The sequence below is a fragment of the Arachis hypogaea genome, chromosome 20 (assembly GCF_003086295.3).
Source record: "Arachis hypogaea cultivar Tifrunner chromosome 20, arahy.Tifrunner.gnm2.J5K5, whole genome shotgun sequence".
Classification (NCBI taxonomy): Eukaryota; Viridiplantae; Streptophyta; class Magnoliopsida; order Fabales; family Fabaceae; genus Arachis; species Arachis hypogaea.
In genome coordinates this window covers 118,577,746-118,649,834 of record NC_092055.1, presented here as the reverse complement: position 1 = coordinate 118,649,834, position 72,089 = coordinate 118,577,746, and the positions used below count along the sequence as shown (strand labels likewise).

At 36.5% G+C, this 72,089-nt stretch overlaps 3 protein-coding genes across 6 annotated transcripts; 1 reads left to right on the top strand and 2 right to left on the bottom strand.

The window, feature by feature from the left end:
• The first annotated feature begins 25,653 nt into the window (after window positions 1–25,653).
• On the top strand, window positions 25,654–31,312 carry LOC112784339 (histidine kinase 5). 2 transcript variants are annotated; one of them, XM_025827498.3, is made up of 13 exons: window positions 25,654–25,902; window positions 26,769–27,581; window positions 27,702–27,758; window positions 27,857–28,084; window positions 28,163–28,256; window positions 28,345–28,551; window positions 28,711–28,841; window positions 28,918–28,967; window positions 29,090–29,397; window positions 29,513–29,616; window positions 29,706–30,488; window positions 30,615–30,782; window positions 30,886–31,312. In XM_025827498.3, exons 2-13 carry the CDS (start codon window positions 26,859–26,861, stop codon window positions 31,006–31,008), a joined length of 2,976 nt encoding a protein of 991 aa, XP_025683283.1. In that variant the 5' UTR covers window positions 25,654–25,902; window positions 26,769–26,858; the 3' UTR covers window positions 31,009–31,312. The 2 variants fall into 2 exon arrangements, with proteins under 2 accessions (XP_025683283.1, XP_029152341.1); XM_029296508.2 differs by lacking the exon at window positions 25,654–25,902 and having other exon boundaries at window positions 26,048–27,581.
• On the bottom strand, window positions 31,272–36,658 carry LOC112784340 (glutamate receptor 2.7). Of its 2 annotated transcripts, none has more exons than XM_025827500.2 (5): window positions 36,229–36,658; window positions 33,085–34,433; window positions 32,659–32,971; window positions 32,162–32,568; window positions 31,272–32,074 (listed from the first exon to the last, which is right to left on the bottom strand). In XM_025827500.2, the coding sequence occupies exons 1-5, from the start codon at window positions 36,494–36,496 to the stop codon at window positions 31,442–31,444; spliced, it is 2,970 nt and encodes a 989-aa protein (XP_025683285.1). In that variant the 5' UTR covers window positions 36,497–36,658; the 3' UTR covers window positions 31,272–31,441. The 2 variants fall into 2 exon arrangements, with proteins under 2 accessions (XP_025683285.1, XP_072085761.1); XM_072229660.1 differs by lacking the exon at window positions 36,229–36,658 and adding an exon at window positions 34,702–35,042.
• A 3,345-nt stretch (window positions 36,659–40,003) lies between these two features.
• On the bottom strand, window positions 40,004–46,717 carry LOC112786907 (glutamate receptor 2.1). Of its 2 annotated transcripts, none has more exons than XM_072230129.1 (5): window positions 46,321–46,717; window positions 42,230–43,575; window positions 41,723–42,035; window positions 40,977–41,383; window positions 40,004–40,792 (listed from the first exon to the last, which is right to left on the bottom strand). In XM_072230129.1, the coding sequence occupies exons 1-5, from the start codon at window positions 46,580–46,582 to the stop codon at window positions 40,202–40,204; spliced, it is 2,919 nt and encodes a 972-aa protein (XP_072086230.1). In that variant the 5' UTR covers window positions 46,583–46,717; the 3' UTR covers window positions 40,004–40,201. The 2 variants fall into 2 exon arrangements, with proteins under 2 accessions (XP_072086230.1, XP_025686072.1); XM_025830287.2 differs by having other exon boundaries at window positions 42,218–43,575; window positions 46,321–46,714.
• Between the last annotated feature and the right edge of the window lie 25,372 nt (window positions 46,718–72,089).

The window sequence follows — 72,089 nt, the reverse complement described above, 5'->3', positions numbered from 1 at the left end:
GAAACAGGACAAAGTCGTCAGCCTTCTAGCCAATCTTTGCACATCTTTGACACAGCTGGGGCTCGTTATCTGAAGGACAGCTTCGCACTTGTTTGGATTGACCTCCACCCTCTTTGTGTTATCATGAAACCTAAGAACTTTCCGGCTTCCATGACAAATGCACATTTGAAGGGGTTGAGCCTCATGTTATGCTTTTGGAGCAACTTGAAGACGGCCTCCAGGTCGACTACCAAGTTGGCAGGATTGGTTGTCTTCACTAAGACATCGTCAACATACACTTCAACCGACTTTCCGATTAGATCCTTAAAGACATTACTCATGAGCCTCTGGTATGTAGCTCCCGTGTTCTTTAGTCCGAACGGCATGACCCTGTAGCAGTAGTTCTAGCTGGCGTTATAAATGCCGTTTTTTCTCCACTGTTGTGCTACTGGCTTGGCATTTAGTTTCACGGCAAGATGGTGGGACTTGAACTCGGGGTCTACTTTTGGCATGTCAGCCGGAGTCTAGGCGAACAGATCATCGTTTGCTCTGATGGCCTCGATAAGAGGTTCTTTCAGCTTGTGGGGGAGGTTTCAGTTCACGAAAGTGAACTTATCCTCCGTGTCTCCAACTCGAAACTTCTCTAAATCCCCCCGAGGCTCAGCTCTCGGCTTGTAGTCCACTAATAAACTACTATTTTGCAGTTTATTTTATATTGAATTGAGTGAATTTTATCCATTATTCACACACTTATTCATATAATTTGCATGTTTTACATTTTCCTTCCTAATTTTGTGCTATGATTGAAAACATTCTTCTTTGGCCTTAAATTCGCTAATTCTAATCTTCTCTTATTACCATTCGATGCCATGATATGTGTGTTAAGTGATTTCAGGGTTTATAGGGCAGGAATGACTTAGAAGATGGAAAAAAAGCATGCAATAGTGGAAGGAACACAAGAAATTAAAGTTTTGAGAATCAGGTAGCGATGCGCACGCATGGACAACCCATATGCGTGACTGGTGCATTCAAAAGATGCCACGTACGCGTGGCTGACGCCTACGCGTGGCCAGTGAAAAGACCAGCGACGCGTACGCGTGACTGACGCGTACGCGTGACAGAGCGTCACGTGCTGTAATTTACAGAAAATGCTGGAGGCGATTTATGGGCTGCTTTGGACCAAGTTTTAGGCCCGAAAATATTGATTAGAGGCTGCAGAGTGAAGCTAGAAGGGGGGAATGAATCAATCATTCACTTCTCATTTATGCACTACTTTAGGTTTTAGATGTAGGTTTTCTAGAGAGAGAGACTCTCTCCTCTCTCTAGGTTTTAGGATTTTTAGTCTTGTTTCTTTTCAAATTCAGATTTATACCTTACTTTAATTTAGTTTCTCTTCTACTTTTATTTGATCTAGCACTTTAGTTATCTACTTTCCCTATTTATTCCTTTATGTTGCTAATTTAGTTTATGAGTTCATGTGTTACTCTCAATTTTCATTAATGTAATTTATGTTTCATGTTTTTTATTGTTCAACTGCTTTGTTATGGTTATTTCTTTGCTTTGGTTAGTCTTAGAATTTCCTATATCTTGTCAATTTTCTATGCTTTATTTTGCGCCCCAAGTGTTTGATAAAATGCTTGGGTGGATTTTAATTTAGATTTTTATGTTCTTGACTTGGATTGATTATTTAGGGACTCTTGAGTTATCAAAACTCTTTTGTTGAATGGTAATTGGAGATTGCCGGTTAGCTTGAACTTCACCAAAGCTAGTTTCTCACTATGAGTTGACTAGGTTTTGTGAACTCAAGTTGATTGTATGCACTTGACCTTCCTCCATTGGTTAGAGGTTAATTAAGTGAAGGCAATTCACATTTACCATCATAATTGACAATGATAATAAGGATAGAACTTCTAATTCTCTTTCCTTGATAAGAGCTTTTGTAGTTATTACTTAATTTTTTTGCCATTTTTACTTTCGTGTCTCTTATTTCAAAACCCAAAAATATACTTTTTCATAACCAATAATAAATATACTTCCCTGCAATTCCTTGAGAGACGACCCAAGGTTTAAATACTTCGGTTAATTTTATTAGGTTTGCATTTGTGACAAACAATTTAAACATTGACCGAAGATAATTTGTTGGTTTAGAACTATACTTGCAACGTGACATTTTTGTGAAAATCTTTACCGATAATTTTTCTCTGTCAAGTTTTTGGCGCCGTTGTCAGGGAATTGCAAATGTGTGCCTTATCATTGGTTATTGTGAATATTGTGAATATGTTTGCTTTTCGTTTCTTTGTTAGTTATTTTTAGTTTTAGGAGTTTATTTTCATTATTTCTTATTAGTTTTTGTTTTTATTTTCTTTTGTTACCATGAATTATCACCCCTTTGGCTATGAGTTTGGTTACAATTTTGTTGTAGGAAGTGGAGATTAAATGAAGGCTTGCATCAAGGATGGGACAATCAAAGATGGGAGGAGCCACAAGGATTTGATCAACCCTCTTAGCAATAACCGCCTCCAATGTACTATGAGCAACAAACATTCCATGATGCATACCAAGACAATGGTTATGGTGGACCTCTTCGTGACAATCAACAACCCTCACCATATATCTATGAACCCCCTCCTCAATATAGCCCTCAACCACCATACTCACAAGCCCCACACCACCAAACACTTCCATATGACCCTAACCCATATCCACCATACCAACCACCTTATGAGCCATATGAACCATACATAGAACCACCCCAATTCCAATCCAATTACTCCCAAACACAACCACCTCCAATGTATGCAAACTTTCAACAACAATATAATCCTAATTATGTTAGCTAAGCAGAACAAGAGCGACAGAATTATTTTAAGGAAGCAATGGATCGACTTCAAGCAACCATCCATCAAATAGAGCGAGAGGAAAGTCAAAAAGCATACGAAGCTCTCATGGCTAACGAATCTCAACTTGAGAACAAGGGACTGAAGTGTGTTGTGCAACAAGTGGAAAAGATGGAGAGTGTTGAACTGTCACATCTTTATCATGATGACCCACCTCCCTATCATGAACCTTTCCTCCCAAGTAATGAACCCTCATATCCATTCCAATCTCCAATAGATGACACTCTTGGTGTTCTTCTTCAAGAGCAAAGAGAGATGCAGTGGACGACACTAGAGTTTATATCTACCTTGACCGAGGTAGTAAATAATTTAGCTTCCCTACGCTTCGACACTCAAAGTACCCACATGGCTATATGTGGAGAATCTAATGAGGAGCGTAGCATGACAGAGAGACTAGGAACTCCAATGGAAAGTGAGGAATGTAGCTTTGTATTGGAACAATTGGAGGAAGCCGTAATTGTTGAAAATGAAGAAGAGGTTAAAGACTTAGGAGATGCTGAACCTCCATGGGAATCTAGAGTTGCAGAGTATTCCTCCAAGAAGCTTGAAATTGATGTTGAGGAGGCTAGTGCACAACTTTCAAGGCATATTCCCTATGAAGAATTGGATGGAATAGATCAAGAAGGAAGTTCCCTTGGTGATGATGATCATGAATCAAGCCGTCCTAGTAATGAATTTGCACCCACAAGTGAACCCCTTGAGTTAGAAGAGCCTTCTCCCGATGACATTGAAAGCAACACTGAAGTACATTTCTCTCAACCTCATATTTATGATTTGAGTGACGGAGAAGAGTTGGATGAATTCGGTGAAGAAGAGCTTGAAAGTGAAGAATCTTTTCAAAAGGTGAAAGTCCTTCGGCAAGGTTGGACGGGAGTTGAGTATGCTTTGTCAAGATCGTTGGAGACTTCTCTACCTAGGTTGCCGTCTACTCCTTCATTTGAGTGGGTAAAACTTATCTCTATTAGCTTTACTGCCCTACTTGAGTATGGTATTCTTGAAACGGATGGCCAACTTAGGAGGCTTTGTGGAATGAAGCGTAAGAAAAGGATGTTTAGTGGTTGGAGTTGCAAATCAAGACCCATCAAGGTTGAGATTTCAAGAGCAAGATGCAAGGGTTGGACTAGTGATCAATTGGTTGAATTTAAGAGAAGAGTTTGGTACTTTATTGAGAATTCGGATTGCTTACCACTCAGTTAGAACAATGATGATCCACTTAAAGACGTGTGTAAAAACAAGATTTGGGATCCCGGCATACTAGAGGATCAACTTTGGGAGCTCAAAGCTTGTGAAGAACTTCATCAAGGCTTGGTGAATTCATTTGGAAATGTTGGAGCTTATTGGAAGTCCAAGCGTTGGTGGAAGTTTCAAGATGAGTTCAAGCACAAGCCACCATGACAAGGAGCTCACCAAATGTCCAACTTAAGGACTTTAACTAAAAGTGCTAGGTGGGAGATACCCTACCATGGTAACTACTTCCTATTTTCTCTTTTATTTATATTGGTAATAAATTGAATTTTTATTTTTAGTTAGGATTATTTCGTTTAAGCTATTGTTTCACTTATTTAATAAAGTCTGGCTTTACTTTGGTAGCTTGTTAGTTTTATAAAAAAAAAAGGGTTGTCACGCGTGCGCGTGACCGACGCGTACGCGTCGATGTCCAAATCTGGTTCGTGCCCAAACCATGTTAGAACGGCGTGACAGCGTGGCCTGGATAGAGAGTTGTACTAGGACCGCGCTGGTGGGGTGCTAGGCGCATAGCCAACCCCATGCGTGTGCGTCAATGACGCGTACGCGCCATTTGCGTTTTTTACCCTCCACTTATAGGCGTGGACGACGCGTGCGCGTCGACTCAAAATTTTTATTGTCTAATACCACAAATAGAGAGTTGGGCTGCCACTGTGCAAGTGTTGTGCGCGGAGCACAATTCACTTCCACGCGTACGCGTGACTAACGTGTACGCGTCACTTCCTTATCCTGCAACCCACGCATACGCGTGGGCGATGCATACGTGTCGCGTCATCTTTTACTTTCTTCATCTTTCTTCTCTCGTTCTTCTTTCTTTCTATCTTTCTTCTTCATTCCTTTCCCTTCTCATCTTTATTCTCCCTCATTTATTGTATTTGCATACTTTCATTAATTGCATGACAACTTTGTCACTTGTTCTTATTTTCTTCTCTAAGTTTGATATTATACTGTTGGTGTTGAATGTTCTTACTCAACTATTGCATATTTCGTGCATTGTTTTGGGTGCTTCTTAACTTGTTTGCTATTTAGTTGATATGCCCTTTAATTTTATTGTTTTCTCACTTTCATGTTGTAGCTACCATGTAGTTGAGAACCTCATTATTATTTGGCATTAGACCACACATATTTTATTTGCTTGCATATCTTTGTTTGTGCGTTATTCTTCTTTCTTTTTTCTTTTCTTTCAGGATGGCCACCAAGAAGAGAAACAGAGAACTTTTAAATGGGGTGACAAACAAGTTTCATCGTACAATCTTTGGAGAAAGCGCATCAGTTGTAGCAACCCGTTGATGAGCGGATAATTTATACGCTTTTTGGCATTGTTTTCAGTATGTTTTTAGTAGGATCTAGTTACTTTTAGGGATATTTTCCTTAGTTTTTATGTTAAATTCACATTTCTAGACTTTACTATGAGTTTGTGTGTTTTTCTGTGATTTCAGGTATTTTCTGGCTGAAATTGAGGGACTTGAGCAGAAATTAGATTCAGAGGTTGAAAAAGGACTGCTGATGCTGTTGGATTCTGACCTCCCTGCACTCAAAGTGGATTTTCTGGAGCTACAGAACTCGAAATGGCGCGCTTCCAATTGCGTTGGAAAGTAGACATCCAGGGATTTCCAGCAATATATAATAGTCCATACTTTGGCCAAGAATTGACGACGTAAACTGGCGTTCAACGCCAGCCTTCTGCCCAAATCTGGCGTCCAGCGCCAGAAAAGGATCCAAAACCAGAGTTGAACGCCCAAACTGGCACAGAAACTGGCGTTCAACTCCACAAATGGCCTCTGCACGTGCAACACTCAGGCTCAGCCCAAACACACACCAAGTGGGCCCCGGAAGTGAATTTATGCATCAATTACTTACTCATGTAAACCCTAGTAGCTAGTTTATTATAAATAGGACCTTTTACTATTGTATTAGGCATCTTTTGATCATCTTAGGATCTTAGGATCATCTTTGGACGCCTGGTTCTTAGATCAGAGGGGCTGGCCTCTCGGCCATGCCTGGACCTTTCACTTATGTATTTTCATACGGTAGAGTTTCTACACTCCATAGATTAAGGTGTGGAGCTCTGCTGTTCCTCAAAGATTAATGCAAAGTACTACTGTTTTCTATTCAATTCTTCTTATTTCGCTTCTAAGATATCCATTCGCACCCAAGAACGTGATGAAGGTGATGATTAAGTGTGACGCTCATCATCCTTCTCCCTTATGAACGCGTGCCTGACAAACACTTCTGTTCTACATGAATTAAGCTAGAATGAGTATCTCTTAGATCTCCTAACTGGAATCTTCGTGGCGTAAGCTAGAATGATGGCGGCATTCAAGAGAATCCGGAAGGTCTAAACCTTGTCTGTGGTATTCTGAGTAGGATTCAATGATTGAATGACTGTGACGAGCTTCAAACTCGCGATTGTTGGGCGTTAGTGACAGACGCAAAAGGAGGGTGAATCCTATTCCAGCATGATCGAGAACCGACAGATGAATAGCCGTGCCGTGACAGGGTGTGTGAGCATATGATTCACTGAGAGGAGGGGATGTAGCCACTGACAACGGTGATGCCCTTGCATACAGCCAGCCATGGAAAGGAGTGAGACTGATTGGATGAAGATAGCAGGAAAGCAGAGGTTCAGAGGAACGAAAAGTATCTCCATTCGCTTATCTGAAATCCCTGCCAATGAATCTACATAAGTATCTCTATCCCTTTTTTTGTTTATTTTAATCTAATAAAGTATCATGTTTAAATCCACCTGACTGAGATTTGCAAGGTGACCATAGCTTGCTTCATACCAACAATCTCCGTGGGATTCGACCCTTACTCACGTAAGGTATTACTTGGACGACCCAGTGCACTTGCTGGTTAGTTGTATCGAAGTTGTGACAATTATGAATTAAGATCAAAGCACCAAGCTTTGGAGCCATTACCAGGGATTGTTCGAGCCTGGACATCACAATTTCGTGCACCAAGTTTTTGGCGCCGTTGCCGGGGATTGTTTGAGTTTGGACAACTGACGGTTCATCTTGTTGCTCAGATTAGGTAATTTCCTTTTTGTTTTCTTTTCAAAAAATTTTTCAAAAATATTTCTAAAATTTTCTCATCTGTTTTCGAAAAAAAAAAAAATAAAAATAAAAATGTTTTCAAAAATTTATTCAAAATTTTTAAGAATGAATTCTAGTGTTTTGAAGCATGTGAAGCCTGGCTGGCTGTAAAGCCATGTCTAAATTCTTTTGGACTGAGGCTTGCAATTTGTTATCAAGAGCAAGCTAGTTGGAGCTAATCCACCTGCTACTGTTCCTGATCTACCTGCTGAAGCTTGGCTGGCCATTGGCCATGTCTAGTGTTTTGGACTGGAGCTTTCTTTGAAAGCTTGGCTGGCTAGTGAGCCATGTCTAATTCCTGGACTGAAGCTTTAGACTAAGAATGCAAGATTCCTGGAATTCATATTAAAAATTTTGGAATCCTTATTTTTCTTTTTCATATAATTTTCGAAAAATATAAAATAAAAATCCAAAAAAATTAGAAAATCATAAAAATCAAAAATATTTTCTGTTTCTTGTTTGAGTCTTGAGTCACATTATAAGTTTGGTGTCACTTGCATATGCATCTTGCATTTTTCGAAAATATCATGCATTCATAGTGTTCTTCATGATCTTCAAGTTGTTCTTGGTAAGTCTTCTTGTTTGATCTTGATGATTTTTTGTTTTGTGTCTTCTCATGTTTATCATATGCATTCTTGAATTTTTAGTGTCTAAACATTAAAGAATTCTAAGTTTGGTGTCTTGCATGTTTTCTTTGCATTAAAAATTTTTCAAAAATATGTTCTTGGTGTTCATCATGACATTCAAAGTGTTCTTGGTGTTCATCTTGACATTCATAGCATTCTTGCATGCATTCATTGTTTTGATCTAAACATTTCATGCATTGCATAATTTTCATGTTTTTCATAAAAATTTCAAAAAAATCAAAAAATTATCTTTCCCTTTTTCTCTCATCAAATTCGAAAATTTGAGTTGACTTTTTCAAAAATATTTAAAATCAAATTGTTTCTTATGAGTCAAATCAAATTTTCAATTTGAAAATCTTATCTTTTTCAAAATCTTTTTCAAAAATCAAATCTTTTTCAAAATTCTTAGTTATTTTCGAAAATTCCAAAAATATTTTTCAAAAATCTTTTTCTTATTTTTATAAGCAAATTTTCGAAAATAACTAATCAATTAATGTTTTGATTCAAAAATTTGAAGTTTGTTACTTGCTTGTTAAGAAAGATTCAAACTTTAAGTTCTAGAATCATATCTTGTGATTTCTTATGAATCAAGTCATTAATTGTGATTTTAAAAAATCAAATCTTTTTCAAAAACTAATTTCTATCATATCTTTTCAAAAATATCTTCTTATCTTATCTTTTTCAAAAATATCTTTTCAAAATATCTTTTCTAACTTCCTAACTTCTTATCTTTTCAAAATTTGTTTCAACTAACTAACTAACTTTTTGTTTGTTTCTTATCTTTTTCAAAACTACCTAACTAACTCTCTCTCTCTATTTTCGAAAATATCTTCCCCCTTTTTCAAAATTTCTTTTTAATTAACTAATTATTTTTAATTTTTATTTCAAAAAAAAATTTTCGAAAAAAAAAATTACTAAACATTTTTCAAAAACTATTTTCAAAAATCACTAACTCTTTTTCAAAATAATTTTCGAAAAGTTTTCCTCCCCCATCTTACTCTATTTATTCATTCATATCCTAACATCTCATCTCACATCTCTTCCATTCGTACAGTTGTGCTTCTTCCTTTACATTACATTCTTTGTCTCCCCCTCTTCTTCCACTTACATAAGGGAACCTCTATACTGTGGTAAAGAGAATCTCTATTATTATTATTATTTTTCTGTGCCTTCTTCTTTGTCATATGAGCAGGAGCAAGGATAAGAACATTCTTGTGGAAGCAGATCCAGAACCTGAAAGGACTCTGAAGAGAAAATTAAGAGAAGCTAAAATACAACAATCCAGAGATAACCTTTCAGAAATTTTCGAACAGGCAGAGGAGATGGCAGCCGAAAATAATAATAATGTAAGGAAGATGCTTGGTGACTTTACTGCACCTAATTCCAATTTACATGGAAGAAGCATCTCCGTTCCTGCCATTGGAGCAAACAACTTTGAGCTGAAACCTCAATTAGTTTCTCTGATGCAGCAGAACTGCAAGTTTCATGGACTTTCATCTGAAGATCCTTTTCAGTTCTTAACTGAATTCTTGCAGATATGTGATACTGTTAAGACTAATGGAGTAGATCCTGAAGTCTACAGGCTCATGCTTTTCCCTTTTGCTGTAAGAGACAGAGCTAGATTATGGTTGGATTCTCAACCCAAAGACAGCCTGAACTCTTGGGATAAGCTGGTCACGGCTTTCTTAGCCAAGTACTTTCCTCCTCAAAAGCTGAGCAAGCTAAGAGCTGATGTTCAAACCTTCAGACAGAAAGAAGGTGAATCTCTCTATGAAGCTTGGGAAAGATACAAACAGTTGACCAAAAAGTGTCCTTCTGACATGCTTTCAGAATGGACCATCCTGGATATATTCTATGATGGTTTATCTGAGCTATCAAAGATGTCACTGGACACTTCTGCAGGTGGATCCATTCACCTAAAGAAAACGCCTACAGAAGCTCAAGAACTCATTGACATGGTTGCTAATAACCAGTTCATGTACACTTCTGAAAGGAATCCTGTAATCAATGGGACGCCTATGAAGAAGGGAGTTCTTGAGGTTGATACTCTGAATGCCATATTGGCTCAGAATAAAATATTGACTCAGCAAGTCAATATGATCTCTCAGAGTCTGCATGGAATGCAAGCTGCATCCAACAGTACTCAAGAGGCATCTTCTGAAGAGGAAGCCTATGATCCTGAGAACCCTGCAATAGCAGAGGTAAATTATTTAGGTGAACCTTATGGAAACACCTATAACTCAACATGGAGAAATCATCCAAATTTCTCATGGAAGGATCAGAAGCCTCAACAAGGCTTTAACAATGGTGGAAGAAACAGGTTTAGCAATAGCAAACCTTTTCCATCATCAACTCAGCAACAGACAGAGAACTCTGAACAAAATGCTTCTAATTTAGCAAATCTAGTCTCTGATCTATCTAAGGCCACTGTAAGTTTCATGAATGAAACAAGGTCTTCCATTAGAAATCTGGAAGCACAAGTGGGCCAGCTGAGTAAAAGGATCACTGAAATCCCTCCTAGTACTCTCCCAAGCAATACAGAAGAGAACCCAAAAGGAGAGTGCAAGGCCATTGACATAAGCGCCATGGCCGAACCTGTAAGGAAAGGAGAGGACGTGAATCCCAAGGAGGAAGATCTCCTGGGACGTCCAGTGATCAATAAGGAGCTTCCCTCTGAGGAACCAAAGGACTCTGAGGCTCATCTAGAGACCATAGAGATTCCATTGAACCTCCTTATGCCCTTCATGAGCTCTGATGAATATTCTTCTTCTGAAGAGAATGAGGATGTTACTGAAGAGCAAACTGCCAAGTTTCTTGGTGCAATCATGAAGCTGAATGCCAAATTATTTGGCATTGATGCTTGGGAAGTTGAACCTCCCTTGTTCATCAATGAACTAAGTGATCTGGATCAACTGACATTGCCTCAGAAGAGACAGGATCCTGGAAAGTTTATAATCCCTTGTACCATAGGCACCATGATCTTTAAGGCTCTGTGTGACCTTGGTTCAGGAATAAACCTCATGCCCCTCTCTGTAATAGAGAAACTGGGAATCTATGGGGTGCAAGCTGCTAAAATCTCACTAGAGATGGCAGACAGCTCAAGAAAACAGGCTTATGGACAAATAGAAGATGTATTAGTAAAGGTTGAGGGCCTTTACATACCTACTGATTTCATAGTCCTGGATACTGGAAAGGAAGAGGATGAATCCATCATCCTAGGAAGACCTTTCCTGGCCACAGCAAGAGCTGTGATTGATGTTGACAGAGGTGAAATAGTCCTTCAATGGAATGAGAACTCCCTTGTATTCAAAACTCAAGGATCTCCCTCTGCAACCATGAGGAGGAAGCAGGAAAAGCTTCTCTCCAAGCAGAGTCAACCAGAGCCCCCACAGTCAAACTCTAAGTTTGGTGTTGGGAGGCCACAACCAAACTCTAAGTTTGGTGTTGAACTCCCATATCCAAACTCTAAGTTTGGTGTTGGAGAGTCTCAACAAAGCTCTGCACATCTGTGAGGCTCCATGAGAGCCCACTGTCAAGCTATTGACATTAAAGAAGCGCTTGTTGGGAGGCAACCCAATGTTTATCTAATTCTTATTTTTCATGTTTTCTTAGGTTCATGATCATGTGGAGTCACAAAATAAATAGAAAAATTGAAAACGGAATAAAAAACAGCAGAAGAAAAATCACACCCTGGAGGAGCATCTGTTTGGCGTTCAGCGCCAGAAATGGCACACAGATGGGCGTTGAACGCCCAAAATGGCCACCAACCTGGCGCTGAACGCCCAGAGTTGGATACAAAGGCATTTTTACATGCCTAATGGGTGCAGGGATGTAAATACCTTGACACCTCAGGATCTGTGGACTCCACAGGATCCATTCAGGATCTGTGGACCCCACAGGATCCCCAACTACCTCCACTCACTTCTTCTCACCACTCTCTTTCACACAACCCCATAAACACTCTTCCCTAAAAACCCCTCACCAATCACCTCAATCTCTCTTCCCCACTAAACCTTCACCACTCACATCCATCTCCTCTTCCCCATAAACCTACCTCATAAACTCCACCTACCTTCAAAATTCAAAACCAATTTCCCACCCAAACCCACCCATATGGCCGAACCTTAACCCCCCTCCCTTCCCTATATAAAGACCTCCTTTCTTCATCAAATTCACACAACACAACCCCTCTATACCCTTCTTGGCCGAACCACATCACCCTCTCCCTCTCCTCCATTTCTTCTTCTTCTTCATCTATTCTTTTGTTTATTGCTCGAGGGCGAGCAATATTCTAAGTTTGGTGTGGTAAAAGCACAACTTTTTTGTTTTTCCATTACCATTGATGGCATCTAAGACCGGAGAATCCTCTAGAAGAGGGAAAGGGAAGACAAAAGCTTCCACATCCGAGTCATGGGAGATGGAAAGGTTCATCTCCAAAGCCCATCAAGACCACTTCTATGATGTTGTGGCCAAGAAAAAGGTGATCCCTGAGGTCCCTTTTAAACTCAAAAGAAATGAGTATCCGGAGATCCGACATGAAATTCAAAGAAGAGGTTGGGAAGTTCTAACAAATCCCATCCAACAAGTCGGCATCTTAATGGTTCAAGAGTTCTATGCCAATGCATGGATCACCAAGAACCATGATCAAAGTAAGAACCCGGATCCAAAGAACTATGTTACAATGGTTCGGGGGAAATACTTAGATTTTAGTCCGGAGAATGTGAGGTTGGCGTTCAACTTGCCATACATGGAAGAGAACGCACGCCCCTACACAAGGAGAGTCAACTTTGATCAAAGGTTGGACCAAGTCCTTATGGACATATGTGTAGAAGGAGCTCAATGGAAGATTGACTCCAAAGGCAAGCCGGTTCAACTAAGAAGATTGGACCTCAAGCCTATAGCTAGAGGATGGTTGGAGTTTATTCAATGCTCAATCATTCCCACTAGCAACCGGTCTGAAGTTACTATAGACCGGGCCATCATGATCCATAGCATCATGATTGGAGAAGAGGTGGAAGTTCATGAGATTATACCTCAAGAACTCTACAAGGTGGCTGACAAGTCCTCCACTATGGCAAGGTTAGCCTTTCCTCACCTCATTTGCCACCTATGCAATTCAGCTGGGATTGACATAGAGGGAGATATCCTCATTAAAGAGGACAAGCCCATCACTAAGAAAAAGATGGAGCAAGCAAGAGAGCCCAGTCATGGAGCTCAAGAGGCGCAAGAAGCTCATCACCATGAGATTTCGGAAATGCCTCAAATGCACTTTCCTCCACAAAACTATTGGGAGCACATCAAACACCTCCCTAGAAGAATTGAGTTCCAATATGGGACAACTAAGGGTGGAACATCAAGAGCACTCCATCATGCTCCATGAAATAAGAGAAGATCAGAAAGCAATGAGGGAGGAGCAACAAAGACAAGGAAGAGACATAGAAGAGCTCAAGGACATCATTGGTTCCTCAAGAAGGAAACGCCACCATCACTAAGGTGGATTCATTCCTTGTTCTTGCTTTCTCTGTTTTTTGTTTTCTATGTTATGTGCTTATCTGTGTTTGTGTCTTCATTACATGATCATTAGTAGTTAGTAACTTTGTCTTAAAGTTATAAATGTCCTATGAATCCATCACCTCTCTTAAATGAAAAATGTTTTAATTCAAAAGAACAAGAAGTACATGAGTTTCGAATTTATCCTTGAACTTAGTTTAATTATATTGATGTGGTGACAATGCTTCTTGTTTTCTGAATGTATGCTTGAACAGTGCATATGTCTTTTGAAGTTGTTGTTTAAGAATGTTAAATATGTTGGCTCTTGAAAGAATGATGACTAGGAGACATGTTATTTGATAATCTGAAAAATCATAAAAATGATTCTTGAAGCAAGAAAAAGCAGCAAAGAACAAAGCTTGCAGAAAAAAAAAAAAAAGAAAAAAAATTTTTGCGAAAAAAAAAAAGAAAAAGAAAAAGCAAGCAGAAAAAGCCAATAACCCTTAAAACCAAAAGGCAAGGGCAAATAAAAAGGATCCCAAGGCTTTGAGCATCAGTGGATAGGAGGGCCTAAAGGAATAAAATCCTGGTCTAAGCGGCTAAACCAAGCTGTCCGTAACCATGTGCTTGTGGCGTGTAGGTGTCAAGTGAAAACTTGAGACTGAGCGGTTAAAGTCAAGGTCCAAAGCAAAAGAAGAGTGTGCTTAAGAACCCTGGACACCTCTAATTGGGGACTTTAGCAAAGCTGAGTCACAATCTGAAAAGGTTCACCCAATTATGTGTCTGTGGCATTTATGTATCCGGTAGTAATACTGGAAAACAAAGTGCTTAGGGCCACGGCCAAGACTCATAAAATAGCTGTGTTCAAGAATCATCATACTGAACTAGGAGAATCAATAACACTATCTGAACTCTGAGTTTCTATAGATGCCAATCATTCTGAACCTCAATGGATAAAGTGAGATGCCAAAACTATTCAAGAGGCAAAAAGCTATAAGTCCCGCTCATATGATTGAAGCTCTGTTTCATTGATAGTTTGGAATTTATAGTATATTCTCTTCTTTTTATCCTATTTGATTTTCAGTTGCTTGGGGACAAGCAACAATTTAAGTTTGGTGTTGTGATGAGCGGATAATTTATACGCTTTTTGGCATTGTTTTCAGTATGTTTTTAGTAGGATCTAGTTACTTTTAGGGATATTTTCCTTAGTTTTTATGTTAAATTCACATTTCTGGACTTTACTATGAGTTTGTGTGTTTTTCTGTGATTTCAGGTATTTTCTGGCTGAAATTGAGGGACTTGAGCAGAAATTAGATTCAGAGGTTGAAAAAGGACTGCTGATGCTGTTGGATTCTGACCTCCCTGCACTCAAAGTGGATTTTCTGGAGCTACAGAACTTGAAATGGCGCGCTTCCAATTGCGTTGGAAAGTAGACATCCAGGGATTTCCAGCAATATATAATAGTCCATACTTTGGCCAAGAATTGACGACGTAAACTGGCGTTCAACGCCAGCCTTCTGCCCAAATCTGGCGTCCAGCGCCAGAAAAGGATCCAAAACCAGAGTTGAACGCCCAAACTGGCACAAAAACTGGCGTTCAACTCCACAAATGGCCTCTGCACGTGCAACACTCAGGCTCAGCCCAAACACACACCAAGTGGGCCCCGGAAGTGAATTTATGCATCAATTACTTACTCATGTAAACCCTAGTAGCTAGTTTATTATAAATAGGACCTTTTACTATTGTATTAGGCATCTTTTGATCATCTTAGGATCTTAGGATCATCTTTGGACGCCTGGTTCTTAGATCAGAGGGGCTGGCCTCTCGGCCATGCCTGGACCTTTCACTTATGTATTTTCATACGGTAGAGTTTCTACACTCCATAGATTAAGGTGTGGAGCTCTGCTGTTCCTCAAAGATTAATGCAAAGTACTACTGTTTTCTATTCAATTCTTCTTATTTCACTTCTAAGATATCCATTCGCACCCAAGAACGTGATGAAGGTGATGATTAAGTGTGACGCTCATCATCCTTCTCCCTTATGAACGCGTGCCTGACAAAAACTTCTGTTCTACATGAATTAAGCTAGAATGAGTATCTCTTAGATCTCCTAACTGGAATCTTCGTGGCGTAAGCTAGAATGATGGCGGCATTCAAGAGAATCCGGAAGGTCTAAACCTTGTCTGTGGTATTCTGAGTAGGATTCAATGATTGAATGACTGTGACGAGCTTCAAACTCACGATTGTTGGGCGTTAGTGACAGACGCAAAAGGAGGGTGAATCCTATTCCAGCATGATCGAGAACCGACAGATGAATAGCCGTGCCGTGACAGGGTGCGTGAGCATATGATTCACTGAGAGGAGGGGATGTAGCCACTGACAACGGTGATGCCCTTGCATACAGCCAGCCATGGAAAGGAGTGAGACTGATTGGATGAAGATAGCAGGAAAGCAGAGGTTCAGAGGAACGAAAAGTATCTCCATTCGCTTATCTGAAATCCCTGCCAATGAATCTACATAAGTATCTCTATCCCTTTTTTTGTTTATTTTTATCTAATAAAGTATCATGTTTAAATCCGCCTGACTGAGATTTGCAAGGTGACCATAGCTTGCTTCATACCAACAATCTCCGTGGGATTCGACCCTTACTCACGTAAGGTATTACTTGGACGACCCAGTGCACTTGCTGGTTAGTTGTATCGAAGTTGTGACAATTATGAATTAAGATCAAAGCACCAAGCTTTGGAGCCATTACCAGGGATTGTTCGAGCCTGGACATCACAATTTCGTGCACCACCCGTCCACTTGCACATCCTTGCATGCACCTAGGATGGTACAATCTTTAAGTGTGGGGAGGTCGAAACCGACTTCCGTGGGTAACTACTTCCTGTCTCAACACCAATATTTAATTTTCTTTGTTAGTTAGTCATCGCATTGCATAATAGATTGCATGTGTATTTAGTTGCTTGCATGTATGTACTACTTGGTTGAGGTAATAAATTCATTTTCAAGACACTATTTTATAGCATTTCACTAATTTGAATTAAAATTTTTGTTGAACTTGCTTGAAGAAATCTATTTTGGAACATGGTTTAGAGCTCGAACACACAAACCTAGTGAGATTTTGAACCTATTTGATTGGTTGCATCTTATCAACCAATATTTTATTTTGGTGTGTGTTGTTCTCTCTGAAATTGTGATCTTTGTCTTGCTTAATTCTATATTTTCATTGTTTGATGTATGCATGCACTTATGTGATTGAGGCCTTTGTTTCACTATAGCTTACATACCCATATGGCCTCATCCCTTTTCATCATCCTTTGCAAACCAATGTTGAGCCATTTTACCCCGTTTATTCTTTACTTTAGCACATCACTAACTCTAAGAGGAAAACAATAATGTCCTTAATTTGAATCTTTGGTTAGCTTAGACTAGTGAAAGTGTTCATGAATTAAGTGTGGAGAAATTGGGTTTGGAAATATTTGGTTTGGAAATTGAGTATGTTAGACTTTTTTGTGAAAGTGTGAAAAAAAAGATAGTTGAGCACATGTTCATGCATTCAATACCTTAATCGTATGCATTGAGAAAAAAATAAGAAAAATAAAAAGAAAAGAAAAATGAAAAGAAAAAAAAAGAGAAAAAAAAAAAGATCAAGTAATAAAAGGGGACAAAATGCACCAAAGTAAATGGTAATAGCAATGCATATGTACTGTACTCAAAATTGGGATGTATGAATATGTGGTAAACATAGTTAATGGGTAGTTAGATTTTACATTCTGATTACATGGATTGTCTTAAGTTAGGTGGGAAGCTTAAGAGTTGTTTAGGTTAATTAAGGATTCATATTTTAGTCCACTTGACCAAATACAATCCTACATTGACCCTAACCCCATTACAACCCTTAAAAGACCTCTTGATATGTGTATTCATGAATTAAATTTTTGTTGATTGGTAGAAGAAGAGCAAGCCTTAGAAAACAAGATTAGTAGAAAATTGAGAGAATCGAACCTCAAACACTTGAGTGATTAGAGTGTATACACTTCCGGTGAGGGTTCGATGCTCGATTCTTTGTTCCCAGCTTTCACGAGCTTTCTTCTTGCAAGTCTATGTGTACTTCATTTTATGATTTGAATTAGCAGAATCCAATTCATATTTGTTTTTGGAGAACTTGATTTACTTTTAACCAAGTAGGTAGAAGCATTTAGCATGTAGTTGTATTCATATATATAGGTTGCATTTCATAAAGTCTACCATTCCTCTTCACCTTCTTTATAGCATCTCTTGAGCTTAGCATGAGGACATGCTAATATTTAAGTGTGGGGAGATTGATAAACCACTATTTTGTTGTTTATTTTGTATTGAATTGAGTGGATTTTATCTATTATTCTCACACTTATTCATATAATTCGCATGTTTTACATTTTCCTTCCTAATTTTGTGCTATGATTGAAAATATGCTTCTTTGGCCTTAACTTCGCTAATTCTAATCTTCTCTTATTACCATTCGATGCCGTGATATGTGCGTTAAGTGATTTCAGGGTTTATAGGGCGGGAATGGCTTAGAGGATGGAAAAGAAGAATGCAAAAGTGGAAGGAATACAAGAAATTGAAGTTTTGAGAATCTGGTAGCGACGCGCACGCATAGACGACGCGTACACGTGACTGGTGCATTTGACAGATGACGCGCACGCGTGGCTGACGCCTATGCGTGGCCAGTGAAAAGACCAGCGACGTGTACGCGTGACTGACGCGTATGCGTGAGAGAGCGTCACGTGCTGAAATTTACAGAAAATACTGGGGGCGATTTCTGGGCTGCTTTGGACCCAGTTTCAGGTCCGAAAATACTGATTAGAGGCTGCAGAGTGAAGCTGGAAGGGGGGAATGAATCAATCATTCACTTCTCATGCATACAGTACTTTAGGTTTTAGATGTAGGTTTTCTAGAGAGAGAGGATCTCTCCTCTCTCTAGGTTTTAGGGTTTTTAGTCTTATTTCTTCTCAAATTCAGATTTACACCTTACTTTAATTTAGTCTCTCTTCTACTTTTATTTGATCTAGCACTTTAGTTATCTACTTCCCTTATTGATTCCTTTATTTTGCTAATTTAGTTTATGAGTTCATGTGTTACTCTCAATTTTCATTAATGCAATTTATGTTTCATGTTTCTTATTGTTCAATTGCTTTGTTATGGTTATTTCTTTGCTTTGGTTAGTCTTAGAATTTCCTATGTCTTGTCAATTTTCTATGCTTTATTTTGCGCCCCCAAGTTTTTGATAAAATGCTTGAGTGGATTTTAATTTAGATTTTTATGTTCTTGACTTGGATTGATTATTTAGAGACTCTTGAGTTATCAAAAGTCTTTTGTTGAATGATAATTGGAGATTTCCGGTTAGCTTGAACTTCACCAAAGCTAGTTTCTCACTATGAGTTGACTAGGATTTGTAAACTCAAGTTGATTGTTTGCACTTGACCTTCCTCCATTGGTTAGAGGTTAACTAAGTGAAGGCAATTCACATTTACCATCACAATTGACAATGATAATAAGGATATGACTTCTAATTCTTTTTCCTTGCTAAGAGCTTTCGTAGTTATTACTTAATTTTCTTGCCATTTTTACTTTCGTGTCTCTTATTTCAAAACCCAAAAATATATTTTTTCATAACCAATAATAAATACACTTCCCTGTAATTCCTTGAGAGACGACCCGAGGTTTAAATACTTCGATTAATTTTATTGGGTTTGCATTTGTGACAAACAATTTAAACATTGACCGAGGATAATTTGTTGGTTTAGAACTATACTTGTAACGCGATATTTTTGTGAAAATCTTTATCGACAATTTTTCCCCGTCATCCATCCTCGCATCTATGTCTGCCACAAACACCCCGGCTGCCTCCTTTGACTTCTTCCTCACTGAGAGACTGGCATTGTCGCAAGCTATTGCTGTTTCTAAGTCTCCTCTAATGGAACCTATGTTTCCGTCATCCGTTACGAACTTCATTGTTAGGAACTTCGTGTATATGACGCCTGAGAGTTCATTGATGGTTCTCCTTCCTATGATGATATTGAAGGCTGTGGAGTCCCTTAAGACCATGAATTCTACCATCACTGACCTCTTGCTTTCCCCGGCTCCCACGCAAATGGGGAGTGAGATTAACCCGTTAGGTTTTATGTAGTTGTCGCCTAGACCACGACCCCGTGTTGGTGGGTTTTGAGTTCGGTCTCTCTGAGTCCCAAGGCGTCAAACACATTTCTAAACATGATGTTCGAATCAGCTCTGCTGTCAACGAGGATCCGCTTTAATAGGCCCGTCCCAATCCTTGCCGTAAATACCATGGGTGGATTTTCAAAGAGATCATGGAACCACCGATCTTCTGGGCCAAAGGATATCTTAGGGGATTCCTTGGACTGAGCCTTGGAGCTTCTCGACGAGATGACCAAGATTTTAGCGTCTTTCTTGGCCGCCGACTTCGATTTGGGTGGTGCATCCCGTCCTACCATAACATTGATGACTACCGTTGGGGCATTGTCGGCGCTCTCGGGGGGCCCTGCCTCGGTTTCACTACCCAGCTGCGATCCTCCTCAGACCGTTCTCGCTCTCTCCTCCTTGGTTCTCGTCTAAACTACGAGAACTCTGTCAACTTGCCCTCGCGAATGGCTTGCTCGAGAGCATCTTTCCGGTCGAAACAGTCCTAGTTTTTTGGCCAAACCCCTTGTGGTAATCACAGTATATATTCTTGTTTCCGCCTGTCCTATCCTTCATCTGCCGGGGCTTTGACAGGATGCCTTTGTCTGCTATCTATTGGTAAACTTCTACTATGGGCGTTGTGAGAGGGGTATAGTTTGTAAACTTGCCCACCCAAGGAAATGACTTGAAGGGTTTTCCTAGCGTCCCTTCCTTGGGCGCCTCCTTTTGTCTGTCGGTGTTCCCGGGTTGACAATTAGGCGGGTTGGGCGGCTGCCACCACTTGGCTAACTTCCTCGTCGTTGATGTATTCCCTTGCCACGTTCTGAATTTCTTGCATGGTCCATACAGGCTTAGTGGTAAGGTACTTTCTGAAATCTTTGTTTAAAAGGTCATTCGTCAGGCACATGCTTGCTACAGAGTCCGTCAGCCCGTCGATCTGCAGGCATTTGTCATTGAATCGATCGAGGAACTTCCTTGTCGACTCGCCAGCCCGCTGGGTAAGCTCAACGGGTTAATCGGGTGCTTAGCTTTGACTATACGCATGTTGAACTACGCCAAGAAGCTGCGTGAGATATCCATGAGGGTCATGATGGATTCTTGAGGGAGCGCGTTGAACCACCATATCATCGGACCGGCCACCATATCATCGCTCCTTTGTCCTCTCTCTCCTGGTTTCTCCACGACCTTTCGACATATCGCGGATGGACTGAGATCGAGCATCAGCTCATTCATGCCTGTTGCCCCTCCTGGGACTTGCCCTTTGTCTTCCGACCTCTTGGTAGGAGATCGGGTGTAGGACAAACTGGGGTGAGAATCTTTGCTGTGCTCGGCGCGATAGCGATCTCTCGCCGCTAGCTCCCTTTCCAGGTTTTGCACTCGGTGATGGAGTTCTTGCATGATCTTTGCGTTGCTGTCACCTGTACCGCCAAAAGGATGTCTCTCGGAAGATTCGGAGGGGGGTCACTTGGACAGGACCTTGGCCTTGAACATTCGTGGGAGGAGGTCACAGAGGCTACCCTACTTCTCAAACAGGTCCCCCCTTCTTCCCGCATTTTCTCTTTGCTAGGGAAGAGCTCCATCGCGCCAGGTTCCCACAGACGGCGCCAATGTTCGGTGGTGTGGGTGTTTGGTGGATCGGTAAGGTGGATGGCGGAACGAAGGGTTGAAGAGATCTGGAGTTGGGCGCGAGCTGCTGATACGGTTCCTTCGGCCTACGCGTCAAGGTGTCGGTGGGCGGGACTACTTGCAAGGACACTCCGATGCTAAAGTCAGAGTCCGTACTAGGAGGCGGCTAATTAGGATTAGAAAGGGTGACGTACCTCTTGAGAGGGGTAGGTCCTTCCCCATTTATATTTAGTACCCGGGTGAACCCCTTGTAATCAAGCCCATCGTTTTGAAAGCTTCTACTAACTGTCCAGATTTTCTATAAAGTGGGAGGTGATGTGCGGATCGCTCCGTGTTTTGAGTAGGCCAACCCGGTGAGTCGGTGATCCGTGGCTGGACCTGAATTTTTAATGGGCTAGGCTAGAACAAACTCCTATAAATGTGTTTAACGCTAACGTCCCTTTGACATCTACCCTTCTTTAATTCGAAGATCAAACCCACGCCTGGCCACCATAGCTAGGGGTGGCAAACGGGCCTAAATCCGCCGGGCCGGCCCGCGTAACCCGCCAAAAAAGGCGAGTCGGGCTGAAAAATTGGGACCGTCAAATAGCAAAAGCCCGCTTAACCCGCACCGCTTAAACCGCTGGTTTTGGCGGGGCGGGGCGGGCTTCCCCGCCGGGCTTAATATTTTTTTAGTAAGGGGTATTTTTACAATTTTTTTACCAAAACCCAACTTCCCCCAACCCAACTTACAAGAGAATGAAGATGAAAATTGAGTGTGTTAAATTATGTTTGTTTTGTTTTAAAGACAATATTGTTAATTATGTTTTGGATTATGTTTATTTTGCTTTGGAAACAATATTTATAATTATGTTTTGGATAAAAACTTGGTTTATAATCATGTTTATTAGATATTTATAATTACAAAGACTTTAATGTTTGTGAATACAAAAATTATAATTTGTTTATACTTTTAGAAATTATAATAGTTAAAAGTAAAAAACAAAAGAGATTTTTTTATATCTTTATATATATTATTTTAATAGTTAAAAGTAAAAAAAAAAAAAGATATTTAGCGGGCTTAGCCCGCCGGCCCGCCAGTCCACCGTTAGGCGGGGCGGGCTGAGATTCTGAGACCGTCTCACTAGGCGGGGCGGGGCGGGCTTCTGGCGGGGTGGGGCGGGGCGGGCTTCCCCGCTTGCCACCCCTAACCATAGCCACCAAATCCATTACCGCAATAGAAATCACCTATATATGTAAATTGTTTTTGTCATTGTTAAGCTGTTTTAGCTACAAATTAGATTAAATGCATCCAAAGATATGCACGATGAATGAATTTAAGGTTTTGTTTCCGGAATTTGAGGATTGTGCAACCTCAATTGGTCCCAAACTCCCATTTATATATATCCCTTCCTTCGTTTTGCCTTTAATAATTTGTGCCACTTGAAATAATAATGGACATACAATCCCTACTTAGCATAACTAACGTTATTATCCAAATAACAAATTGTTGCTATTTAATTATTTATCTTTTAAAAGTAAATCATATAGAAAAAGTCACCATCTACCTTTTCGCTTCCTAGTATAAAAAAAAAGCTAGGCATTTTGGGAATAAATCCACACTAGCTAGTATCTGGTTAGGGCTTAATATCGGTTAGTACGAACACGTAAATCCTGTATTTTTTTCGATTATTATTAGTAGTAGTAACAGCAGCAACAACAATAGTACTACACTATTAAAAATACAGATTTTAGCCACCAAAAAAATCGTGACAACGATATTTTTGCGACAACTAAAGGGGGTGACACTCTTTTATTTAGCTATAGTTTTTAGTCTGTTAACCAACCGCAGAGACTTTTAATTTGCCATGGTCAACACCTACTTAGCACAGTTATAACTGTGGCTAAGTGGAATATTCTATTACAAAAAGTAACCGTAATTAAAATCATGCTAAACATGAAATTAAATATTAAAAGAGAAATGTTAGATACATCAGAATTTATTATTTTTGACTATTACTTAGTCATTAATTAAATTCTTTTAGTTTAATTCTTCTAATCAAGTAATTCAATAACATTTTATTTCATATTTTTAAATATTGATGACTAAGTGTGTACTAGATATCTCTGGTACGAGTTGTAAGGTGGATCGGAGACTTGCGAGTCAAGGTGGTCGCCGGATTATCTGACTGGAGCAATGTGGAGTGGTACCTGCAAAGACACTCCGATGCTCAAGTCAGAATGGATCTAAGAGGTATGAGGTGAGTGGAATGAGTGACGTACCTGAGGGGGACTAGGACCCCTTTATATAGGTGATGACAATTATTTTATTTTATCTTGTTTGGCTAAGATAAAGAAGTATTTGAATTTGAATGTTGGTTAGAAATTGTAGAGGGCCGGTTTTAGGCCTTCTAGAATGGCGAAGTGGGCTGAATCTGGGTAACCGGGTTTAGGGACCGGATCAGGCGACGGATCCGGGGATTGGATCCGTAACAGTTGCCCCCGCAGCGGGAGAGCGAGTGAGGTCGATCTTTGTCACTGGAGGACATGGCTTCGCCGTTTGTGGCTATATTGGTCGTTTGTTGGAATGGGTTTCGAACTCGAGAGGTCGTTTTAACGAGTTCCCTAATGTCGGAGCGAGCAATTCTTCGGTCGTTGCCCTTGGACTCTGTGTTAGCTGTTGGTCTGGGCTTTACGCATTCTTGCGGCTGTTGTATTTCTCGAGGTGCGTTGACAGTTGCATTTTTTCAGAGAGAAAATTTATTATAAAAGAACGTTCGGACTGCTTTCCTTTTTTGCCCCTCCTTCCCTTGTTGATCCTAGGGGGTATTTTCGATTTTTTCTAAAATTAAATTAAAATTAAAATACTAAAATTAAAATATAGCTATATTATATATTATATTTATATATTACTAACTAATTTAATAACTAAAATGTGTCACATGACACTCTCTTATTAAAATTTAGAGAAAATATTTTTTCTAAAATTAGTAAACATACTTCTTATATTTTCTTATCTACCTCTCTTTTTTTTTATTTCTCTCCATCCTTCCCACTCTATATATAATTTATAATTCATATTTTATATTAGTAATCAAAATGTGTCACCAGATATTTTCATTATAATTAAAATAAAAAATTTTCTTAACTTCTAAAATTAACAAATTTCCTCTCTCATTCTTCTTCTTTATCTTTCTCTCTCTTTTCTCTCATTCTCTATTTTTCTCTACCTTTATATTTTATAAAAAATAAAATTAACAACATAATATAATTTAAATAAAAAATATTATTATATACATATTTTTTATTTAATTTTAAATTTTTACTATTTATCTTTTTAATATATATTTTCACTTCTTTTCTTTTAAATATTTATTACATATAATTTAATAAAATTACTAATACTGTGATTAAAAGTTAGAATCAAGATTCAATTATTTTAAAAAAAATGAGTTAATTTTATAACTATCAATATAAATTTTTTTATGTTAATATCTAATTATATATATATATATATAGAAAAATATTATTTTTAAATAGCAAGCATAAAAATTAATTATTTCTATTTGTACAACAAACTTAATACCTAATCAAATATAAAAATATACACGTTAAATTCTTTTAAATTTTAGATAACGGATGTTAAAATTAAGTAAAAAAATTAAACTCTTTCGTTTGAAAATAATAACTAAAAAATTTATTATTTAATTTTGTTTAAAACTCTGGTCTTTTTAGCCGACGGAGACTTTTATCCCTTACGACTATTTTATAAAAATAATTTAATACTATACATTTTTCGTATCATAATCTATAATACCTAGATCTACGTAATTTTAAAAGATTTATATTTCCGTAATAGTATTACGGGTAAAAATACTAGTAAGAACCTAAATTTAAGTACACCTATATCTTTCTTAGTAGTTTAACATCAATAATTTTAGGTAAAAATTCTAAAATTCCAACAAATTTTAATTAAGGTTCTTAAAACATACATGGATTAACTAGAAAAGAGCTGGAATCACCAGCGTAGTATGTAATTAAACACAACCGTCAGGAAGAAATTAAGCAGCATGTTGTAGTAAAGTATTATTACCTAAACTAAGGTAGTAGTTATTATTAGTTCACAAAACACGTATACTTCTAAATTCTAATCTACTCTTAATCAAACTTTAATACAATGTAATTTTTTTTTGTCACGGTATTTTTTAATCTGATAAATTAAAACTTAATTCATCGCGAATCTAAATTCTATTTAAAAATCTGTCACTGATTAATGAATTATTGCATATATAAGACAAAATTCGAACCACTGACACTTATCTAAGAGCTTATTACTTGACAAACTTATATTGGTTTAATACAAGGTGATTAAGTGAGAGAGAACTCGACCTGGCTTAACCGTAAGGATATACATAACCGCCGTGTTAATTTTTCTCATTTGACTTACGTACCATGCATCACAAACAAAACAAGTAATAATAATTAATAAATATATTATCTATTATATATCTGGCACCCTGTAAAGTAAAGAGCGGGGAACAGCAAAAGCAATGGTTTCCTGTGGATTTAAAAAAAAAAAAAAAGAAGAAAAATCCATTTTCTATGATTGGATGATTATGTTCTGTTTTCATGGACAGGGAGAGAGAGAGAGAGTGGAAGCAACATTACATTATATATATAAATATATAATCCATATATGATTCATTTGATACTTTGATTGTTTGATGAGGCATAACCTGAGGGTTTTGAAGAGGAAGAAAAAACTGTGAGAGTCTCAAGGTAATTGTTGCCTCACAGCAACTACTATAACAACAACAACAAGGGTTAAGAATATTATTTCTTAGTACCATTTTTTTGAGCTCTTAAAATGCACATGCTTATCTGGTTTATGTTTTTTAAATAAAGTTTGTTCCTTTTTTACCTTACAATGCAAATTTACAAAGTTATTTATTTAGCCTTTTCTTTTGAAGTGATTAATGATTGTATGATTGAATGATTTTGACTTCACAGTTGAAGAGATTCCTCAGAGTTCATATTTTCAAGTTTCAACTCTTCATCTTTATTAATGACAGGCCTTAATTAACTCATAGTGATTAGCTTAATTATCAGCTAATTATCTTTATTGTTTCTAAGTCCTGTGAAAATGTGTATTGGCTTTGGTCTTTGCCCAATGTATGGATTAGCTTGTTTTCTGCATTAGGATATCTTTGATACCAGAAAGTAGCTTTTGATCCTTATCATGTTCCTTCTCTTATGCTCGTTCTTCTCCTCAAACTTATCTGTTTGGTGGCTTCTTAAGTTCCCTAATCCTTGCTACTTTGAATTAAATGTTTTATATTGCTTTTTCGGTTTTTCCGGAAGGTTGGTCAACTTGTTGCGTATTAAAATACTTGCATCGATTTTTCATAAACAAAGTCTTAAAAATTGTCATTGTTTACCAACATTAGAGTTCATATATATTTTGTTTCCCCTTTCTTCATAGATTTTATTATGAAATACAATCACCCTTGGCCTGTTCTTCCATGTAATTGCTGATGTGTGCTGTAAAGTGTAAATTGGCTCCTTTCTGATTTTAATATGGCCATAATGATTAGACTCACATATTTAATTTTCCTTTCTTGGAATATTAATCTATTTCTACACAGAAAAAGCAAAAGAGTTGGTGAAGTTGCAACTGTATTGAATGATGAACAAATTGAATCTGTGTAGAAGAAAAGACTAATCATTGTGCTATCATGGTGTGTGAGAAGGAGAGGGAGTGCATTGAGGACATGGAAATTGAAATCCTGCCTTCAATGTGGCCTGAAGATATTGGAAGTGAAGTTGGAAAGCAGTTCAATATCGAAAAGCCTGGAAGGGAGCAGGATATGTTAGAGGATGTTACAATCATAGAGGAGCCAACTATAGCCGATTTCAAGCGCCTCATGGAGCTTACAAATTTCACTGAAAAAGGGTCTTCTCAGTTGGCATACCTCATGAAACATTGGGAGTACAAGCAGGCAAATGCGGTGCGCCTTCTGAGGGAAGAGCTCGACAACCTTAGCAAACAAAGGCAGGATGTTGAGCTAAGGAAGCTGGAGATATTGGAGGAGCACCGGTTCGAGGAAGAAAGATATGGAGGCGACAAAAGGCCGGTGTCTATATTGGAGGATGTTTATGACATATGGCAGGACATGCCGCGAAGGAAGAACAAGGTTGTGCTTCAGAACAAGAGAATTGAAATAGATGCTGCTGAGTATGATACTGTTAAGTATTGGAAACAAAGGGCCTTGCGTTTGGAGAAATTGCTTGAGGCAAGCATCCAGAGAGAGCAGATACTCCAAGACAAGTTGCTTGAAAGGATCAACAACATTGAGAGGCAATCCTCACCTGTAGAAGAACTCTCCCAGATTCTCAAAAGAGCAGATAATTTCTTGCATTTCATCCTCCAGAATGCACCTGTTGTTATTGGCCATCAGGTATTAAAATCTATGGTTTGAGGCACTGCTTCATGAGTTTTTCTGTGCTCTATGTATTCTTAATAGTTTGTTTTAGACTTATCAAGGGCTAATTCTTTTATGTATGTTTTTTTTCTTCAGGACAAGGAATTGCGATACCGGTTCATCTATAATCATTTTCCAAGTTTGCAAGAGGAGGTAATAGATTATGTGCTGGAGAAAAATAATTTCACACTTCATTCTAATTGTTGACAAGATGAAATATCTAAACTCCTCGGATTACTCATATTTTTCAGGACATAATAGGAAAAACAGATGTTGAAATATTCACAGGATCTGGGGTCAAAGAATCTCAAGAGTTCAAGAGAGAAGTCTTGGAGAAAGGATTACCTGCAAAAAGGGAAATCACTTTTGAGACAGAACTATTCGGATCAAAGACATTCTTGATATATGTAGAACCCGTGTTTAGCAAAGTAGGGGAGACAATTGGAATAAACTATATGGGAATGGATGTAACAGATCAGGTAAATGTTAACTTTGTTTTAATATTTCTTATGGTAATGGCAGCACACATGATATTTTACAATTCTCCGAAATTGCAGGTGCGGAAAAGAGAAAGGATGGCTAAGATTCGGGAAGAGATTGCAGTTCAGAAAGCAAAGGAAACAGAACTAAACAAAACCATTCACATTACAGGTATGAATCTGATTACTCAGCACTTTAGTTCAATAATTTTTACTTTTAGATGAAGAAATCTTATTGTTTTCTCACTCCCTTTTAATAGAGGAGACTATGAGAGCAAAACAAATGCTGGCCACAATGTCTCATGAGATAAGGTCTCCATTATCTGGGGTAGTTAGCATGGCTGAAGTTCTTTCTACCACAAAGCTTGATGGGGAGCAAAGACAGCTCTTGGATGTTATGCTATCTTCAGGAGATTTGGTTCTTCAACTTATAAATGACATTCTTGATCTTTCCAAGGTTGAATCAGGTAAGAAATCTATCCTTGTTTCTTGTCTTGTTAGTGCTAAGATTATATAACATGATTTATGTTATGTTGAGACTGTTTTGGAATTGCTTCATATACAATTAGATAAAAATCATGTGATTTTTTTTCTTCCCACCCTTGCAATCCTCTGCATCTACGTAGGAGTTATGAAGCTCGAGGCAACTAAATTCAGGCCACGAGAGGTAGTAAAGCACGTACTCCAGACGGCTGCAGCGTCGTTGCAGAAAATATTAACCTTAGAAGGACATGTGTCAGATGATGTACCAATTGAGGTGAGGACCTTAAAGAATTTCTTAATATATACTTCACCAGTGGTACCTGCTTCATCTGATTGATGAACAATTGCAGGTTATTGGTGATGTTTTAAGGATCCGGCAAATTCTTACAAATTTGATCAGGTATTAAACTTTATGTGATTAGACAATTAGTAAATTTGGAATGATTTTTGTAACTAAGCAGAGAAAATGTTAAAAGTCTAGTTAATAGTCTAAATAATCCAAATTTTTGTAATATTTTGCAGCAATGCGATCAAGTTTACACATGAAGGGAAAGTAGGTATAAACCTATATGTTGTTTCAAATATTTCAGCAACTCAAGCAAATGAAGATAGATACCTCTCAACACCTCAAAGTAGCAGTGACCGAAATCTTCTTGATGATCAGAGACATGATCACCCTCAAGGCCAAAACCATGCATTTCATGGTGAATGCGGATCATCAATTAAAAATGAATGCTCAGTAAATGAAGACACTGAGGAGCATCATCATTTAACAGAGACAACGGTGTGGATACGCTGTGATGTGTATGACACAGGCATTGGAATACCAGGTATGTATATTGTTCTGTTTGTTTAACAATTCTATTTCATACTAATCATTTTGATTTTCTTACATGAGTAATTGACCTTCAGATGAATAATTCTTTCAATGTTATAATGTGCCAGAAAATGCAATACCTACTTTATTTAAAAGGTACATGCAAGTTGGCACAGATCATGCTCGAAAGTATGGTGGCACAGGACTAGGATTAGCAATATGCAAACAACTGGTATAACACCATTTCCTCATTCTTCTTTTGATCTGAGTTATGTTTCATTAGTTTTACATATAATTACCAAATTTTCTAATTTTGAATAGGTTGAGTTGATGGGGGGTCATCTAACAGTGTCTAGCAAAGAACACCATGGTTCTACCTTCACATTCATACTTCCCTGCAAGGTTTCAATAATTGAAGAAAATTCTGATGACACAGATGAACTATCTGATATGGAGAATGACGAAGGTGCTTGTGATTATACAACAGAAAGTTTCTTCCAATTCCAACCGCGAACTTTAGGCTCTCTTTTCTCTTCCAATGGTTCTAGCAGAGCACACAAGTTATTAACACATAAGATTGGCTACACAAGCTCACATACTTCAGAGTGTTCATTCTCATTTCCATTCCCATTTCATGATATCATATCAAAAGGGACATGTTCTGTTCAGGATTCATCTTTAGTAGTTGATGCTCCAGAGATATCAGAATCATCAGCAAGTTCATCCGGTCAGAGCCGAGAAACAAACATCGAAAATATAGTTAGCAGTGATAAATATTGTCAAGATAAGGGTATTACAGATTCTTCTAAACATATGGTGGAAGGTTCTGAAATGGATATAGCAACAAAGCCAAGTGAACTTCAGAAAACATGTAAGGTTCAAGGGAATGCAAACGTGACAACTCAATGTGTTACTAGCATCTGTGCATCAGAATTAACCAGATCCACATCAAAGCCTAAGATCCTTCTGGTTGAAGATAGCAAGATTAATGTCATGGTGACACAATCCATGATGAAGCAGTTAGGCCATAGCATAGATGTTGTGAATAATGGAGCCGAAGCAGTGCGTGCCGTTCAGCGCTGCTCTTATGACTTGGTTTTGATGGTAACTTATGGAATTCTCTGAACCTGTAACTTGTGCCTTGATCTGCCAACTTTGTTCAGCTGCCATTATCATTTTTGCATAGCATTTTTCAGTTTGTAATAATCATTTGATACTTGCACTTGGCAGGATGTTTGCATGCCAATAATGAATGGCCTTCAGGCAACGAAATTGATCCGGTCTTTCGAGGAAACAGGAAACTGGGATGCTGCAAGAAAAGTTTTAATGGAGTTAAATCTACCAGATCTAGATCATGAATGTTCTGGACCATCTAAAAAGCGGATCCCAATTGTCGCGGTGAGCAATTAATCTTCTTGTCCCCTTCCATTGTTGATTTGGATTCAATAAAAATAATTTTAGAAAGAAATGATCATTGTCTTATTATCTCATATGAATGCAGATGACAGCAAATGCTTTGTCAGAGAGTGCTGAAGAATGTTTTGCAAATGGTATGGACTCATTTGTATCAAAACCTGTAACTTTTCAAAAACTGAAAGAGTGTCTTGAACAATACCTAAGTTGACATCCTTGTAAATTTCTGCTTATGTATAAAAGAATGACATCCTAGGAAAGTTTTGTAATGGATGGATGGTGTTCTCTTCCATCATTAGTGTCTACCTTAATTAGTTGTATAGGCCTAAAATATTATTTATCTTTCTTCTCACCAAAGTTATTAGTAATTCTAAACGTGGTGCATGAATCTCTAGATGTTAGTTTGTTAGATAGAACCAATCAGAGCATGAATGCAAGGACTGATGTATTTACTAAGACTCTTAAGAAAAAGTATATATAAAATTTGTAGTCATTGCCCATTTTGCACCATCAAATAGAAAATTCATATATACATTGTTACTAAGCCTTGACCTGAACTAAACTGTCATAGAATATATTCAATAGATGAGGTGTTTTTACAAAATTGTTACAACAGTAATTTGTTAAAAACTGCCACAGATGTTCTATGTGGCTTGGGAGTTAGTATTATTACTGTTTGTAGTGGCCACTTCTTGAGTATCATCGTGCACCACCCTCATTTCTCTGTCTTGAGTTTCATGACCTTGATGAGTTCCATAATCATGTCGATCCGGACTAAACATTACTTGGTCTCCATAGAATGAAAAATTTGATTCTGTGTAGCTATAAGGACTTGAAGGGCAATGTGTACTTGGTGATGCCTCAGCTGAACCTATTCCATGATGATGAGCAGGACTACTAGCTACACTTGCATCTTGCTTTGCACTTTTCTTGAAAGTGTGAGAGCTCAAGTCTTTCTCATTGAAGATACTTAGCAAGGTTCCAATTCTTGTCCATATTGAAGTACTGGGCTGATGGCTTGACAGAATATGTCTATACTGATACAGGAATGTTGCTAAGAAGAACATGAGTGCTAATGCACAAGAAACACCTATAACAAGAAACAGACCCCAGAAGCTTTCGAGTCCTAGACTCGCAGAAGAAATTTGAGCATTAGATTCTGGACAACTGCTTCCATTCAACCATGCATTCTCAATTGTTTTCATTTTGGCTCCTTGAGTCACATTCAAAATTGCCCTTGATATGTCTGCTACAAGAGGTGACCCTTTTGGAAACACCTAGAGAAAGATGAGGAAATTAATCTCTGAAGAAACCAATATATATAGTTAAACAAATTAAACATAGAGTGATATCACAGAACTTACAAATCCAAAGCCACCAGTTTTAAATCTTGGCTCAATCATGGTATACTTAGAGCAGTAAATTTGAAGAAGGTGTGTCACATATGGAACTTCATCAAACGCAGCATCAATGCCACCATTTGCAGTTCCTTTTATGAAGAGATCATTGCATTCTTCTGCAGATCTGTAAATCCTGAGCTGGCTTTCTTGGAATCCCAAATCCTTCAAGATTTCACGAACAAAAGAACCATCCAAATAACCAACATTCAACCGATTCTTTAGGAGTTGATGCACATCGGTAATAACCGGGCGTAATTGTTCAACCGTTAAGAGAGAGGTAAGACTTGCAGTGTAGCTTTGAACTAGAATTTGAACCACAAAAACCCATACTATCACCACGAATCTTCCACAGTTGCTTGCTACCCTCTCCCCTGCATAATCATTAAATATTCATAGAGATCATCTACAATTGTATAAAACTGTGTTCTATTTTATCTGTTACTATCAATGAGCATACTTACGATGGGAAAACACCATGGTTGAGAAGGAAAACCACAGGCTAGTGCCAATCTGATAAGAAGGAGGCCCTCTGAAATGGTTGTTAATTCGGTGTTCAAGAACCCAAACAACGAATCCTATGAATACAAATGAACAAAATGTTGTAACCCAAAGGTCCCATGTCAATGGCTTCAAGAAGGCCCATGCATTCTTCTTTCTGTTGTCTTTTATTGGAACAACCATAGTCACACCAGATTCTGTGTACGGCAATGTGAAATCAACATAACTGGACCTGTTTGCCGTAATTGTTGTATCTCCCACCACACCATCAAACTTCTGTTCCATTCAGAAATTGTGAATGCATCATAACATATTAGGCATTACTTTCAAATACGATAGCCTAAGAATGAGATTACCAATAAATAACAATAACAGAGCGAGAGCCTTACCCCATAATAAACTTGGTTGACCAAATCATCATAAGTTCCTGCCATCTCACCGTTGGAGTTTTCAAATGGAATCAAGTCAAATGAAAGGGCATAAGGCAAGGCTTCTACCACAGCATTGAAGACATCAATGCAGAACCCAGTGACCTTTGTAGAATTAGTAATAGGGTCATGGATTATTCTCACAAATTCAGAGTAGCCACTATCTTTTACTGGAACCCCTATCATTAACTTTTTACCATTTGTGGGAATCTGCCATCCCTTTGGAATAGAGTAAGAGTCCCCTGGCCATATAATTCTTCCTAGATTCTCTTTAGAACTTGAATATGCGGTTGTTGCAGTTTTGGCATCCATACTTCTAATTAGTCCCTTTTCTGGCATCCAAAATCCAATGTTTTTTTCACCATTACCAATCACATTAACTATCTCAAATGCTGATGCTTGTAACTCCCCACCACCAACTAATTTGAAGTCACCACCAACACCTTTGAATCTAACATTTGACAAAGCTTCTCTCAGCTTCTCACCATTTCGCGAAACGCCAAAGTTTTCAAGATCAGTCACATTGCTTGAGTTCTTGCTCACATTAGTGAAGCCAGAAAGGGTGCTGTCAACTTTCTCAACGGCCATGGCCAATGCGGTGGTAGCATCATAGGCCCATATTCCAAAAGCATTCAGATTGACATCAACAAGTGTTGGATTGTCTCTTAGGAACTGTCGTTTCCATCGAGCTCTAAAATCAAGAAACTGTTTAGTTCTTGGAATATAAGGCCTAACACCCAAGACACCTTCCATGGAGTCCATAACTGAAGAGTCCAACGAGTTGAAGAAATTAGCCATTCCATCAGTGACAATCCAAACATAACCTTGATCCATCATGCCAATGGTTTTGGCAATGGCAAAGAGACGAGAGCCAAGAAGGGGTGTCATGTGAACGACAAAGACTCTAGTTTGCATAGTCATGAGCTTGTAGAGCTCTCTTTCAATGGCATCATCTGTGGCTGAGAAATCAATGGCAGACAGATAAGGAACACGGATGTATGCTTTTTGAAGTGAATTAGTTAACCATGGAATGAGTCCTTCGCCATAACTGTTGTCTACATAAATTGGAACCACTTCTTTCCACCGAAAAGCTTGGATAATGGCGCTTATGGCTTCTACCTGAGTTGAATCTTTCTGAGCAATTTGGAAGAAATATGGGGTGTGGAGGGATGAGAGAGAAGGACTCGTTGCTGAGAACGTGACAATGGGCACGTGCGCTTTGTCTCCGAGGTTGATCACAAACATGGCTTCCGTTGTTGTAACTGGTCCTATCACAGCTTCCACTTGCTCATTCTTTATGAGATCTAAAGCTGCATGATTATAATATTCTCGTTAAATATTGATCAGTATCAAGTCACACGTGTCTAAAATTAAAGTTACTTTTCGAACCTTAGTTAAGCCCATTTAATTTCTAATTAATAATCATCTACTTCATTCTTGCACTACAAGCTAAGATATGCATTCAGTTGAAAGAGTAGAACGAAAATTTTGAAGCTAGTTCAATATATTGATTTTATTCACTTACACTGTTACACAATTAAAACGAAATAATGCATGACTCTCTTAATTATTAATTACCAATGATTTTTTTTTCTCCCTTACTAGTTGACGGCTGTCATATTGTTACCTTAACCACCAATGTTACTATTGAAACACAAGTATTATTATAAGGAGATATATTAATATGTATTATTCGGTTGAAATGAAAATGGCACAGAGATACATGAGCTAGCTATACTATTGTTGAACCCCACCAAACATAACCTCAGTAGGAAGAAACCAAAGACAGATCCAAGACTATATAGCCAAAACAATAATTTAAAGTCTAGGTTTCTTGCTGGTAGCCATAATCTCTATTCTCTAATCTCTCACCACCCTGGCCTGTAGTTTGGATTTTTAGTTCCATAAAATATAATTATGATTAATATATATAATTTTGTCTCCATATGATAAACAAGCTGCCGGTATTGAATTTTTCTATTTTGAAGAGAAATACATATTAAGGATATATGTTGTTTTTTGTTTATGGCATTGAATAATGACAGTGAAAGTAGTGGGACAATCACATGCATCCATGGTGTGAGTCAACTGGAAGAGGATAGGGAAGAAGATAAGAAAGAAATACTAGAGTCTAGAGGTAGAGGACATGTATCTTTCACAGTTGCATTTATGTCTCTTTGTACCCATTGCCAGTGAATGAGTACGTTGACACATGACATTCTTTCTTACTACTATGTATACCACCCTACCACTATTATCATCTTAATTAATTAATTTTTGTCAAGTAGTCTAAACTTGGCACTATTCTTCATTATTAATTGGCTACTGGATTGCGTAGTAAATAAGACAACCGTGACTTTCAAGAAAGTAGAAACTTCTCCGAAATTTCAGTATTATAAAATGGAAATTTCTGTATTATAAAATGGAAAAGTTTAAAAACACAGTAGTTTTATTAAAATTTGACCATCACTTAATTATTAAAAAAAAAAAAATAATTTTATATTATTAAATATAATTTTATCACATTATTAAAAATATTAATAATAATAATTAATTGATAGCTACAAATCACAAAATTTACTAACCCTAACATTTTTTTTATAAAATTTATAAATACAAATATACTATACATAAATCAAAATTACTCACCAATATTAACTATTATATATTTATGTATGTTAATGTCTAATTTTAATGTTACTCACGATTGTAATGTATATATCTAACACAATAATTATAAAAATAATATGGGATTTTGTTACCATACTATAAATTATTAACGATTCAATACAAATATATCAGTCTATCTTATATGAAACTAATTTAGATTTATTCTCTATGTTATGCTTAAACATTATTCAAGTCTATCTTTACTCTCATTCTTCTTCAATTTAATTTCTAAAGGAAAAGAAGAAGTTGTTTTTAGTCTTTACTACTGTCCTTGCCGTAATGCAAGGTGGTAAATTATTATTTCATTATTTTAAGAATTCAGTAGAGTGCAATTGGTTATTTATATATGAATATGAACAAACAAAATACACCCAACAATCATAGATCTAAATGTGAAACATTGCATATATAAAGAGGCGAAGAGATGGAGCGAACCTTGAGCAGCAGCAGTAACAACGTTCCTTTGGGAATCCCTAAGAATAAGTTGGAGCCTGGTTTTGTAATGAGGATTAGAGACATAGAAATCATGGATGCACATTCTGATGCTGTTTAAACCCATCTTCCCAACCATTCCAACCCCAACATCAAGCACCGCTCCCACTTTCACTTCTCTTTCTGCCATTGCCGCCACACCCAACAACACAACCAAGTTCATAGAGTAAACAAAACCCAACAATTTTCTAACGTTATTCTTCATCACCATCTATATATATAATCTCTAGCTTGCAAATAAATGTTATTTCTCACAATGAAGAACAACACCATATCTTTATATATATTTAGTCCCGTCAGTCTTTGAAAAGTACTCATCCCATAATGGTCCTCCACAACTTCGTACTACGTACGTCATAAATTATCTGAATACAAATTAATTATAGATGAATGCTATGATACTTAAAAGGTGGTGTCTATTTACTAAAAAAAAGTTAAAAAATAATATTTAATTTAAAAGATATAACAATAAATAATTTTTAAAAAATTAAAACTTACTACAAAAGATAAGTTAAGCAAAATTTAAATACCAACTAATAAACACCATAAAATTGGCCTTAATTATACACCAACTCACGATTCGTTTATTCGTTCGTTTAAACCAACTATATGCATAGATACTTTTTTTTATTCGTTGGACACATTCGTATATATTGTATATATTGTGTCTAACCATATTGTATCAAATCTTATTTTTAACATGTATTTTTGAAATAAATTTAAAAGTAGTATATATTATTAATTATTAAAACAAAAAATATTTTATATAATTTAAAAAATTAAAAATAATTAAAAAATTAATTTATATTTTAATATTAATAAAATATTAAAATATTATTATAATTTATTTAAAAAATATTTTATATTTTATATATATGCTGTATTTTCATGTCTTATAAAAATTTTAAATTTGTGTATCTACGTGTTTTATATCATATCATGTCCGTTTATCACAAATTTAAACAGATATTAAAAGTTTAAATTTTTATTTTTTAAATATGTAACAAATGACGAACCATTAAATTTAAGACAAATTTTTTGGTGTCTTTTAGTTTCGTATTAAATTTGTCAAACTTATCTTTTATAATAAATATTAAATATTAATTTTTGTCTTTTTTATTAATAAATTAAACAATTATATATAAGTATTATTGTAACAAGTACCTAAATTTAAATAGAACTCGTCAAATTTGTGATAAACTCGTCCTTAACTCTCTGGGTCGAAAAATATCATAATATATATAAATTATTTAGGAAAATAAAAAAATTAAAAATTTATATTATTTAATATTTATTAATTATTATAATAATTAATAATATTAAAATAAAACAAATTCTAACTATTTTTTACTAATTAATTTATTTTGGTTATCAAATAATTCCGATAAATTAATTACTCGAAAAACCATTACTTTTGTAGTTTTGTGTGTCCATCAAACCGTCACTTTCATTCCTTGACATCTATATTTACAGATATATAATTGTACAACTAACAAAAATATATATTATTGAAGGAAAAAAAAAGTGATATTTATTGAAGATATATAATAATATGATGAATTTGTCAGAACTGAATATAAAAGTGCCTTAGCTTTATTTTTATTTCGGTAGAATTACTAGACGCGGTACCTTATTCAATAAAAAAATGAAGTCTTCGTGGACTCTTTTCATAATTTATTATACTGAATAGATTGCACTTAATTATTTATTTTACGTTAATTTCATGTTTATACGATTATAACAGTATAACGAGTTCCTTGTCTAACAATTCCATGGTCATAGGAGTAGAAACAGAACAGGATTAAAAAAAACTGCACATACACTGTATAGTTCTTTCGTTCGTTCTTTTTTCTTTCTTTTCATTCACTTTGACCAAATCAAACTTCAATAAGTCATTATAAAAAGAAAAACAAATTAAAAAAGAGTATTGTGATAGGGACAAGAATTGGGAAGGTGAAGTCATTGCGGAGGAAAGTCAAAAGTGGGTCCTTTATGTACAGACATTAGTAGTTGCCACATACACCAAGCCCTAGCTACATACACATATTACCAATCACATTGAATGAAAGACAAAAATTGTATCTCTCTTACTCGGTGTGTTTCACTCTTAACAACCCTTTTTTGACTTGTGAATACTTTCACAACTAGGTTTAATTTGAATAAAGGTAACCAATGTGTTTTCTTTATGCAGGTTCTTGTTGCGGAAGACTACTTATTATAAAAGATTTTACTTCCAAAGGTCAATGAATTATTTCCATTTTCCAATAAGGTTCAATTGATCAAACCCAGTGTAAATGTGTAATAACTACTAACCACCGTGTGGATTGCATCTTAAAAGAATGAAATATTAGTGAACATATAATACATAATTGAATTTTAATATCAAAATTAATTGTGTAATTTGTATAGCTATATATATCTTATTAGCTATAGCCTATAGTGGGTAATTCTAATAGAAAAAATATACGGAGACAATAAATTTAATGTATAATGTGTACAATGACAGTAAAATTGAAATTATAATCCATTAATAATTAATTAATTTTTAATAATTTTTAATTTTAAATTTTAAAAAATAAAAATTTGGCTATGAAGAAGTTACGTATTCCTCTAGTTTATGCGTGCGAAGAACGTGTTGCAGTTTCGTTTTTTCTCTTCCACTCTTTTCGCCCTGAAAACCAAAGATTACTACTGTTCGCCGCCAAGAACGCAACCTAATGCTGCTCAGCTGTCCGAGAACATCTGACGAAGACATCCCCTTCACGCACGTTGCGTCCGTCGTCCAGCCCACCAACGCGGCGGTCGTGCAGCTCTCCGGCAGCCAGCGGGTTTCACCGTCTTAGCGTCTTCATCCGCGACATATAGCGGGTGGAGATGGTGCCACACGTGTACGGTAATTTGGAGTTTGGTGAGTTGCCTCTGATGGATGTGGTGCATCGGATTGAAGATATCAAAAAGACGAGTCCTTTGTTTTATGGTGTTGCGGAGATTTCCGGCCAACTTGGCGTTTTTGGGTTTCACTCCCCTTACGTCTTCAAAGTATATACATCAACGAACGAATTTAGATACTGGATGTTCAATTCACTATAGATATGTAGATAGTTATTTTAATTTTTAATTGGCTGGTTATTTTGTTTGATTCAGTTTAAATATATACAATTAACAAATATTGGATGGTCATTTCACTAGATAGTCGGATGATTATTTTAATAACTACGTGGATGGTTGTTTAATAGCCGATAAGAAAATTTTTGTATTGTGCCAAATTTAAAATCTATTGTACACATTATCAAAAGAATATATTTCTTGTGTACATTTATGAGGTTTAAGAGAATATTATAATAATTTAAAGGTAGTAACTAATAATATATATATATATATATATATATATATATATATATATATATATATATATATATATATATATATATATATATATATAAAAGTCTCATAATTTTTCATAATCTAGCCACAAGCATAATATAATTATGTTGAACTTTTCCTCCATTTTGTTATTGTACCTACAGATGAAAAGTAACATGGGATCTTAGAGAGGTAAATCATTAATTGTTCATCTAACTAATAACTTAGCTTGCACGAAACATATGTCCTGAAAGCCAGGTCAAAACTCAAAAGGAATATACATATTGAAAGACCACAAGACTTGAATATATAATAATAATTATATAATATAATTAGTCAACAATACATAGTAGCAGTAGTTAAAGAGACCGGGTCTTAGCTTGCCATTTCTAGATGGTTAGGTAAATCGGAATCGTCTCTGTACAAATACAAAAATCGAACCAGATGGCCCTAATTAAATATTGGAATTACTTATTAAAAACATAACACAAACTATATATATTAATCTTACGTCTAATTAATTAATAATAACAAATTAAATGAAGTAATTGCATCAGTTTTCTTGTTGAGATGGTTGACTACGCAAATTATTTTGCTCTACATTATTATTATGATCACTATTGCTGTCTTCACAAGGTGATCCTTGAAAGGAGAAGCTGGATTCTGTGTAGGTGGAAGCAGCATCTAAGCTATGATCATGAAGATGATGATGATGACGACCAATGGTGCTGCTATTTTGATCATAATTGTGTCTATCTTCTTCCTTAACTGAATCAGTACCACCGCTCCTGAATCTTTGAGACCTAGGGTCTCTCTGGTCGAAGATTCTCAGCAAGATGCGGATTCGAGTCTTCCATGTTGAATAATCATTATTGATGAACCACCATTGATGTCTATGATCATACAAGAATGTAACTGCAAAGATGAGGAGTGCTGAAATGGAAGCCAATGCAGCAATGAGAAATAGGCCCCAGAAGCTGTCTAGGCCAAGACTATTAGAAGAAGACACTGATGCATCTTCTTGCTGGCAACTACTTCGCTTCTCAAACCATGCACTCTCTATTTCTTTCATTCTTGGATCTTCAGTTACTTTCAGAATTGCCCTTGATACATCACCCACCAGAGGAGAACTTTTTGGGAATACCTATATATACATTTGTAACCCTCGTAATCAAATTAAATCTATATTTAAATAATTAAAACAAAGAAAAATCAGTCTATTCAATAAGTCTAATTTTTAAAAAATCTTAAAAATCAAAATATTGTCTATTAAATTTTTAAAGATTAATTCTGATAGATGTTTATTCAAAATAATGTACGTAACTTACAAAGCCAAAGCCATCGGTTTTAAATGTGGGGTCCACCATGGTATACTTAGAGCAATAGGTTCCAAGAAGAATCCTAATGTAAGGAATTTCATCAAATGCAGCAGCAATTCCACCGTTTTGACTGCCTCTGCTGAGAAGATCATCACATTGTGCTGTGGAATTATAAGTTATGAGCTGAAAATCCTTGAAACCAAGGTTGAGCAAGATCCCACGAACAAAAGAACCTGTATGGTACCCAACACGTGTTCTATACTTTATTAGATCATTTACATTGGTCACTGTTGGTCGAAGTTGCTCCACTGTTAGTAGTGATGATAAATTTGCTGTGTAACTCTGAGTCAAAATCAGCACCACAAATACCCATATTATCACAACAAACCGTGCAGTGTTGCTCACTACTTTTTCTCCTGATCACATTATTCATATAAAATTAAACTAGATTCTTAACTAATAAAGTAACTACTTAAAATAAAGATAATAATTTATATGCTGTCGATGCAAATTATAGCTGAATGCCGAGAAATTATTAGTGGATATCTAAAACAAAATTATTTTAGTATATGTGATATAAATTGATTAAAATTAAAAAAAGTTAATTCTTTAGTTTAGTCTTAGAACAATAATAAAGAGTTTCTCCTAAGATATATAGATACATGTTAAGTAATTGATTCAAATTAGTCGATCTATAACCTCATTTAATTAGCATGTTTAATATTAATGGAGAGTAGTGGAGGATGCATGCATACGATGAGCAAAGACCATGGTGGAAAAAGAAAACCACAAACTGGTGCCGATCTGGTGAGAAGGAGGGCCACGAAAATCTTTGTTGATGCGATGCTCAAGAACCCACACCACGAATCCAAAGAACACGAAGGAACAACCAGTGGTCATCCATAGATCCCAGGTTAGAGGCTTTAGGAACACCCATGCACCCTTCTTGCTCTTGTCTTTCACTGGCACCACCATTGATACTCCTGACTCTGTATACGGCAACGTGAAGTCAACGTACTTTGACCTGTTTGCTATAATCGTTGTGTCTGCCACCACAGCATCAAACACCTGTTTGTTTTTTAATATAATTCAGATAAAGTTGATAATTAAATTATTATTTAATAATTTTTAATTATCAATTTTATATAAGGACATTGTATATGAATTTTTACCTATAATTTATTAATAACTCTTGACAAAGAATAATTAGTCACTCATTCCAAATTAAAGAAGTACTTAATTAATATTACCCCATAATAGACCTGCATGATTAAATCATCATAGGTGCCGGCGCTCTCCCCATTGGGTTTTGCAAAAGGAATGAATTGGTATGGCAAAGCATAAGGCAAAGCTTGCACCACCGCTTCAAACACATCAATGCTAAAACCAGTTACCTTTGTTGTGTTAGTTTCACCATCATTTTCCACCTTCACAAATTGAGGCCTTGATGACACCGGAACTCCAATCCTCAATTTCTTCCCATTTGTTGGTATCTCCCACCCCTTTGGAACTGAATAACTATCCCCTGGCCATATCATTGCTCCTAGAACATTATCATGATTATTATTCAAATCAGTTGTACTACTTTTTATTAGGCTGCTAAGATTCCTTGTTAATCTCTTCTGTGGTGTCCAAAATCCTATCACCTTTTCTCCATTACCATTTACGTTAATTATCTGAAAAGTTGCAGCTTCTAATTCTCCATTGACAAGGCCGAATTGGCCGGCCAGGCCGCTGAATCTGGTGTCCGATAAAGCGTCCCGCAATTCTTCACCCCTCTCCGATACTCCTACATTGTCAATCTCACTGAAATTGCTGGAAGCATTATTTGTGGTGTTTTGAAATCCGGGTTTCGAATTATTATTATTAGCCCTCTCAACGGCGCTTGCGAGCGCGGTTGAGGCATCATAAGCCCATAATCCAAACACATTGATGCTTGCATCAACCATGGCTGGATTGTCCTGCAAGAAACGCCTCTTCCAACGTGCTTGGAAATCAACAACCCTTTTGGTTTTAGGAACATATGTTTTCACTCCTAACACACCTTGCATCGCTTGAATATCCGAGAAGTCAAGAGAGGCCAAAGTATTAGCCATACCATTGGTTACAATCCAAACATAGCCTTGTTTCATCATTCCAATCCGATCCGCAATGGCAAAGAGAGTGGACCCAGGATTCCCCACCATATGAACAACAAAAACCCTAGTTTCCATGGTCATAAGCATGTAAAGCTGTTCTTCAATGTGATCGGTGGTGGCGGAGGGAGGAATAACAGCGAGGTATGGGACCCTGATATTTGCTTGTTGAAGGGAATTGGTTAAGAAGGGAATAATGGCGCGGCCATAGTCGTTGTCGATGTAGATAGGAACTGCTTGTCTCCACCCGAAGGATTGGATGATGTCGCTTATGGCGTGTACTTGAGTAGAATCATTTTGTGCAATTCGAAAGAAGTAGGAACTGCCAAGCGATGTTAGAGAAGGGCTTGTTGCGGTGAAGGATATGATTGGAACGTGAGCTTTGTCTCCAAGATTCACAACAAAGCTTGCTTGCATTGATGTTACTGGTCCCATTATTGCTTCCACTTTCTCCTTTTTCATCAACTCTACAGCTGTATGTGCATAAGAAAAAAAAAAATGGATGCATACCACATAACACTCCAAACAATAACTTTACTCACATATCTTCATCGTATTTATATCAAAATATTACTAAGTATTATACTAATCAGTTTAATTGAATATATTTAAATCAATAAAATCAATTATATTAAGTATATACTAAAATTAGTTACTAATATAAAATATATATTAAAATATAAAAATAAGTTAAATAATGATAAGTTTTATTCAATTTTTTTAAAAATAATATATAATTTATCTTATGTGATGTGTTAACTTTTAATTAGTTGATATTTTAATTTTAATTATTAACTATATTAATAATTTGAATTGCTTAAATTTAACTAGACTTAATATTTGAACTATAATAGAATTAGTTGTAATTAATTTATTATAATTCATCATTATATATTTTTAAAAGCATTAATAAACAAATCTTTCTCTTTCTAATTTTTTTCCTCAAACAAAACAAAAAGTGTAATCATGATAGATATTCAATTAATTTCAGTAGTAAAGAAAATTGAATCCAAAATCAGGATTTAAATATATAAATCTCAGTAATAAAAAAGAGATGAAAGAAACTAACTAATTCTTCCATGATTTAACAATAAACTAAATTATCGGTGAAATTAAAAAGAATGAAAAATTAATAGAAAATCTTTTCATTTTAATATTAAAAAAGTAACAAACATGGAAACATTAAGAGGTTTAGAGTGTAAATGCATGTTGAAGTGAACAATGATCAAAAATAAGAAATTCAACCCACCCAGAATCATAACCGTTATGTTGAGAGAGAGACTTTGTTTTTTTTTTTTTTTTGTTTTTTTTTGTTTTTGAAGTTTGAATGAAGATTTGGAGGAAGTTGTTAAAATATTAACCAAGAAAAAATTAAGCCATGTTATAGATGATACATTATATGTTATTTTAAAGAAGATTTGGTAACATTTATCTTAAATAATACATGTATTCGTATATAAATATATAATTATTGATTTTGATGATTAATTTTAATATTTAAATAATATTTTTTGTAAAAATATCTTTACAATTAATTTTAATTTATTCTTCCACAATTTTATAATCATATATATCCTGATGTAGTTTACAAGTACGTACGTACTAGCTATTAGTTAATTAATTTTATAAAGTCAAATGCTAGTGTATATATAGTATATTAATTAGTAACTTGCACTGCTTCTAAGCTTGTCTTTTTCAAGCAAAAACACTTGCTTAGTGGAGGGTTTAATTGGGACAAAACTGGAGGTTTTACTAAGCCAGAGGATCTTGTAAAGTTTTTAAGAGAATATTTTTCCTCAAAAAGAATAAAAGGAAAAGTCTAGGAGCAGCAACTTTGTTAAATTTTGGCCAGCATGTAACCAGCAAAAAAAAGTGAATCATTGGATAAAATCTCACACCAATCTCACATCATTAAAACTATTATTAATGGCTATTTAATGGTTACAAATCACAAAAGTTACTGTCCTCCTAGTATTCCTCTTATTTAAATCGTAATATATGAAGTTTAAGTATTGTTATAATACAAGTCAACTAACCTATTACATATTAATGTTAAGTATATACTAAAATATGCTGTGATTATAAAATATATATTAAAAATAAATTTATATATATATATTCTTAAAGAAAGGCTGCTTGATTTGGAAATTTTGAAGTAAACACAGTGGGGACAGTGATATATAACGACTGGAGACTATATATACACAAGTGATAGATTTTCTTCCTTATCTGTGATTGGAGCTAGCTAATATCCCTTTAACTTCCTTCTGTCTTAGTCACGCCTCATATACATGCATATGCATTGCCGTGACTCAAATATATGATAGGTTCCATCACCAATTAAAATGACTTGGTCTAATATATAACTTATGATGAATACTACTACAATTAGTTAAGTAGTAATCCAAGAGCTGAAGAGGTCTTAGCTTCTCCGTACATTATTTCTCTCTCTTGTTTGTTTTCTTTTTCGTGCTATGAATATCTCTAGTTTATATATACACGCATTTGAATAGGCTTTTAAATTACTCATTTACTCGCTAATAGTGTCATCCCTCCTCGATAAATATATATAGAATCAATACGGGCAGAGACTAAGAATGAGATATTATTAAGAGAAAGTCTACGGGCCAGCAAGTTTTGTGTTTTTGTGTTAGCACTTAACTATCAAAAGAAAAATGAGTGATTTCCTATTATTAGATGTAATCTCACACCATTAAAAATACTATTAATAGCCAATTGATAGTTACAAAATACAAAAGTTGCTGACCTCTAGCACTCCTCTATTATTAATTAGTCCTGTTATAAAATGGCCTTTAGTAATATTTCAAAATATGAGGGAAAAAAATAAATTAATTAAAATTAAATGAAAAAAAGAACTCAAAATTATATATATTCTTCTACTCTAACAAACTTATTGTCAAAGAAGCCCATTACCCTTGTATTCCCTTTTTATTCCTTTAAGTACCTATAAAGTAATCGAAAAACCATGAAGTTTTGAATGTTTCTTAATACTCAAATTCCTAACGGTGTATGAGAGGAGTATATATAATAAGAGAGGTTCATCTCACATAGATGATAAAATACATCTTCACAATGCAATTAGCAAGCTAATCAGAGTATATAATATTTAAAAATAATTTGAAGTAATTGAAAATTTGTACGGACATACATGTAAGCTAATAAGCAAGATATATGCAGCTAATTGAAAAAATATGTACCTGCAGAAGCAGCGGTAACAACATCAGTTTGAGAGTCTCTGACATGGAGGAGCATCCTGGTGTTGTAATGAGGATGAGAATCATAGAAATCCGAAAGGGACATGTTGATGCAACTCAATCCAATCTTCCCCACTGTTTCACTAAGATCAAGCACTACTCCAACATTAATCACTGTCTTCTCTGCTGATGATGGACAAGGCCACAACAACATCAAACCCATAATAACAATCACAATAATAATATGCTTCATCCCTTTCATCATTTAAACTACATATGGTTTTGAAAAATGAGATCCAGAAAGAAGGGGAGCTGCTTCATATATATCAATGGTAGATATATTATATACATACTGCCATATATAGTGCTAAGTTTTACTTTCCAAAATCACGACCTAGATATAATGTGTTGACTTTTTTTTTTCTCTGAGCTGTATATTGTTTGACTTTGAATTATATAAGCTTGAATGAATTACATGACCATGCCACAACATGATTTTTCATTTTATTTTATTTTTATTCACCTTAATACTCTATCAAATCAAGAAAGATATATCATTATAAGAAAAACGACGAGTACTATCGGATTTTTCGTTGGGAAAACAAACAAAATCTGACGGTAATTAAGTTACCGTCGAAAGAAATTAGAGGGTATAAACCTCATCGGTAAATGTTTACCGTCAAATTTTTTTCGTTCGATGATAATTACCATCGGATTCTGCGACAGATTACCTGCTCGAAATACCATTTGGTTACCAATGGATTTTTTCGACAGTAATATTGACGCCACAATATGTTGTTTTTCGCACTATTATCGTCGAATTATTTCCTCAATAAATCCGACCGTAATATCAATTTTTTTTAAAAAAATATGAAATAAATGGTGAATTTTAATTTTTTATTTAAATTTATGTTTTACATCATTAATGGTCAATTTATAAGTAATAAAAATCTATATTTTAAAATAAATAATAAAATATTCAAATAAATTAAAAGTCAAGTAAATCAAATAAATACAATGAAATAATAAAGCGAAACACTAATCACTAAAGATCCAGGTAGTCCTTGTTGTCGTTGTTGTTCCTATAACTCTAATGAGGCAGCATAGAAGGCGGTGATGTCTGTGTGCCACCAACAGGGATGATGCCAGCGGCGCGCATCTGAGCCTGGTATACCTCCATCTGAGCCTCCATCCGCTGAAGCCGCTCCAGCTGCTCGCTCCACTCCAGCCTGAGGTCATCCGTGTCCATCACGCATGTGAGGATCTCTTAATACCTCTCTCGATAATCGTTCAATTTCTGAGCCTACTGGTAAAGACTGCAGGTGAGCTCCTGCACCTGCAGCCTCAAATCGATGCCTTCCTCGGGTTCGACGACTCGACCGGTAGCAGAGGCGGACGATGGTCTCAACGTGGAGGTGTGGAGGCTGTTAGCGAAGAACGACCCCATTCCGTATACGTGGTTCTTATACGGTGCTGAGGCGGTCTTGGGCCAAACTGCTTCGGGATTGACGACTAAAGCAGTAGATCCATCGACAGCATCCTCCCCACTTTGCTGAGATTACTGGGTCACAGCCTCTAGTCCCTATGTGTAGGACTCATGTATAATACATGTTATTGTGATTAGTACGACAGCTATACAGTTAATCTCTAATTTTATATTAGAAGATCAGATGTATGTTTACTCACATAATGATCCTGAGACCGCTGATCAGCAAATCTCGCTTTGTTCTCCTTCAGCATGTGGGTGTACTTGAACATCTCTACCAATGTCGCCTCACGATCTAATGACTTCGACTGCACATGTTGCATTGAAACAATAAGGCTAGGATGCCTAGTAATGATATGTAAAAGAATATAACTAAGTTAATAACAAAATTAAACATACTATATACCAGCCTGACCTTAGTTTTGGTGAAGATTGTTGAGCCACTGGTATACTTGAACGACCTGGCTGATGCTTTGTTAGCTCTGTTGGTGAAATATCGATGCTTGAACCCCTCATTAGTCTTCCAGTGAACTACAGAGCCTTCCTTATTTCCGGTCGGATTCAAGTTGTCAGGTGGTCCCGCCCCTCACGAACATCCTCCAGCATCTGCTGCAGCCGCCAACCCATTCAATAGTCGTAGATCTTTCTAATGAGGGCATCGTGAGAGGGGTCCCATATAAAGTGCAACTGCACAAAGAAACTTTAAAATTAGTTAATCAAAATAGAAGATATAAACTCGCTAAAAAAGTTTGAAACTAAAAAAAAATTAATTACCGCCAATTTCTGAAACCATTGCTCTTTAATCTCAGAGGGGATGTTTTTGTAGTTGGGTCAGGGATGGTCGTACATCAGCTTGATGACGTTGGTCATTTCCTAAGTATATGCGATATTGTTCGGCGTGAACCTATCAACAATCTACAAACAAAACAATATGGCAATATAAATTAAAACTTCAAAAGCAAATAACCATAATATATAGAGATTTTTTATAGAAATTTTGACAGAATTTCATCTATAACTGGAATGCGCCACAAAATCTTTCCATCAACAATCAAATTAAACAGCACCAAATGTCAACACTCAATGAACAACAGACATTTTCAGCAATTCAATAATCAGAAAATATGAAACGCTTTCAGCTATTGAAATCTACAGCCCTAAATCCACTAAACTAGAATCAATAATAAGACACTTTCAATAATTCAATAATCAGGAAACATGACACACATTCATCCATTCAAACCTACAATCATAAATTTACTAAACTAGAATCAATAATCAGACACTTTTAGCAATTCAATAATCTAGAAATATAGAAGACATAAGGTGATACTTACCTCATGCCACCATCAGTCCAAATCGTCAACCTGTGATGGGAGATGGTGGAGGGGCATCAACTGCCTCACTTCCATAAGAGGACTCCGAGGTCGCGGCTTTTATCGTTGGAGGCAGCATCGTCGTGGCAGCGGGATGCTGAGCGGTTGGAGGTGGCGTTATCGCCATAGATGGAGGGACGTAGTTGTGGTTAGAGACCATGATGAATGGCTGGTCCGCTAAACCCGCAGCCTGTGATGTCACCGAAGTTGTCGGAGTAGAGGGAGAGGGTCTAGAATTCCCAGGGGTACCAAAAGAAACCCTTCTTCTACCACGTCCATGACCAGTAGCCTGATCCGTCGAACCTTCACCTGTCGTTATATTTGCAAATAGCATACCAATTAACTTCGTTAAACTTAGTTCAGAAATCCAACAAAGAGAACTAAGTTAACAATATTCAACACAAATTAACAATAATCAACATAATGATCAACAATAATCAGAAATTTAGAACAATAAATTAACTTTATAAATTATAATAACTAGTTCAAAATAAATCAACAATAATCAAAACATGTTTTAATTAGAATCAGAATAAATCAAAACTAACTAAGGAACAAATTAGAACATGTTTTACTTAAAATTGAAACTAAACAAGTTCAGAATTTTAGAAATTTCTAAGTCCAAAACAAGTTAAGTACCCTAAGTTCATAACTAAATAAGGAACAGAAATAAAAACCAATTAATTTTAACAATTGAAATTCATTCCTAATATAACCCGAAACCAATTAAACATACAAAGTTGATCTAATCGGGTTAAAAAGGACCCACTTAATTAACCCTGTACTATTAAATAAATACCTCAATCATTCAAAAATTCAAAAGTTTTGGTCAATTAAAAATAAATCAAATTCTATTATCAATGTATAATAGCAATTATAACATACAAACGAGCATTGATTTTCAAGAATAAGACCAAAAATTGCATTAAAAGCTCTGAGGCATATTGATTAACATTTGGCATGCACAAACATTAAACATGCAAAATCAAGATCAAATAGCAATTAACAGTTTCAATTTCAAATCAACAATCAACTCTGGCAACAAATAAATCAAAATCAGCAACAACCAAGCATAATCCAAACATTTTTCAGCAATTCAGAACCTCATAACCTAATCTAACCTATCCTAACTACTTAAATCTACTAACAGAAAATTAATGCTAACTAACTAGAAATCAAATTAATAAAACTAAAATTAACTAAAACAGAAATTAAAAACAAAGTAGTAACCTGGATTGCCAAAATGAAACGGAGCAAGGAAGATAAAAGGAGTTGTAGTGGCACTATGATGTTACCAATGCGAGAAGCGGCAAATGAACGGTCACTAGAGTTGGAAGTTAGCCGGAACGAGAACAGGGGTCTGTAACAGGGGCCGAGCTAGAGTGGATTAGAGAGACAAGGGAAGAAAGAGAAGGGAGAGGTGGCGGCTTAGGGTGGCCCGCGACGACAGGGAAAGCGAGAGAGTTAGAAAGAGAACGAGCAGAGGGATAGAGGGGTGGAGAGAGAGATGGAGGAAAGAGGGTTAGAGAGAGAGAAAGAGAGAGAGAGAGAGAGAGAGAGAGAGAGAGAGAGAGAGAGAGAGAGAGAGAGAGAGAGAGAGAGAGAGAGAGAGAGAAATTCGAATAAGGGGGGGAATTCGCGCTTTGAATTTACCGTCCAAGTAATTGTCGAATTTACTGTCAGTAAACCATAGCGGGTCACCAAAACGCAGAATTTTCGCTAAGTGGGTTTATCGTCAAATTTTTTCGACAAAAAGTCCGACCTTAAGGGCGCGCCAATTTATTTTTTGTTTCCCTCCAAATATTACCGGCGAATTTTCCGTTGGAAATGTAAATCCGCAAGTAATTAATTAACCTTACGAATTCGATGCCGTTTTCGCCGGTATCATCTGATGGTAACTCCACCGCTACTCTGTGACACTAAATACGATGGTAATTTCGACGGTACTCAACGTTTTTCTTATAGTGTGTATAAGATGTACTTTTTAATCAATAAACATATATTTCTTTTTAATTTATTCTTCTTTCTTTTCTTTTTTTTCAAAATTGATATATTTTAATATCTCAATCATTATTAATGTTGTATTGTGGAACTATAAATTTAATTTAGTATTTGTTCACACCCTGGCCCAAAATACAGCCAGGTTCAAAGCGAGCAAAGCCCAATCTACAAACTAAGCAGTGTTAAAAAATTATTTGATTTCCTAACTTATTTGTGGGCAATACATATATTAATTATAATCACAAATTATGCTATTTCAAATTAAATGACTTATATAATAATGATCTCATTTATTGTTTTAAATGCTAATTGAATAAGTCATTATTACTTTTGATTTGAAATTAAATGAGAATAAAACCGGATATTATCTTTTGTTCCTTAGATAATTATCTTTTTGGATTTTAGATATATTATCTTTTGGGCTTTAGATACTATTTTATTTGGGCTTAAGGGTTTAATGGGTGCCATGCTCAAATATAAATAGACCTTCAGGGTTTCGGTCCCCAATATACCAAAGCCGTCTATGTTACTCTTTCCCCATCAAAAGAGTTGCAGTTCAGCCTCCTAGGAATACAGAAGGCTTTGGTTGAGGAAGATCGAAAGAACCACAAGATCCAAACTCTTCCGATCGTATGATTCATATTTATGAATTCAGGTACGCTTCCGCATTATGATATGTTATATTTTTGGTGATTCAATATGGATGATCTAGGTTAATTGAAAATTAATTTATTCCAACAAGTGATATCAGAGCCATCCATAATTCAATCATCGAAAATATTCGATTTTATTTTATTAGATCAATATAGATATACATATGCGTGTTTACATTATATATGAAATTGATGCACGCTTAATGAAATTGTTCTTGATTATGTGCGTGCATCGATACGTATATATTCACGTTATATATTTGGACTATATATAATCTTCACGGTATACAATATATAATTACTAAGAGGTTAACGTTGTCTTGGTCGCATTTTTTATACGGTTAATTAAATAGATATTTTTTTATCATGTATTTTTCCGTATATTATTGTAACCCTATACAATTGGTATTTAATTGTATGTGCCATTAATTTGGTGTAAAGATAATTGATTATCCGTATGAGATATAAGGATTATTATGTGTATGTCACTTATGCGAATATTGATCTACCCAAAGGAAGATCTATATTTGGCCAAGTTATGAGTATACATCAATAATATTTGAGTAATAAAAAATATTAATTGTTATATAAGGAAACTAGTAACAATTTGGATTATTATACCCACCTATTTTATAAAGATTTGGTTTTGAAATAAATTGATTGAACATTATGCTGCCAAAGTAGCCTCTTTTGTGAAAATTGATTTATTCAAAACATAAGGAATATGGTGATATGTAATTCATGCGAATATTGGTCGGCCCAAAGGAAGGCCTATATTTAGCCGAATTACATACACATATTAATGGTAAATAAATATTTGGATAACTGATTAAGAATAAAGTAATGCTTATTATTTATGCAAACAATAATCGGCCCAAAGGAAGTTTGTTGTTTGGCCAAATAATAAGCATTGCACACTTTTGTTTATTTTCTATTAATTATGCGGCCAATAATCGGCCCAAAGGAAGGTTATTGTTTGGCCAATTAATAGAAAATATATGCGGTAATAAATAGGTTGCGAAATTTAAGTTTCCATGTGCGTATTAAGTCGGTCCAAAGAAAGGCTTAATGTGTGACAGGAATTTTGACAATATTTGATTACTGCAATGAGAGTATCACTTACAGTTAATTTTTCTATCCAAAGATTGAAAATTAATGTTGTGCTAGATATCTCAATATGGATTTTTTCCCATTAATTAACTAATGTTTACTGCATGTTCTTTTTGTTCTAATCCAGAAACTATGGCTTTAGCTACCAATATTTCTGCACAAATTAACAGTATTCCTATGCTGAATGGTTCAAACTTTAAAGTTTGGAAGGATACCGTGGAAATTGTCCTCGGTTGTATAGATCTAGATATAGCTCTTCGAGAGGAGAAACCCACTTCCACTTTGGAAAACCTCAACGAGGTTAAAATAGAGAAGTGGGAGAGATCCAATCGAATGAGCATTATGATCATGAAACACTCAATTCCTGAGGCGTTTCGGGGCTCAATTACTGAGGATAAAGATGCTAAACAGTTCCTGAAAGATGTTGAAAATTTTTTTACTAAGAATGAAAAGGCGGAGGCAAGTAGTCTTTTGAGCAAACTTGTCTCCATGAGGTATAAAGGTAAAGGGAATATAAGGGAGTACATTATGGAAATGTCTCATCTTGCTTCAAAATTGAAAGCACTAAAGTTAGAGTTGTCTGAAGATTTACTCGTGCATTTCATTTTGATTTCCCTTCCTGCACACTTTGGACAATTCAAAGTGAGTTATAACACTCTGAAGGACACTTGGTCCTTAAATAAGCTTATATCTCACAGTGTGCAAGAAGAAGAGAGGCTACAGCAAGATAAGATTGAAAGTGCTCACATAGCTTCATCTTCTCAGTATAAAAGAAAGCGTAATACCACTGCGGATGTGCCTTCTCAGCCAAAAAAGGCTAAGAAACAGGATCAAGTTTCAACCTGTTTCTTCTGTAAGAAGGTGGGACACATGAAGAAGGATTGTACCAAATATGCCACATGGCGTGTAAAGAAGGGTATAATTCTTACTTTTGTTTGTTTTGAGGCTAGTTTAAGTTATGCACATGTTGATACTTGGTGGGTAGATTCTGCTGCTACTACTCATGTAAGTGTTACTATGCAGGATTGCCTGTGGAGCCGACCGCTAAGTGATGCTGAAAGATACATCTATATGGCAGACGACAATATAGTTGCAGTCGAAGCTATAGGAACCTTTAGATTATGTTCCACGAGTGGATTTTACTTGGATTTATTAGAGACATTTTATGTACCGTCATTTAGACGGAATTTGGTTTCTGTTTCTCGTTTGGACAAATCAGGTTATTTTTGTTCGTTCGGAGACAATAAAGTCAGCCTCTTCTATAATTCAAATAATATTTGCTCTGGTCATTTGGTGGATAATCTATATAGGCTTGACTTAAATTCCTATAATAATGAAATACTGCAAATGGGTACAAAACGAAAACTAAATGAGAATTCGGCATCATTATGGCACAAACGCCTAGGTCACATCTCTAAACAGAGAATTCAGAGGCTTGTGTCGGATAGAATTCTTGGAACCTAAATTTGGCGGACTTTGAAGTCTGCATTGAGTGCATAAAGAGGAAAAGGACAAACGAAAGGAAATTAGGTGCCGAGAGAGCTAAAGATGTCTTAGAACTGATACATACCGATATATGTGGCCCATTCCCTACTATCTCTTGGAATGGACAACGGTACTTTATTACGTTCATAGATGATTACTCTCGTTACAGCTATCTATATTTAATTCATGAAAAGTCCCAAGCCTTGGATGTTTTCAAGTCTTTTAAAGCTGAAGTTGAACTTCAACTTGGAAAGAAAATTAAAGCTGTCAAATCTGATCGTGGTGGTGAATACTACGGAAGATATGACGGTTCAGGTGAGCAACGTCCCGGGCCCTTTTGCTCTTTTCCTAGAGGAGTGTGGTATTGTTCCGCAATACACCATGCCAGGCAAACCTAGCATGAATGGTGTTGTAGAGCGAAGGAACCAAACTCTTAAAGACATGGTGAGAAGTATGATTAGTCATTCTTCCTTGCCTGAATCACTCTGGGGAGAAGTCTTAAAGACCGCAGTGTACATCCTTAATAGGGTGCCAAGCAAAACAGTTAACAAAACCCCATATAAAATTTGGACTGGAAAAAGGCCCAGTATAAAGCATCTGCATATTTGGGGAAGTCCAATTGAGGCGCGACCTTACAGGCCGCATGAAAGAAAATTAGACTCAAGGACAATTAGTTGCTACTTTGTTGGTTACGCTGAGCACTCACGGGGGTACAAGTTTTATAATCCTGCATCAAGGTCTATTTTGAAACGGGAAATGCAAGATTTCTTGAGGATGTTGAGTTTGGGGGGAAGAAAATGTTAGGAATGTTGCTTTTGATGAGGATTCTGTAACTGACAATGATCAGGTCCTTGTGCCTATTGTTGTTCAAGATACAGTTATAGTACAAGAGCAAAATGAGAATCCTACTGTAAATCTAGTTACAATACAAGAGAACGATGAGAATATTGTTGTTGCTCGAGATACTGCTACAGTACAAGAAAATGATGAGAATCCTTATCAACCCCAACCCATACAGCAAGCTCAACAACCTCAAGAAGTGTCATTAAGGAGATCCAATAGAAAAAGGAGAAATCCATCTATGGTCTCAAACAAGCTTTCCGTTAATGGTATCACAAGTTTAATTAAGTCATTACCTCATGGTTTTGAGGTAAATATTATATATGAATGTGTATACCGCAAGTTCAGTGGGAGTAAATACTTTTTTTGGCCTTATATGTTGATGACATTCTACTTGCCAGCAACGATATAGGCTTGTTGCATGAAACTAAGAAATTTCTATCGAACAAATTCGAAATGAAATATCTTGGTGATGCCTCGTTTGTATTAGGAATCGAGATACAAAGAGATTACTTTCAAGGTATTCTTGGATTGTCACAAAAGAACTATATCGAAAAGATTTTAAGTAGATATGTCATAGAAAGTTATAGACCAATGGGGACACCCGTAGTTAAAAGAGACAAGTTTAGTCTCAAGCAATGCCCCAAAATGATCTTAAGAAGACAACAATCCATGATAAACCTTATGCATGAGCACTAGGGAATTTAATGTATGCTCAAGTCTACATACATCTCAATATATCATTTATAGTGGGAGTGTTGGGTAGATACTTGAGCAATTCGGATATGGATCACTGGATAGCTGTTAAACGCGTAATGCGTTGTTTAAAGAGAACAAAGGATTACATGCTTATTTATCGGAGATCAGAAAATTTGGAGATCATTAGGTACTCTGATTCCGATTTCATGGCTTATGGTTGCGAAACCTTATCACTAAGCTTCATATAGTAGATGACATTGAAAGGCCATTAAAGATATTTGTGACAATATGTCAGCAGTACTATACTCCAATAACAATAAGAGCTTGACAAAATCGAAGCATACAGACATCAAGTTCTTAGTTGTCAAGGAGAAAGTTTAAAAAAAACAGATTTCCATAGGACATATAGGAACAGAGTATATGCTAGCAGACCCATTACCAAGGGATTGACCCTAAAGTTTTTCATGAGCACACTGCTCAGATGGGTGTCAATATTTGTGATGCCTTGGTTTAGTGAGAGTTTATGCTGTATGTCCTATGACAGATATTGAGTTATTTTTTCTGCAGAATTAAGTTGATGGTTTATTTCATGTTATGTGAAATGTTTATTTTGCAATATTTGTATTGTGTTTGATCTCAATAAAGTTGGACCAGCTGGAAATAGACATGCATGAGATCACTTGGCATGTTATTTCCATATTACTCATCCAAATTTGATCTATGTCGTTAAGTATATTAGGATGGTGATTGGCGTGATTTAGTCACGGCATTTAATGTGATAAAAGCTGCGGTAGTTCTATATCTAATGTATGAGACGGACCAGATTGTTAAAGTAATGAGAGAAATAACATTCAGATGCGCGCATAAAGTTTATAAAGATGTGATTATGTCAAGAAATAATATATGTATAACCCAAGAGAGAGATTGTTAGGAAATTATTTGATTTCCTAACTTATTTGTGGGCAATACATATATTAATTATAATCACAAATTATGCTATTTCAAATTAAATGACTTATATAATGATGATCTCATTTATTGTTTTAAATGCTAATTGAATAAGTCATTATTACTTTTGATTTGGAATTAAATGAGAATAAAACCGGATATTATCATTTGTTCCTTAGATAATTATCTTTTTGGATTTTAGATATATTATCTTTTGGGCTTTAGATACTATTTTATTTAGGCTTAAGGGTTTAATGGGTGCCATGCTCAAATATAAATAGACCTTCAGGGTTTCGGTCCCCAATATACCAAAGCCGCCTATGTTACTCTTTCCCCATCAAAAGAGTTGCAGTTCGGCCTCCTAGGAATACAGAAGGCTTTGGTTGAGGAAGATCGAAAGAACCACAAGATCCAAACTCTTCCGATCGTATGATTCATATTTATGAATTCAGGTACGCTTCCGCATTATGATATGTTATATTTTTGGTGATTCAATATGGATGATCTGGGTTAATTGAAAATTAATTTATTCCAACAGGCAGCACCCACTTGATCTTATGGAGGTCAAGCTCGACGACGCTAACCTTGGCCTTATCTACTTGAATGAAAAACTAACTCCTGCAATATCTCTCCTTCATCTAGAAGGAAAATTCCAACAATCTCCCCAACAAAGGGGACGGTTATCCACCATCAAAGGTGGAACTATTCAAAAGATAGTTATCGACTCTACATCTACACCTATAAATACCTAGGGATGGCAATACCACCCGAACCTGCGGGTACCCACCCCGCCCCTACCCGCTCGGGGCGGGTTTTTAGTGGGGCGAGTTCTTGGGAGAGGCGGGGCGGGGTCGGGTTTAGGTAATACTCATCCCTACCCGCCCCGCTATATAAATAATATGTAAAATATATGTAAAATAATTAGTAAATGATTAATAATATTGTATTATATTTAAATTTTTACTTTAGTTTATGTTATGTGTGTGATGATAGTTATATAAATTTTAAAATTTAATTTAATTTATTGGATTTTAATAATTATAGGGGGGTTTAGGGGCGGGGCGGGTTAGGGTTCAACGTTTTACTACCCGTGGGTAGAAGCGGGGCGGGTTCTATGTGGGTTGTTGTACGGCGGGGCGGGGTCGGGTAGAGCAAAAACCCGCCCCTACCCGCCCCGTTGCCACCCCTATAAATACCCTGACACTTTCAGGTATTTTTCGAACCCAATCTACTAAAAATCTACCTAAAACCTTTGCTTATTTAAGCATTAGAGTCTCTTGTAGGTACCACCCTCACCCCCACCTCCTCACGAGGAACTTGGACGGCAGCACCTTGACACGAGTAGATGTCGGACACTGCCCCAAAGTGTTTGGACCTCACGTTTGGGCCCAAAAGTAACCCAATTTCTCGTAACCTTTGGAATATTTGTGCCGTTGCCAGACACTTGGAAGTTTACACACAACTATGGAGGATGATCAACTCGAAGATGGACATACGGCATCCGAATCTGAGCCAGAACGTCACAACAACGATCGTATAATAGTAATACTCCCGTGACAAGATAGAGCAGACGGTTCTAATGGGGAGGGGACTTTGCGAAACCTTCAACCCACAAGAATCAACTCAGGGATACACCCACCAGAGTACGTGGTGAACCGACATCCAATAGAACTTATAGGACTCGTACACGAGCACTATAGCCGACTAGAACAGCTTGAGTAGGAGATATAGCAACAAAAAGAAGCTGAAAATGACCTGAGAAGGGAAGTACGATGACAAAGAGAACTAGAAGAAAAACTTTTGAAATTAGAAGCCAACCTTCGAGATAGGACCAATCATACAGAATTACAGATCGGGAAAAACCCATTTTGGAGGAGAAGATCCATTCATTAAAGAGATCATGCAGGCTAGGATCCCCAGAAACTTTAAGAGCCCTGACATGAACCTCTATGATGGAACGTCCGACCTAAGACACCATCTAAGCAATTTTAAAAGTCGGATGTGCTTAGTTGACGCGTCAGATGCAACTCATTGCAAAGCTTTTCTGATGATGTTAAGCAAGGCAACGATGAAGTGGTTTGACAGCCTACCGCCCAGGTCCGTAACCTACTTCGACGATCTTGAAAGAAAGTTTCTCACTCAATTTTCCATCCAGAAGGACAAAGTCAAACACACTCTAGCCTCTTAGGAGTCAAACAGGAGGTCAGAGAAACTCTCCAAGCTTACATGGAAAGATTCAACAAAGTCTTCTTAGAGATCCAAACTTTGTCTACAGAAGCAGTGATAATGAGGCTAGTTAATGGCCTCAAAAAAGGACCATTCTCCCAATCCATATCAAAGAGACACCCGACCTCCCTGTATGAGATACAAGAGCGAGCAAAAAAATACATCAACATAGAAGAGATTGCCCAACTAAGAGAACATCCTCCAAAACAAAATCTTCCCTATCAAGCCTGAGATAAAGAGGCGAAGAAAAAGGACGAGTATAGCTCAGACAAGCCTCAAAGATATCATAACTACACCCCCTGCGAGTCTCCCTTATTAACATCTACAAGGACATCTGCCATACTGAGAAGCTTTTACCTCCTCGGCCCATCAAAAATAAAAAAGGTGGAAGTCAGAAAAAATACTGTGAATATCACAAGATATATTGACATTCCACCAACGATTGCTACGACTTGAAAAATATGATGGAAAAACTGGTCAGGGAAGGTCAGTTAGAAAGATACTTGGCAGAAAGATCGGATGATCAAAGGAAAAGAGAAAGAGAGGAGGAAGATAGGAGTCGATGAGATCGGCCACCATGACTCCTGATAGACACATCCACATGATAACTCGAGGATTTGCAGGAGGCAGAATAGCTAAGTCCTCTCGCAAAAGGCATTTGAAAAAAGTCTATTAAGTCGGGGAAGAGGCTGAAGCCCCCCGACTTGCCCATTATTTCCTTCACGAAAAAATATGCGCAAGGAATAATTATGGTTTATCTTGTGCTAAATTGAATGATTTTTATCAAGTCTTTGCACACTTATTCATACAATTTGCATGATTTTACAATTCCTTCCTAATTATGTTCCATGATTGAAAACTTGCTTCCTACACCTATAAATTGTGTATTTTTAATGTCCTTTTATACCATTCGATGTCGTGATCTATGTGTTAAGTGTTTTCAGGCTTTATAGGGCAGGAATGCCTTAGAGGATGGAGATGAAGCTTGCAAAAATAGAAGGAACACAAGTAACTAAGGAGCTGACCAGCGAGGAATGACGCGTGCGCGTACTTGATGCGTACGCGTGAAAAGCAAAATTTCATGGCGACGCATGCGCGTACTTGACGCGTACGCGTGACACGCGAAGAAGACCATCGATGCGTACGCATGACCTACGCGTACGCATGACATGCGCCACGTGCAGAAATTGCAGAAAACACTGGGAGCGATTTTGGGCTGGTTTTAGACCTAGTTTTCGGCCCAGAAAACATATATTAGAGGCTGCAGAGTGGGGGAATCATGGATTCATTCAATCAACATTCATTCACATAGTTTTAGGTTTTAGATGTAGTTTTCTAGAGAGAGAGGCAGCCTCTCCTCTCTCTAGGTTTTAGGATTCTTAGTTTATTCCTTTTCAATTTCAGATTTCTATCTTAGTTTAATTAGTTTCTCTTCTACTTTTATTTGTCTTTGCATTCTAGTTTATTTATTTCCCTTGTTGCTTACTTATTGTTGCCAATTTAGTTTATGAACCCTTCATGTTAGATTTAATTTCCTATTTAATGCAATTTGAGGTATTTCATGTTTATTGCTTCTTGCTTTATTTGTTGTCATTGATGCTTGCAATTATTGGTTGTTTAGATTTATTATCTCTTATTAATTTCTATGTTTTTATGTTATACCTTCCAAGTGTTTGATAAAATGCTTGGTTAGATTTTAGAGTAGGTTTTTCTCCTCTTGGCTTTGGTTGAGTAATTGGAGACTCTTGAGTTATCAAACTCCTTGTTGATTGATAATTGAAAGTTGCTAGTTGATTTGGATCCCTCTAAAGCTAGTCTTTCCTTAGGAGTTGACTAGGACTTGAGGAATCAAATTGATTCATCCACTTGACTTTCCTTCATAGTTAGAGGTTAACTAAGTGGGAGCAATGGACAATTCTCATCACAATTGATAAGGATAACTAGGATAGGACGTCTAGTTCTCATACCTTGCCAAGAGCTTTTCTAGTTATTAATTTACTTTCTTGCCATTTTATTTCCTTGTTCCTTATTTAAAAAACCCAAAAAGATATTATCTCATAACCAATATTAACACACCTCTCTGCAATTCCTTGAGAGACGACCTGAGGTTTAAACACTTCGGTTTAATTTTATTGGGTTTGTTTTAGTGACAACCAAATTTTTGTATGAAAGGATTATTGTTGGTTTAGAAACTATACTAGCAACGAGAATTCATTGAGAAATTCTAAACCGTCAAAAATTCATTCGTCAAATAACACTGGGGAATGACAATCCTGTCGTGATCACAATAATACTGGCTAATACAAATCTCCATAGGACTTTGGTGGACCAAGAAAGTTTGGCCGACATCTTGTTTAAACCTGCCTTTGACAAGATAGGGTTGGATGAAAAGGAACTTAGGGAATATCCTGACACTCTTTTTTGGTTGCACTACAAAAAAAAAAGGCCTATGGTCACGGTAAAAAACCATGACCATAGCTAGTAAAAAGGGTGACCATAGATCTATGGTCACGGTTTTGGACCTATGGTCACGGTTTTTTACCGTGGCCTATTCTCTCGTGGCCATAGGTCTATGGTCATAATTTCTATGGTCACGGTTTCAATTTTCAAATTTTGACACTTTAGGCCACGTTTTTCATCATGACCATAGGTTAATCTATGGTTACGCGTAAAAACCGTGACCATAGCCTTATCTATGGTCACGGTTTTGACCGTGACTATAGCCTCTATGGTCACCCCTCCTTAAAACCATGACCATAGCCTTATCTATGGTCACAGTTTTGTTCGTGACCATAGCTCTATAGTCACCCTTCATTAAAACCGTGACCATAGCCTTATCTATGGTCACCCCTCCTTAAAACCGTAACCATAGCCTCTATGGTCACCCCTCCTTAAAACTGTGACCATAGCCTTATCTATGGTCATCCCTCCTTAAAACCGTGACCATAGCCTTATCTATGGTCACCCCTCCTTAAAATCGTGACCATAACCTTATCTATGGTCACGATTTTACTGTGACCATAGTCTATCTATGGTCACCCTACCTGAAAATCGTAACCATAGCCTGTTTTGTTTTATGCGATTTAATTTTTTTTAAAGCATAATCACATCCCAAAATGATAATAATCACCAAATAAATCTAAAAATAAGAAATTCAAGAAATTTAAATCATAAAAATTTCACTATAAACTAGATATATTTTTAGTCCAAACAACACAAATCAAAATAGAGTATAATTTGTCCATTACATGTAATACCCGATAAAATCTTTTTTCAAAAAGTACATAACACATCAAAATATTACATGTAGATAACTAAAGTCATTATAAGACCTATTCCATCCCATCCAAAATACAAGTATGAGAATAGAGGCAGCACCCTTTCCCTTCTTCTGGATTTTCTTCATATAAAATTCAAGCTCCTTACCTTCCAAAATATAGCTGCAGCATTCAAGAAGGAATGAAATAAGTAACAGATCAAGAATCAAATTAGACAAAATTCAGTGCAACCCAAACAAGCAATAGTTATATGCATTACCCGTCATCCCTGCCACATTGATCAAGTCGAGAAGCAATGCAAGCCAGCAATCTCCCACCACCAAACTGCTGAGGATCAAGCTTACGATCTTCTGGCATTAAACACTTAGTGTGCAAAGGCGTTAAAAAAATCAAATATCACAACCAAGTATTCATTCAACCTCCATTCACAAAATCAGCATCAATTGTGCACAAATCAGCAACATACCTCAGTAATTCAGTAGCAATTCAGTCAAGCCAGTCCAAACAAATTAAAATTCAACTCAAGAAGCATAATATGTTTATCTATGTATGAACAAACATCAGAAAATCCTAATTCTACTCTAATCCAACTAACAGCAGCAAGTTTACAGCACAAACAACCTTAATGCAGTGAATTAATGCGATCAACATCACCAAAATAATTTCAACATCGAAAGTCACCAAAACCAGCCGTAACCAAGTATAATCCCGCAATGTCAACAGCATTTTCTCAGCAAATTAGGCTTAGGGTTTGTAATTTTCAATTTAAAAATTAAGATTAGAAATTAAGAATTTTATAAAAAAAGTTGGATAAAATAGATTTTTTGAGAAAATTAGTGAATAGAATAATAATTTTAAATTAAATATATTTTACTAAAAACATTTTAAAAATATTATTTATCAATATACTGTTGAGTAAAAATAATTATTTTTAATTTATATTATAAAATAAATATATTAATTAGACAAAAATATTAATTAATTTAAATTCAAAGTACTTATAAAATCAATTTAGTCATTCTTAATAAATTATTTTCTGAAAATAAAAACTCGAATTAAATCATGAATTATTCATAATAAAAATTACTTAAATTAAATTACATATAGTTCTTCTATTACTAAATTTCAATTTCTATTTAGTAAAATATTCTATTATAATAAAATTATATAAAAATCTTGATTGATTTAAAATTAACTTATCTCCTAATCTATTTAATTACTTTTAGTAAAATATTTTTTAAAAATAAAATTCTCAATAAATATAATAAATTATAGATAACTTATTATTTAATTTTACAAAAATTCGGGTTGTTACAATGTGCGACGAACGATGCAGAGAAGCTTGTGATTTGCGAGTGTACAGAGGGGTTGGAGGCGACCGGTTGGACAGTGGAGAGACAACTGGACCATAGGGGCGGCGGCGGTGAGAAGAACGGCAGCAACGATGGAGGCGAGGGTCGAGCGCGACGGGTGCGTCGGTGGTAGAGGCTAGGGCTTCAGTTTTTCTTTGGGGACTGGGGAGAAGGAAGGAGAAGGGAGAAAGGAAGCTCTTGGGACTGGGGGCAGACACATGCTTTCTGAATGTTCTCTAAGCGATAAGGCGGCATTTCATTTGAACCGGCCGGGTTTCGGTTTGAATTGACCGGCCGGATTTCGGTTTAGTCTGACCAAGTGTTATCTTCACCCTTTACTCCTAAGTGAAGAATAACGAATGAGGGAATGAGAATTTTGGGAGGGAATTGGGGAGGGTTTTTTAAAAAAAAAATGAAAAACCGTAATGGTCACCTCCCAAAACTGTGACATTAAACCTCTTTAGGTCACCCTCCAAAATCGTGACCATAGACCCTTTTAGGTCACCCTTTTTTGAAGAACCGTGAGCATAGACCATTTAAGGTCACCCCCCAAAACCGTGACCATAGACCCCTTTAGGTCACCCCAAAAAACCGTGACCATAGACCCCTTTAGATCACCCTTTCGTAAAACCGTGACTATAGACTCTTTTAGGTCACCCCTCAAAACCGTGACCAGAGATGTCTTTTGGTCACGGTGAAAAACGGTGACCATAGACCATTTTAGGCCACCCCCAAAATCATGACCATAGACCCCTTTAGGTCACCCTCCAAAACCGTGATCATAGACCCTTTTAGGTCACCCTTTTTTGAAAAACCGTGACCATAGACCATTTAAGGTCACCCCCCAAAATCGTGACCATAGACCCCTTTAGGTCACCCAAAAACTGTGACCATAGACTCCTTTAGGTCACCCTTTCATAAAACCGTGACCATAGACTCTTTTAGGTTACCCCTTAAAACCGTGAACATAGATGTCTTTTGGTCACGGTAAAAAACCGTGACCATAGACCATTTTAGGCCACCCCCAAAACTGTGACCATATAACCCTTTAGGTCACCCTCCAAAATTGTGACCATAGATCCTTTTAGGTCACCATTTCTTGAAAAATCGTGACCATAGACCTCTTTAGGTCACCCCAAAAAACCGTGACCATAGACCGCTTTAGGTCACCCTAAAAAACTGTGACCATAGACCCTTTTAGGTCACCATTTTTTTTAAAATCCGTGACCATAGACTCTTTTTGGTCACGGTAAAAAATCGTGACCGTAGACCCCTTTAAGTCACCCCCCAAAACCGTGGCCATAGACCCTTTTAGGCCACCTTTTTTTCCGAAAACTGGGACCAAAGCTTTTCTTTAGTCACGGTAAAAAACCGTGTCCATAGAGGGTCTATGGTCACGGTTTTTTACCGTGACCAAAAAAACTGTGGCCATAGACCCAAAATGTTGTAGTGTTGGGAGACATGCCCATTCGACATTTTGGGTTCATTCCTTTACACACCACTTTTGGTAAATGTATAAAGTCCAGAACTTTGAGTATAGACTATATTGTGGTTGATGTAGCATCAGCTTATAATGCTTTGATAGGTCAGACAATGTTAAATTGGCTTGCTGCAGTCATCTCTACCCCTCATCTCTGTATGAAATTTTCTGACCTCGGAGAAAATAACCACCGTGAAGGGAGACTAGAAATTAGCGAGAAGATGCTACAATGAGAGCCTGAACCTATGTAGATGCACAAAGGGGAGAGAAGTCAACACCATCGAACTCGCTGGTGTCCGAACACGAGAAGAATTGAGGCCATAACTCGATGGAAAAGTAGAGGAGATTCAAATTGGAGACCAGGTCGAACAAATGAAAAACATAAAAGATAACTTAGACAAAGAATTGAAGGCTGATCTCGTCAAGCTCCTACAAGAAAACTTCGATCTCTTCGTGTGGAAGGCCTCCAATATGCTCGGAATACATCCCGACCTCATGAGTCACAAGCTTGCCGTTTACCCAAACTCACAACCTGTCCAACAGAAATGGTGAAAGCTCGGCCCTGAAAGAGCACAAGTTGTTGAAGAGCAGGTCCAAGCTGAATTAGAAGCTGGGTGCATAAGGGAAGTAAAATACCCCTTATGGCTGGCCAATATAGTACTTGTGAAGAAACAAATGGGAAATGGAGAATGTGTGTCGACTACACCGACCTTAATAAAGCTTGTCCTAAAGATCCATATCCTCTTCTCAACATTGATGCTTTGGTGGATTCGGCTTCGGCGTAGAGATACTTGTCCTTTATGGACGCATATTTGGGATACAACCAAATCCTGATGTACAAGTCGGACCAAGAGAAAATCTTTTTCATTACCCCGAGAGCAAATTATTGTTATGTGCTAATGCCTTTTGGATTAAAAAATGCTGAAGCCACATACCAACGATTAATTTTACAAAGTATTTTCATCCTACCTCGAAAAGTTGATGGAAGTATATGTGGACGGCATGCTTGTCAAGACAAAAAAAGACATTAACCTCTTGCCTGACTTAGCTGAGGTATTCAACATAATAAGGAAGCATGTGATGAGACTAAATCATTCAAAGTGTACCTTCGCAGTGGAAGCCGAGAAGTTCTTAGGATTTATGCTCATCCAAAGGGGCATTGATGCCAACCCGAACAAATGCAAAACAATACTAGAGATGAAAAGCCTGACCTGCCTCAAAGAAGACCAGCAGTTAAATGAAAGGTTGGCAGCTTTATCCAGGTTCTTGGCCCTGAAATCTTTACCTATGTTTTTATTACTCAAAAAGGGGTGCCAATTCGAGTGGACTCAAGAATGTAAGCAAGCTTTTCAAGATTTTAAAAACTTCCTGAGTCAGCAACCGATCCTTACCTGACCTATAAAAGGAGAGGAGCTTATACTGTACTTGGCAGTTGCACGCAAGGCCATAGCCTTCGCTCTCGTCCGAGAAGTCAAGGATGGACAACAACCTATCTACTTTACCAGTAAGGCCCTGCAAGGGGCAGAACTGAACTATCAAAAAATAGAGAAATTCACCTATGCCTTTGATAAATCCATATTTTATGATGAATTTTGGATTGAAAAGAGTGGAATTTATTAAATTTATCTTGTATTTATTCATTGAAATTGCATATTTTTGTGAATTTTTCCTAATTGTGCTTTATTATGAAAAGCATGCTTTTATGCTTTAAAATTGCTAAATTTAATTCACTTATATCACATTCGATGCCTTGATATGTTTGTTTAAGTGATTTAAGGTTTAAAAGGCAAGAATGACTTGAAGAGATGGAGAAAAAGCATGCAAAAATGCAGGAATCATGAAGAAATGAAGTTTTAAAAATCTGCCCAGTTGTGCATACGCATGGCAGATGCGTGTACATCTCCTTGGATTTGTGCGTATACATGGTAGATTCTAGGGATGGAAACACCACCTGAATCCACGGGTATCCACCCCGCCCCCTACCTGCTCGGGGCGGGACCGGGGAGGGTTCTTGGGTGGGGCGGGGCCGGGTTTAGGTAATACGCGTCCCTACCCGTCCGGTATATATATAATGGCCAAATCTATGGTGGCACAAGTAATGGTGTCTAGTGGTGGCCAATTGTTGACCCACCAATAGATGTGTGACACTTGGCCAAAAGATTATGAAAGGAAACTTGGTTAATTAGTAATGAGAATGATAAAGGTGCAGTAACTCATCAAAAGTTACTGTGAGGGTAATATAGAAATTTAAGCACCAAAAATTAATCCTTATGATGTGGGCTGTGTGCTAGGCCAACAAAACTTGGGCTGTTTTCGATTTTTTTTTAAACTAAACTAGTAGATAACCAAATGTATGATACATGACTATTAAAAAAAAAAAGAAAGCAAATCCAATTTACAAGCAAGAGATGAAAAATAAAAAAGAAAAAGAAGAGAAAAACACCCTCTATAGTACCGCTTCTTTGTATAAAACTCTTTTCTCTCTTTACATGTTTTTTATTTTTGTTTTTTTTAATAAAACTCTATTATTTATATTAGTATTCATGAACAGTAACATGTCTTATAAATTATAGACGTTTAATTTAAATTTTGTAATATTAATTAAAAATTATATGAAAATTTTTAGATTTTAAAGTTGTAAATTTTAGTTATGGAATACATTTTTTAATAATTTTTCAAAAACATATTTAAAATTTTTAATATTAAATATTTAAATCTCTTAAATTTTGAAACACACAAAACAATCCATAATATTTACTCTTTTGTGACACAATACAATCTCCTTTCAACTTGATTCTTGTAATCGAAATGATTGTTTTAAAATTTTTAAATAATTTTAAAACCTGTTCTGATAATTGTAAATTCTTATGAAGAATTTTATACGTTGCGCTTCCAATCAAATTGCGGAGAGAATAAATAAGCTAACCAAAATAAACGTTGGAGACTATTTCATATGTGTACATGTTTTGAATTTTTTATATGCTAAATTTTTTTGACGATGGTACCTGCAACATCCTATGAACCAACATAGGGAACGTTAAGGGATGGCGTGTGGTTATGACCTTCTGCTTAATGTATCTCTAGTAGCCGCGAATCATGTCAACTCAGTGGCAATTGTCATTTGCAATTGTCACATCTACTCCTTAACACCTTTTGGAAGGACCATGCCACTGACCAGAAGTTTTTGGGCTGACATGGATGACCCTTGGTTTTCTACACTTAAAGAACATCATTCTTCTTTTAGTGATAACGTATCAAAAGAAGAATAATTCACCCACATTGTTTCATTTGTCTAAGTGGTGGCTATGGAGTCTCAGTAGACATAATCCCTCCACAACTACCACGAGAACTACAGCCGTGAGGATCAGGCATTGATACCGCACAACTCCCGCCGCTAAAACAGGTGCATTTATCCATTTCATCTGCCTGCCTTTTTTGTTATAATTCATCAGGCGACTATTGACAACTAAATGGACACCACATGGAAAAAATGAGGTTACTTTATCAGTTTGTTTATTCTCACGCCCTGTTTTTACCATTATGGACCTCACCTTCATTCTTGTTTTAAGTCTCATGTGTATGTCTTCATTTATTATGTTGGAAGTACTTGGTGAGATAATGTCTATCAGCACCTTGTTTCTGAGACCCTTTTCATCGAACAAACATTAAATGGTTCACCTGATCTCCAAAAAGTTAAATCATTTTATGTGCATTTCATCATTGTCTAGGAGTTTAGCTATTTATTTTCCTTAGACCATCTTTATCTTAGTGTTGATGTTCACAACCTCTAATTAATATGAAAAATTTGTGTACGTATGTGGTGAAAGACTCAACAAACTAAATACATGAGACCACTTCTGAAAAATATTTTATTAAAATTTTTGTATTTGTTTTTAGCATAAGAATGAAGTCTGTCCACAATTTAGAATTTTTTTTTTATATTTCAATATGAAGAATTTTTGTCACCTAGTGCACAAAGTAACATAAGCACATATGTAACTGGTTTTTAATTTAATTGAAACAAAGACAATATCAATAGTACTTTTATAGTGAAAAATTTAATTAAATTATATGAGATCTTAAGTTTAAATTTCAAGTTAGTCAAGGGGTTATCCTATATGTTATATGTTATTTTTATTTCAAATTATTTAAAAACTAAACGATGCAACATATAGATGTTTAAGTTATTATATTTTAATTTCATCCAATTTCATTCACAGTCCTTTATATTAATATATAGTTTGAGTCAAACACTTGTATACCCATTCTGCGTATTAATGAGAATTCTAAAAAAGAATACAAGTTATTATTAAAATTGGTAAAACTTTTGGATCCAGCATAAAAAAAGTGTAACAATGAAAAGTTGTATTTTGTTCGCATAACTTGGTTTATACATGGCTGGACTGAGAAAAAAGCCTTAATAACCTATCGGCTAGTGTCTATTTTACAAGAAGAAAATCGGATGAGGGAAATGGGACGGCTAAGGCGGGTCAGGTTTCCCAGCCCAGAAAATCCCAAAAAAAAAAAAAAATAAACGAGCATTTCTCGATAACTTCAATTAATGAGTTACCATTCCTGAATGACTGGGCCCCACAAAATTAACCCAAAAGTAAGTGCACTGAGGTCTGAGTATGTTGCATGGCCCAATTTACATGAGTTGCAGTCCAGTTAACCAAACAAACACAACCGCGGTCTCAATCTCATCGTCTCCCTCGACATAACTTGTTTCAGCCCTAGTTGCATACCATTCATCCATTCATTGTTTTCATGGGTTACTGCACCGTGTGAGAGACCGTCACCGGCAAAGACATCTTCATCCTGTCATAGCAATCCCTTAGTCATTATTTTCTAGTAATAGTTATGTATCCCGACCTGATATGTGTGTGCAGGTTCTTCGAGCGTAAGACATTGCGGCAATGGACAAAGAATAGATCAAGGAACCGCCGTCTTTGTTGGTCCCTGGAACTTCACCTGCACCTTTTGCTCCTAGGGGATCGCAGTCGGAGTTGCCGCCCAACCCCGCTAATGGGTCGGAACACAAGCTAAGTACGCCTCCGTTAATTATTCATGGATACATTAAATTAGCATTCACTTACTTTCCATCAGGTTTCTTTCAGATATAGCTTAGTAAACCTAGTTTTGTTGCAGGAGGAGGGATTTGCAGGAAACTGTACACACTATGACAACCACTTCTTTGGTAGATCACCTCAACCAAATTGAAGCTGACATTGCTGAAGTTAGATTCATTATCCGAAACCAAAAGTCCGTTAATGAGGAGTATGTGGAACTGGTGAAAGAGATGATAAATAAGCAAGCTGTATCACCCCACATTGGAAGTAACTCTCCAAAATTAGGGAAGACCAACATGACCGAAGGCACCATTGGAAAAAGTGGAGCAACCTTACGTACATACAAGCGAAAGATGTAAAATCTGGTTAATTAATGACTAATTAACCCATAAATTAAAATTTATTCTAGAAAGTTAGAAATGTGATTTTTATGGCTTAACATGATAGAGAAAATTAAAACGAGAATTTTGACACCAATTTTAAAGAAATCGGCCCAAGATTGGGCCGAACAGGCTAAATCGGGCCAACCGGACCCATGTTGGGCCCAAGGCCCAGCCATGCCACACTTAATTAAGAGAGCTCAGCACTCTCTTCTTCCCCACAACACCAAACACGCTGGAAACATGAATGGAAATGGGAAGAACATGCAACAACACTAAACCCTCATCTAATCTTCAAATCCACATAACTTTTGACCTGGAGCTCCGATTGATGCACCGTTTGCGATCACACGACCATGACGTTGAGCTCTACAAATCCCACACAGTTATTCTTGAGGTAAGCCACAGTTTACTCTTCGAATTTACATCCCTCAATTTCGAAAATTTTGGGTAAAAAGTGTTGAGATTTTTGAGTTTGGATGTTATAGGATCAAATTAACTTGAAGAAAAAGCTTCTTCTTGCCTCTTTTGATCCTTGGGCTTGGTAAGTATCTCAACCCTAAGTCAAATATTTGAGTTGTTGTGATTAGATATTGAGTTTGTATGGATGGATGTATATTATGTGTGTTAGGCAAGGTATATATGTGAATGGATTGAAGTTGATGGAGATGTTGAGGACTTGAGGTGAGATACAAGCTGGAAATCTGATTTTGGGAGCTTTGAGACATTGGAAGTTGAGAAAAAAGTGAAATTTGAAGCGTTCCGAGTTAGACGGGAATCAGCCAAGGTATAGTTTCTGTTTCCTATATCTAAAATGTAATGTGGTGTGAAAACTTAGGTTAGTGACCTTAGGATAAAATTTTGGAATATTGATATAGTTGTTGAATGAATTGGATTGAATTAATATATAAATATTGGTTGAATGATTGTGAGTGGTGATCATTGTTGGTAAAGCATGTGAAGTTGTATGTGATATGGATTGATATGTTTAATTGATGATAAGGTTGAAGCTCTTGTTGATGAGCATGATTTGGAATGTGATATTGGTATGTGTATATAAATATGGTGATTGATGAATTGAATACTTGTTTGGAAATTGAGATATGAAAGGTTGATTATGACTTCAAAATTATTGAATTGAGATTGGCTAAAGTGGAAGAATTGGTGGGTTTAGGGGTGCACATGGGCCGGGTGAAGCCGGGTTTGATGTGACCCAGACCCGGCCCGAAATATACACCGGGTCTATTTATTAGACCCGAACCCGGCCCTAGAACCAATGAAACCAATACACTTTCGGGCCACAATTATACCGGATGAAAACCGGGTGAAAACCGGGACGTTAACATTACATTACGTTGATACCTTCTTGTAGGCTAGCATGTAAAAATA

Coding starts and splice junctions, on each gene's coding strand:
- LOC112784339 (XM_025827498.3), top strand. CDS start 26,859: ATGGTGTGTGAGAAGGAGAGGGAGTGCATTGAGGACATGGAAATTGAA. Junction 28,968..29,089: donor ATTCTTACAAATTTGATCAG/GTATTAAACTTT, acceptor AATATTTTGCAG/CAATGCGATCAAGTTTACAC. Junction 30,783..30,885: donor AGCGGATCCCAATTGTCGCG/GTGAGCAATTAA, acceptor ATATGAATGCAG/ATGACAGCAAATGCTTTGTC.
- LOC112784340 (XM_025827500.2), bottom strand. CDS start 36,496: ATGGTGATGAAGAATAACGTTAGAAAATTGTTGGGTTTTGTTTACTCT. Junction 34,434..36,228: donor TGTTACTGCTGCTGCTCAAG/GTTCGCTCCATC, acceptor ATAATCATGCAG/CTTTAGATCTCATAAAGAAT. Junction 32,075..32,161: donor AAACTGGTGGCTTTGGATTT/GTAAGTTCTGTG, acceptor ATCTTTCTCTAG/GTGTTTCCAAAAGGGTCACC.
- LOC112786907 (XM_025830287.2), bottom strand. CDS start 46,582: ATGATGAAAGGGATGAAGCATATTATTATTGTGATTGTTATTATGGGT. Junction 41,384..41,722: donor CACCATGGTCTTTGCTCATC/GTATGCATGCAT, acceptor TAATGTGATCAG/GAGAAAAAGTAGTGAGCAAC. Junction 40,793..40,976: donor AAACCGATGGCTTTGGCTTT/GTAAGTTACGTA, acceptor ATGTATATATAG/GTATTCCCAAAAAGTTCTCC.